General features: G+C 49.0%; 1 protein-coding gene across 1 annotated transcript; it reads right to left on the minus strand.

The window, feature by feature from the left end:
• Positions 1–6,543: 6,543 nt before the first annotated feature.
• On the minus strand, positions 6,544–43,785 carry LOC144950308 (transmembrane protein 47-like). The gene is made up of 3 exons (XM_078880405.1): positions 43,277–43,785; positions 19,621–19,761; positions 6,544–10,455 (listed from the first exon to the last, which is right to left on the minus strand). Exons 1-3 carry the CDS (start codon positions 43,476–43,478, stop codon positions 10,268–10,270), a joined length of 531 nt encoding a protein of 176 aa, XP_078736531.1. The 5' UTR covers positions 43,479–43,785; the 3' UTR covers positions 6,544–10,267.
• Positions 43,786–72,089: the final 28,304 nt, after the last annotated feature.

Here is a 72,089-nt window from a genome sequence, read left to right on the forward strand (position 1 = left end):
CACGCGCTAGATGATGACATTTGACCCCCCCCCCCCACACCAAGTGAACCGCCGTTCGTCACAAAGTGACGGCGACGTCACCACGTCGCCTGTGCCAGGCCAGGTGCACTTCGAGGCTACCACGTGTGAAGTGTCAGAGGCTCGCCGACACAGACCCTGGTGCCATGGGTCGGCTGAGATGACCGGTAGATGCACCAGCTGTAACACCCCCCCCCCCACCTGTGCCACCTTGCTATGATGTATCCGGCCGGGCGCTCCGCTCGTTGTTGTGAGCGTCGCTCCTCCGTTGCTGCTGGAGGGCGACTGCCTCCTACTGCCCAGCAGCAGCAGCGTCCTTCACGGGCCTCCTCCACAGAGGCCGATCTTACCCGGACGCACTCACACACTCCCCATCTCCCGATTGGCACGGCTGGCTTCGTCCCGTGGCGTGCGCAAGAAGAAGAAGTCGTCGTTCTAGATTTGAAGTTTTCGTGGCTGCAAGGATCCATACTCTTTGGTTCTTTTGGTAAAGTCACGTAGGTGAAAAAAATAAAATAATTCACGCCGTTTCGATTGCAACACAAGCAATCATCATCAGGTGTGACAACCACAGCAATAATGTTTTTATACTGAAGTGGGAGAGATGCCGGAGTTAAGGGGTTTAACGTCGTGATTTAATTAAATTTGTATTTTATGTTTTCACCTGCGTGACTTTACCGAAAGAACCAAACAAGAAGTCGTTCAACCAGCGTACACAGGGCGCTGTAGGACGCAGCCGTTGAGGAATCATTCGTGTGAAGAATCAAACGAATCGCCACCACGACCGCCACCTCTATCGATGTCGTCACAGTTTTTCGCATTACGCAGCGAACGAAATTCTGCCGGCAACACGATATACTCATCCCGTGACGCAGTCCGTTTTGCTCCCATTTGTTCCCGTGTCGCTCAACAAAACAACAGCAACCAGGCGACGGCTGTGAAAGGGGTTTTATTTTCTCAACACGCACGTTCACAACTGTTAGGAAGCAGACAAAGAGGACGGCGACTCACTCGGGGAAGAAAGGTGGAAAGAAAAGAGACGAAATACAATGCACGACGCCTCTGGCAAGCCGTTAGCAGCTGCGACAGACAAGATCCAGTCAAGAGTTGCGCTTGCGTCGTTCACTCTCCGCCTGCGTCGTTCACTCTCCGCTTGAGTCGTTCACTCCGATGCGTTTTTTTTTGCGTCAACCGGGCGGGGGGGGCGTCCCGACGTTCCGCGCGTTAGCCGAGCAGCAGCTCCGATCGGGAGCTGGAGGCACCGAGAACAGGCTCCCAGCACGCGGACCGAAACGTCGGACAACATCGTGTCCGTGGCAACAACGAACGACAGCGCGGCGGACATCACGACGGAGAGCCGTGACAAGAGGGACGAGCGCGAACACACACGCAGGAAACAGCTCCGCGGATTAACTCGTTCCCTCCGTTAGCAGTTCAGCCACGAGTCCACGCGACCGGTCTCCCACCGACGAGACAACTGCCGATCCCTCCGCGCGTTCCATCTGTTCCGCCTCTCACGCCGACCGCTGGTCACCGGCCTGGCTCCCTGGAGTGCGCGCCCGCCGTGACAATCTGGCGGCTGCCTCGCCACGTCTGCTTGGACGCTGTCACTGCGGAGGAGACGGCGTGGTGACGTTCTAGATGCTCCCATTGGTTCTGCGTGGTTTGTTTGTTAATTTTGCTCCGTTAGATGAAAAAAAAAACCCCAATGTCGATCGGTCAAATTTGGACAAAAAATATCCGCCAATTACTCAAATCGTGTAAAAATAAACATTCCGATTCTATTTTGGATGGCGAGTGACCACGAAGTCACCTGCCGCTTGTCAAGGCGTCTCGGGGCGCGTGGTCATGTGACCCTCTCTGCGTGGCGTCATGAGCGTCGATTCGAGAGGTCGCTTCGAAACGTTCAACCTTCGAGTCTTGGTGGAGCCCTGCCCTCGGGGGGGGGGGGTCGTTGGGGGCGAATTCGCCTCCCCGTGTCGGGGCCCAGTCGAGAAAGGGATACCCCCCCCCCTCCCCTAGACCGACACGAGGACGGTGGCGTCGGCTGTGTCCGTCGGCCGTGTGGCTCTTTCTCTGCGCCATCTCGCACCCTCCCAAACTTACACACGGACAGGCAGTCGCCTCCCCGTTTCTCCAATAAATTTAAGATCCACCGACGTCGTTCGAGTGAGCAGGCAGTCGTGAGCCGTCGTCACCTCTCCCAATTTTTCTCCGTATTGCGAGAGAGAGGAAAACTAAAATTTACACCGCAAACTATTGCGCCATTCCACCCCCCCATCACCAACTTACTGGCAAGACCCGTCCTGAAGAAGAGGAGTCATGAGGCTCAGCGAAGCTTTGCCGAATGCGCAAGAGTTACGCAAAAAAAACGCTTTCAAACAATCATCCCATGAACTCTTTGGCGGGACCTCGTGGTGCAGGATCAGTGGCTACACAAAGCACATTTCACCCCCGCCCCCCTCCTACCGGGAGGTGCACGTGTTGCGTACAGATGGTGAACACACAGCATGCATTTCCGAGTGTGAAAACCAAGCAAAGTAAAGTCCCCACCACCAGCCCAGATGAAGCATTATTATTAATAAGCCCCCCACCCCATATTTATATAGTTAACACTGCAAATATATTATCCGGATAATATCGACAGCAGATACAAACTGCGGAAAATAAAGTAGCGTCTTGTGCAAAAACTTAAATTCAATATATAATTCTCAACATTTAGCTCATTCAAAATGAATATGCCGCCTACATGTCGCCAACAGTGCTAAGTTGGATACTTTTGGCATTAACATCGTGGTTATTTATGTAAAGACCGTTTAGCTACGGAAATCACTTTATATATATAAACTTTCAAACGCCAAGACCTGAAATGGCCAAAGTTTTTTTCTTTCGGTTATGCGGTAGGGCGATTAGAGGCCCCGATTAGAGAAGGCTTTAAACACTGGCAAACACGTGGCCAGGGTTACATTTACAACCCGAGTTACAGGTGGACGTGTGTTAAACTCGGTCATGTGAACATCGTTGCAAGATTAGCTACACAGATACGGAACTGGGTGGGTGGCGGTTAATTGGTCTGGGCGGATGGATATCCATTTCAACTCTTTTTAAACGAAACTATGTTTTACTATACCAGGTAAAGCCCCCTGAGCTATGTAGGGGTTCTTTTAAGCTTCAACATTTTTAAATCCTTTATATTAAGTTCACTTGCTTGCTTGCTTGCTTACGACCGTGCAAATCTTTCGGTCGTTTTTTAACCCACTTCCCGTGATCCAATCGAGCTGACATTTTCCACACAGACTCGTTGTGCGTGACAATTAATTTTCGTGAAAAAGATTTTTTCAAAATTTTACACTGTTTAGGGAATTTTTTTTTAAATATTTAATTACCAATTGCTTAATGGTGGCAGACAATCATCTGACCCATAGGTGGCAGCCATCTCAAGCCAGAGGACGAGAGGACTCTAGCCGCTACGCATATAAAGGATTTATAGTGAAAAACTTTGTTTTTACGGGTTAATTTTTTTTCACTTACGTTCTGTGTGTTTCAGGGTGGGTCCCCCCGTTTACCGCCGAATTTCGGAACGCGTGAGCGGTTCAGCGTCGACTTTAGAGGCGCAGTAGTGGCGCCGTTGTTTTTATAGACGTTGTTACTCACCGCAGTGAACTGTCACGACCCGTCCGCCGCATTCTATGATAGCCGGCGCCAAACTGCGCTCCACGCCCTTCCGCGTGGCCTTGTGGGGAGCGCTTCGGTACCGATAAAGTGATTTTATTTGAGCTTTTCTTCGCGATAATTATTTTCTTAATATTTCAGCGTTCCCACTCCTTCCCAACCTGGCACCCTATCGTAGTATCGCCGCGTCAGGGAGACCCTACTAAAAATAAGACGCGTGCGGCACGCGTCTCGCATTATCCACTGGGTGTCCAGAAATAAAACGCGGCCGAGTTATTGGCCTCGCAGTGACCGCCAGCAACACTTGAGATGGGTGCAACAAAAAAAAGAGTAAAAAAAAATGTGCACGCAGCCGTGGGAAGGAATCTATCTTACGGAAGGGTGCGCGACAGTTTTTTTTTTAAATACACTTTGCTCCCGTGTCACCCAGACACGTCTCAAGTGACGCATCTGTCCAGGATATTTCACACCGCGTTCTAAGAAAGCCGATTCTGCAACGGGTGTAACATTCGCGCGGTGAACTCGCAAGTCAGAGGGCCGCCGGTTGGACTCGGATCTCCAGGCGTGGCGGTTGAAGCAAAGGGCCCCGTCTTAAATCCCCACTCGCCGTCTCTGTCCACCCAGCGGCATAAATGAGGTGCTACAGTGGCGAGATGTTAGCTACCTCGCCTGGTATACAGGAGATCGTGGGTTCGATCCCGACCTTGACGCATGCTGTATATGTGATTTGCGTGTCTCTCTGTCCCCGTGGTCGCGTGGATTTTTCTCCGGGTCCTCCGGTGTTTCCCTCCACATTTAGAATCAACGTCACCACGCTTTTAGAGCATTTGGCTGATATACATCTGCACGTGATGATGATAAGCCACTTCGTTGAGCTAGCATCTGTGGCTTCAGACAAAGAGCTAGTATAGCTCCGTGGGCCTTACCTGGTAAAATAATAATCGATAATAGTTCCCACCTCTTCCAAGACTGTCGGGCCAGCGTGGAAGAGTAGGCCAAATACCCTCTAATTGAGGGCCTCATGTCAGCCAGCCATGGTGTTGCGCAAGCAATTGCAGGGCTGCACCTTGTACTTCTCGTACATTCATTCTGCGTCAGCCGATTCCTCTCCACAGCCCATTTGGGTCCATTGCCAAAGTCCCAATGGACGAGGGAGAGAGAGAGAGAGGTCAGGATTCACGTGAAACCGCCTTGCTGACTCCGCGCGCACATCTGCTCGACAATAAACCGCAAGCGTTTCACGCCGACCGATGGAACCTTCGTCCGATCGGTTCGAATGCCCTAAATTGCAAAGAAAAAAAAATGTAACAACAGGTGTCTGTTCCGCTCGATGTCCACGTTGTGTGTGGTGCTCTACCACACAACGAGGCGGGGTGGGTGATCATTCCCGGCGACAAAACGTCACATCGCGTACTCATCACCGTCGTCCACAATCCTGTCGCGGCAAATTTCGTGCCGGGGGGGGGGGGCGGTAAGGAAAGGTGAACGAACAACCCCCCCCCCCCCCCCCATAGAATGTGTAGTAAGCCTCCCACGCTCCTCTCCGATCGAGCGACGCTTTCTCTCAATGCAATTCCGAGCACGCAGAAATCTCCACCCACCCTCTGCAGCGTTTCATCACTCGAAATTCCATATAAAACCAGAGCCTTTCCCGACCAATATCATCCGTAAATACAGGGTTTTTTGGGGGAGTCGCATCGCGTAACCCGAAAAAAAACATCCATTATTGACGAAATTCCTTCGTTGATGCAGCCCAACGGATGCGCGTGCCGACGACGAATGGCAGTATTCACGCTTCGACGCCGACTCCACGGCTGCAGCCCCATACCCCAGCCCTCATCCCTCCCTCCCTCCCTCGGGGGCAGACGACGCAGTCTGCCACGCCGATGGGCAAAAGGCAATTTTTTTAGCAGCTGGAATGCCACCAAAACGGGCTGGCGAGGTTTGGCGAACGCCTACGTTAAGGGCCACAAGGCATCTCCTTGTTAACTAAAGATCAAGTTAATAGTTCACGACGGTAAGGGGTGGCCGTAACATTTTTTACGCCACTAAAAGCGGTGTACATTTTCACGGTGTGACGATGCTTAAATCGAAATGTCAGTTTTCCGTAGCTTTGCCGATGTGTTCAGCAATTTTTTTTATTGTGCTTTTTAACGATTTGCTGTGCTTTCATGGCATTTTACTCGGCCCAAACCGTTGCAAACTATACACAACCCTGCGAGGCCTACACAACGCACTTGGCCGTCGGTCACAGAAGAGTTAATTAAACGCGCCACAATCCAGGGGTCACGTCGCATCACCGTGCCGGCAATAACTGGGTGAACGTGGTTTTGTGCTGCACGTCATTTTTCGGGCGATGGACATTCATTTAAAAAAAAAAACTTACAATTTTTGTGCTCGTCGTCTCCAGAGTGTCTTGTCAGAAATATCAAAAGTTTCGAATGAAATCACACGACAACCCAAGCCAAACCAGGGGGGAAGCGTGACGACACTGGCGAGATGTTAACTACCTCACCTGGTTATACAGGAGGTCGTGGGTTCGAGCCCGACCCTGATGCCTGTATATTTGAAGTTTGCTGGTCTCTCTCTCTCTCTCCCCGTGGCCGTGTGGATTTTTCTCCGGGACCTCCGGTTTTTCCCCCACCACGTTTAGAATCAACCTCACGCGTTTAGAGTATTTTGCTGCTATAAATTTACACGCGATAGGCCGCGTCGTTCAGCTATCATTTGTGATAGCCAGGTCGCTTCTGAAAAGAAAGAGCTATATAGCCCCCCCCCCAAGTGTGTGGGCTGTACGACCTGGCACACGCTGGCTTCACAAAAGACAGGACCCCCCCCCGGGACCCCCCCACCCCCCACCGATGTTGTTATTGTTGTTGTGGAGTGTCGATCCGCACGTCCGGCTTTGGAGAAAAAACAACAACACACTTTTAAAAAGGATATCCCGCGCACGGTAAGGGGTTTTTTTTGTCCCCCCAGATCTTTCAAAATTTGGCACAACACCCCCGTACCAATGGTTATTTTAAACACGCAGAAGGTTTTTGGGTGAGATCGCGTAAATATAAATGCGTCGTTAAACCCGCCGCCACAAGCCAGTGAGTAAGGTTTTGTGTCACGTAAACAACGCGTGACGACCACCGGTGGGTGTTGGAGTGAACCCACAACTCACGACAACATTTACAACTCGAGCACTGCAAATGTTGTAGGTTTACTCTCCAACACAATGGGTGCGCGCTGCACTAGTAACGAAAATTGACGCGATCTAACCCAAAAAAAAACTCCATTATGAACAATTGCAATTGTTATCCATTCAAAGGAATTTCCGACCGGCATGACCATAACCCACCCACCACCACCACCTTCCTTTCTCTCCCCAAGGTACTTTTCCTCCACGTAATTGTAACGGGTCACAAAAAAACACTTCTCATTTTCGGGACCGCGCGTGAAAGCCGTGGTCATTAATAAGATCAAAATTAGGCGGGCAAATAAAAACACACGCACGCACACTCTCTCCGTTAACTCGTTAATTTAAAAAAGGCGTGCACTTATTGTCGGTGACGTTTGAAATACCTGCTCCGTACGTTTTCCATAACCACCACAACACCACCACCATCTAAAACCAGTGCCATCTTAACCTCCACCACCCCGCCCCCCAATTTGTACAGAAACACATTCCTCCGAAGGCAGAAACGTTGGAAAAAAAATACCTCTAATAACTTACACCTAACCATTGATTTAAACGGAACCCGACACAACGTTCAAATTACTCTGGGGAGTTAAAAAAAAATGTCAAAAAATGCCTGTCTTGTAAAACCTGCCAGTAACCAAACGTAACCGCAGAATGTTTCGAACCATCTTTGAAGTCACGAAAAGACGCCACGACACATCCGATTTCACAAACAGTCCCCCAAGGTTCCAATTACTCCCAGTATCATCAGCAAGGTCGTTGGTGCGAAAACACCGACGATGATTTTGTTAACAAACAAAAGGGACCACAAAATTATTTCGAGCTCCGAGCAGCGTGGCTCGACATTCCCGGCGTCTCGTTACAAACTCTCAAATACGTCGTCAAAAGGTGCTTTATTATTAATATCATTACACGCAAAAAGTAACCGTTCCTCCAAGCGAAATCTCCACATCAATTAGGGTGCAAAGATACGCGCCGACTTTTAAGAGACGGGGGGGGGGGGGCCCATCGGTGTCTCGCTCACTCACGGCGTTCGTCTCCCTCCCTCCACATCTCTTGCAAGATCTCCACCCGCAAAAAACACGGAGAGAGAAACTTGGACGCCGCGCTAAGCGTGCGTACGCACCTCGGTTGACCTTCTTTCACCCACCCCCCAACACACCTCCCCGTACGTAGCCAATCGGAGATGCGGATTGGGGGGGGGGAGAACAAAATGCAAAAACGTAGCGTCGGCCGTGGGCTGAGATGGGCACCCCGAGAACACCCCCCCTCCCCCCCACCACGTTCCCGTCAATTACAACCAACGGGCACGCACGCGCTATACCCCTAACGTGCCCCAACGGAGCCTCGGGCACACGCACGCGCGCACGCGCGCACACACACGCACGCACACACGCGCACGCACACACACGCACGCGCACGCACACACGCGCACGCACGCACACACACGCGCGCACACACGCGCACGCACGCACACGCAGCACAGGCGCTCGCGTTCCACACCGCGAGGCACCGCTCTCTGCCTGCACGTCACCATCCACACACCACACACACCAAGACAAAGATCCCCCGTATAGCCTCGACAGACTGTAGGGGCAAGTGCCGTTAGCGAGCAACCTATGAAGGCCGGCACGGCACACGAGGGGGTGGGCGGCCAACACCACGCCCGGTCGCCTTTGTCTTCCTAGCGGCGATGTTTACACGTCGCACCAGGTACTGATTTGAGGCCGAGTCGACCTAGGGGAGGCCCGGAAACAGGTTCTTATATTCATCACTGGGCGTTGGCCGCGAGTGGGAAATGAACCCGCGTCACCAGGCTTGTAGCGTAAAGCGCTAACCACTAAACTACCGCTCCTCATACCCACACACACACCACACCACACACACCACACACACCACGCACACGCCACGCACCAATACTTCTAATGCTCGCTTCAAGTCGAGGCTTATTGGACACCGTCCTTTCTCCCCCCGCCCGTCGGCCGACCGTCTCCCGTGTCTCTTACCCCCGAGGTGGGATTTAATACGCGCGAACGGGTTTCGGGATCCCCACTCAATTACCCGTGGACAACATCGTAGAATTCGGCGTCGTTGGCCACGTGAAGGAAATTGAAACCGCTGAATGAACGCCACCACGGGCGCTAGGGGACAAGCGAGATATCTGCTCCGGGCTCACAGAACCAACGTGCATCTTTATTCAGCCGTAGAAACGCTACGTTCACATCTGGTATCATCCCGGCCGCCGCTATCTACGCCTCCGCTTAATAAAACTAACGCCCCCCCCCACCTCCTTCCCTGTAGTGTTACCATCATCGTGCTCATATTTGCACCAAGTGTCACCTGATCGCCCCGCAGAACACTGTGTACATTGTCAATTGAACTGCAATTGCGTTTGTAAAATGAGCGAGCCCGAGCGTGTGCATGCACGTCAGCCACGTGCACATCGCCACTGGCCCAGTAGTGGGGGAGAGGGCGAGACTCGGCCAGGGATTATCTCTCTCTCTCAAAGACAAAGACCTCTTCCCCCTCCGTATAGCCTTAACAGACCGTCTGTGCGAGTGCTGTTAGAGAGTAGCACCTACGAAGGCCGGAACGGTATACGAGGGGGATGGGGGGGTGGTCAGCACCACACCCGGCCGCATTTATCTCCCCAGTGGCGATGTTTACTACACACCGCATCATGGCCGAGTCAACCTAGGGGAGGCCCGGAAACAGGCTCAGATAATCGGTGTTGGGCGTGAGCGGGAATCGAACTCGGGTCGCCGGTTTCGCCGTGCAGCGCGCTGACCGTTGAACTACACGCACGCACGGACGCACGCACAAACCCAGGGCCGTGCGTGAAGTGAGCACCGCAGGTTAAAAACCAGAGCTAAAAGGCCCGGCGCGTGTCTCCTTTGATGAGGAAGTCAACCGCCATGCCCCACCCCCAAGCATGTCGAGGTGGCCACCCTCGGCCTGCAGGCCTCTCGCTCGGCACGGGCAGCGACGCGCGACCTTCCGTTTCGGGGGTTAACGCGTTCGCACAACGGGGCCAAGGACATTGACGGTGGGGGGGTGGGGGCAAGTCCCCTCAGGGCAATGCGACTTTCATAACTAACAAAAAAAACACTTCAATTCACATCGGATCACGTTTAACGAAAGTTATTCCCCCCCCTCCCCCCACACACACCACTCCGGCCAGACACGCACAAGGAGAGGGCTCAAACGCGCTAACACTTTTAACCCCTCGCGACAGAAGGCCCCCGCTCCCTTCCTCTCTCTCCGACCTCGCTCTGTTTTGGAGGCTCGCCGACGACTAGCGGACGAGGTCAACAGTTCCTACACGTCGCTGCCGTTCGTCGTCGTCGTCGCCACTGCCCCCCCCCCCCATCCCCCCCTCCCCCCCACGGCTCAGTATGGGTAATCGTGGTCTTCCGTCTTGGGGTTGATGCAGTAGAGCACACCGGCCCCGATCATGAAGATGACGGCACCCCAGGCGACGCCGTAGCCCCAGTTGAACTCGTAGTAGGTGCTGCTCTGAGCGGGCGCCTCCAGGAACTTGATGGGGTAGAGCACCAGGGCACACACCTGTAGGACGGCTGCACGCGTGCGGACAGAAACAGGCGCGCGAGTCAAGCAAGGCCCCGCGACGATGAAATGCACGTGTCTTCTCGAACGCACGCAACTTATTGAACCGGAGAGGGTTGGTTTGAATGAATGAATGGTTGCATCGTCGTGCACCGATCATCATAAACGTACACCGCAGGCCGTGTAAATGTCCCGGCTGGTGAATGAGATGTTAACTCCCTCGCCTGGTCTACAGGAGGTCGTGGGTTCGTTCCCGACCCTGAAGCCTGCTGTATATTTGGGGTTTGCGTGTCACTCTCTCTCTGCATGTTTCTCCGCGTGATCACGTGGATTTTTCTCAGAGGTCCTCCTGGTTTTTTGTTTCACCTCCACATTTACAATCGACGTCACGCGTTGAAAGAGGATTTGGCTACCGTACATTTCCACACGATAGGCCATCTTCGTTGAGCTGTTATTTGTAGCCAGGTCACATCTGAAATAGGAGCGCTGGACAGCTCAGAGGGCCTTACCTGGTAAAAATTAAATATAAAAAATTGTGTGACCAGAACCAGTTTTGACTTTGCCCGCCACTGCGATTGCAGCCGAGAATCTAACTCGGGTCGCCGGTTTCACAGTGTGATGCGCTAACCACTGCGCCACCACTCCACTCCCACGTTATATCTCTCTCTCTGGCTTCTGTACGTGCCGTGAAGGAGGGCCATTGCCCGGAATGTATCGTACACTTTTTATTTTTAAGGCGACAATGTGACTTGAATGAGCTTCAACACGTAGGCTTTCGTGGTCAACATTATCCATAATTCTAGATTTGAAGCTTTCGTGACTGCAAAGATTCATATTTAGGATTTTTCGGTAAAGTCACGTAGGTAAAAAATTTAAATTAATAAAAGTAAAATAAAAATAAAATAAAATAAAAATAAAATAAAATTATCCATAATAGGTGGTTGGGTGAGATCGCGCAAATTATAAATGTGTCGTTAATTCCACCACCACCCGACACAGCCAATTAGTAAGGTTTGTCACGTAAACAGAACATGCCAATTCGTTAGGAGTACAGCAACACCGCTGTGTTGAAGAGCAAATCCACAACGTTTACAATTCGAGTACGACGTTTTGCCGGCAGTTACAACCAACCTCATCAGAATTCTGGTTGTCACCTGACGATGTCGAACGACGTTGTTTTTACGTTTAATACAGACCACCCCTTGCACCCCCCTGGATAATTGACAGTTTACGGAATTCCCTCTACGGGATAACAAGTCAACAGAATCCTCAAAATAGTTATTTACATGTATTAATATTACCATTGGCAGTATTTTCGAATGAATTAATAAATGAATAGCAGCACCCTCCTTAAGGAATTTTTGTTGTTGTTTGCTGATGAGATGGTGCGCACAATTTTTGCCATTTGGAAAAATAATTATTTACACAATTTGGCCAAACCGTTCGCATGTCACCGTGAATTCAACAGGCAGGAAGGCATCTCGGCTGAAGATCGCTACCCGGCTGTTAAAGCATTTGCTAATGCGTGGATATGGCACAACACGTAAAACATAAACTCGGTTTGTTTATGAAGCCAAAACGTCTCGGATCAAAGTCTACACCGTGAACAAAAGGACACCATTGCCTCTCTCTTCCCACAGCCCATTCCGCACCACCTCTCTTCCCAGCTGACGTTAAAGAAGATCCCGTGTGACATTATTCGAAAAACACTCGGCCATGCGTGCCAGCATCACGGCCCAAATTTGAACAAATATTTCTGTACTATTGTTTATATTACGTTTACCAGGCAAGGCCCACTGAGCTGTCAACGCTCTTTTACAGAAGCGACCTGGCAATCACAAATGATAGCTCAACGAAGTGGCTTATCACCATGTGGAAATTGATAGCAGCCGAATTCTCTGAAGGCACGCCGATTCTAAATGTGGAGGGAAAAACCTGAGGAACCTGGAGAAAAATACACGTGACCACGGGGAGAGAGACAACACAAACTCCAAATATACAGGCATCAACAGTGTTGGGATCGAATCCACGGCCTCCTGCACACCTGGCGATGGAGATAACATCTCACCACCACAGCACTACTCGCTGTTTACTCAAATCGCTTGAGAACACATCACAACACAACCCCCAGCTTCCCCCTTAGCCACTAAGAGACTAATTCTCACACGTTGTTGCCACACAAGGACAGCTGCCATCAGTGAGTCCCCTAGGATAATGTTTTAGAATAAAACTGCCGCTGTGTATCGGAACGACCGAGATGGGAGTTGCAAGGCGCTTTTGTATGCGTGTAGAACTTCTTTCGAACAGTACTTAGCCAAACGTGCTAATTGGAGGTGCCGGGGGAAGAACGCAAAAAGCAGTTCTCAAGAAATGAATTTTCAATCTAAATTTAAAAGTGCATGGCTCCAGTGGCCTCCTAGTTAATAATGGAAGGAAGAGCGCTCCAGACGGCCGCAGAAGCGCATCTGAAAGCATCGCACGATGCGTTGACCACCATCTCTTTGTTCGATGGCCGAGCCAAAATCCGCTGCTGCTGCCGCGAGGATGACCGTAGTTCGTGTGACGATTCACGCTCTTTAAGGAGATGCCCCAATAAATGCAAATTCCCCTTACCCTCGTCCGCCGGGGGACGTAGCAGAACAAGACGGTGGTTTGTTGCGAGCACAAAGCTTGGCGAGATCATAAATCTGCATTTCCGGAGACCAATCCGTCGAATCCCCCCCCCACCCTCCCCGGAGTCACTTTAGCAGGCACGCACGCACACACGGAGGGCAGGAATATAACAAAGGTCCCCTCTCTCTTTAGCCGTGAAGTATGAGCATGGTGCTTTTTGCACTGTAAGCAAACCTTGGTCTCCCCCCCCTCCCCCCTATGAAGGACTGGACAACGGCCTGCACGGCATGCTGATGAAGACGATGGCGGTGGCGATAAAAAAGGAGAGTAGAAAAATTATCTCTCGTGATCCGAATTTATTTTAGGGTTGGGCGACCACTCGGAAAGGGTGAATAGATGTGAATATTTGGCATAAAACTACCGTGTGGCCTAACCAACGAACAATTGCTGTTGGTGATGATGGGGGGATGATCCGGTGATGGTGATGATGGAGGTTGATCCGGTGATGGTGATGATGGGGGTGATCTGGTGATGGTGATGATGGGGGGTGATCCGGTGATGGTGATGGTGGGGGGTGATCCAGCGATGGTGGCAACACTGGTAGTGTAGGTGGTGGTGGTCAAGAAGCTATACCGATGACGAGGAGGATGACGGTGGTGGGGAATTTACATTTTGAGAAGATTTCGATTTAAAGCTTTCGTGACTGCAGTGATTCATCTTCTTGGTTCTTTCGGTAAAGTCACGTAGAAGGGAAGTAATAAAATAATAAAAATAAAACATAATATTTGTATTATTTTATTACTTCCCTTCTACGTGACTTTACCGAAAGAACCAAGAAGATTTTGAGAAGAGGTCATCAAAATGTCCCCGATTATCCACGCTTAACCATGCAGCTGTAAGGAACAAAAATGTGAGGATTGACAGGCACAAACACACACGCGTTCACGTCCAACCAGGTCACCTGTTCAAAACAATCATCAACTGGATGAGCAGTTTCAATCTCTTATTAATTGCGAGGGCAATCAATGCATCCATCAAATGGACTACGGGGGCATTGATCCCCACTGAAGCTAATCACGAGTGGGGGGGGGGGCATCCGTTCCGGCGGGGGAGCGGGAGCTTCCCGCACGCAAGCCGAACAACAACACAGCCACGTCGTGTCCGTTTAAACATTTCTGGAGCTTACATTTTTTTTTAGCATCGCGCCACAAATCGGTCAAAAAGTAACCCGCCCGAGCCAACCTTGCGCTGCAGGCAGGGAATGAATTATTCGACGGCGATTTGCGCCCGTGTGATGTCCCCCCCCTTTCCCCCACGCAATCGCTCACGTGCCACGGTTTGTTTCTCTCGGCGATACATATATTTGCTTCGCTGCGACGCTTTCTATCACTCGCTTTGGCTTTTGATATTTTTTCGCCACCCCCCCCCCCAAACTCCCCCCCACCGTCACCCAACTCTTTGCGAACAAGACTCGGTCTCCCGACTTCTCGGCTGGTTGGAAAGACAACAGAAGAAGAAACACACACAACCAACGCGTAAGCGCCTTGTCCATCGGGGGGAGGGTGGCGGAGGGTGGTGGTGAAGACTGGACTTGCTGCAAGCCCTCCGACCATGGAATCCCGTTGACGCGAGGGACGGGAGCGATACAATTTCGAAAACTAACGCGGCTGGCGCGTATTTTTCACACGCTGCTGTGACTGCGAGGACATTCCTTGAGTGGCGGGCGGGCGGTGAAAATGGGGAAGATGCAATGTGGAGAAAGGTATGGGGGGGGGATGCGAGCTGGGGGAGGCGGGTAAGAAGGGGACAGCTGCGAATCCGAGGGAGCGCGACGCACACACGCACACAAAGATCCCCCATATAGCCTTTACAGACTGTAGGGGCAAGTGCTGTTAGCGAGCACGGTACACGAGGGGGTGGGTGGCCAGCACCACGCCCGACCGCCTTTGTTTCCCTAGTGGCGATGTTTTTACACCGCACCAGGTACTCATTTGAGGCAGAGTCGACCTAGGGGAGGCCTGGGACCGGTTCAGATAATCGTCACTGGTATTGGCCACGAGCGGGAATCGAACCCGTGTCGCTAGGTTCATAGCGCAGCGTAGCGCTAACCGCTACACTATCGCTCCCCGCACGCACGCGCACACACACACGTACGCATCGCGTGCACATTCATTCGGTCACTCCGAGGGCCATGCGGGAGGGAAGGACATTTTTGCTTGTTAACCCTTCCCCGTTCCGAGACGACCGCTCCGCCTCGCCGAGCCTCAAGGACACTTGCTGAAGAGGGTCCTGCATTGGCGATGTTTGACAAGTTTCATTATCGATAATAAATTACAGGGAACCCGACCATATGCTAAGGTGGGAGGGATGGTCATGAGAGCGTTCAAATCCCGCTTTGGGGAGGGGACTCAGCCCATCATCCCTCTGGGGTGCATAAAATAGGTACCACTTTGTGGGAAAGCCAACAGTTTTCCTGCTACGGATAGGTTTCCCCGGCCATGGGAATGTGTAATTTCCACCGCTGGCTCTGCGGGGCTGTAAACACGAGATGAACGTTGATGCCTCAATGGTCTTTTGTGCAGGACGTCATTTGCACATATACCCGTCACAAGCCACACGGTTCACCCCCCGCATTCTCGTACAGCGAGGTTGAGTTTTCAGGTCCACACGCTATACAGTCGTTTCAATACGGGCAAAATTATTGATGTTGTCTATTTGTTTGTGTTTCTCCCTTGTGATGGGACTTTGTAGGATGAACGTTGAGGTTTATAAGGGGTATGGGGTGATCAATACAGTCTGAATTGGTCTGTAATCAGGTAGGGCACTGATAAGGGGTTGACAGACTTGTTCGGTTGTAAAGTATCGTTTTTGTGCCGAGTAACAATCTAATAACATCGCATTTCATAACATTAAGCATCTTGCCAAGAACTCACTTCAGACGGAGTTTACCCGATATGCCCACAGAGAGAGAAATAAGTGATATGCATAGCCAGGAATCAACACTTTGTGTTGGAGATTATATAGCACAGTGCAAGAACAAGCAGTGATGTCATTGTATCTACAAAGACAAAGATCCGCCGTACAGCCTTAAACAGACAATTTGGGCAAGTGCTGCTAGCGAGCACCTATGAAGGCCGGCATGGCACACGAGGGTTTGGGTGGCCAGCACCACGCCCGGCCGCCTTTGTCTCCCCAGTGCTGATGTTTTGTATTTTTTTTACGCATCGCACCAGGTATTAATTTAAGGCCAAGTCGACCTTGGGGAGGCGCCCAGGACTGGTTCAGATAAACGTCACCGGTGTTGGCCACGAGCAGGAATTGAACTCGAGTCGCGTAGCGCTAACCACTACGCTACCACTCCCCACACACGTGCACACGCGTGCGCACACACGCACCAGTGCAGCCGCGAATCTATATTTTTGCCCTTGGACATGACACTTATGGGAGCCATTTACCGCGGCAGCTCTGTGCAGCAGACTTGGAAGCAGAACGGGGGAAAAAAAAGACCCCAAAGACAAAGATCATCCGTGTAGCCTAAACAGACTGCTGGGGCAAGTGCTGTTAGCGAGTAGCACCTATGAAGGCCGGCACGGCACACGAGGGGTTGGGTGGCCAGCACCACGCCCGGCCGCCTTTGTCTCCCCAGTGGCGATGTTTACGTACCGCACCAGGTACTCATTTGAGGCCGAGTCGACCATAACCGGTTGAGATAATCATCACTGGGTGTTGGCCGTCAGCGGGAATCGAACTCGGGCCACCGGGTTCGTAGCGCAGCGCGCCAACTGCTACACCACCGCTCCCCACATAAAAAAACCCCACCAGGCACGCGCGCACACACACACACATAGATGGAGCGGACCCCTGGGGTCAGTGTGGGTGGAATGATCTCGGGTGTACTTATAAAGGCAGAAGCTTGATGGTCCGCTGGCATTGCTGGGTAACAAACAACGTCTCTCTCCTCGCCCCTCGTGCGCCGAGGGGCGGGAAGCCTCCGCCTAACCCCTGCAATCCGAATGCAATCATGTCTTTGGGCAAACTCACAAACGTGGCCTCTTGAACTGCCCCGGCAGACGCCGCTTGCTGGGTTGTCCCCCCCCCCGCCCCCCTTTCTTTTTTACGGCCGTTTAATTTCCCAGGCGTGCTTGCTGAAAGCCCCAAACATTGTTTTGTCGGCCCATTTATTCATTCGCTCAATGTCCACTATTTACACAGCGTAGGTGTGTGGGCACGGTCTCGTCGTCGCACACAACGGTGTGGGCCGTACAACACGGGAGGCAATCGCATTACCACCGGAGTGATTTTTCGGGTCTGAGTATTACACATCGCTGGCCGAATCAATGCCGTGTTTAGATAACCTTCTGCTGTCAAAATGCTCTCGAGTGCCATGCACCGCTGAACTCGTGTGCCACGTGTATGTGCAGTAGAGCATCGATCATCCAGCAGATTCGGGGGTAGTCACAAATGGTCATTGTTTAACATCGCTTATTGATGCACATCCCTGTATGACATTCATTTTTTTGGGTGTTGTTATGTTTTTTTGTTGTGTTTTCAATTGGTTTACTGGATGAAATTGGGACAAATAAACACAAACTAAATATCCTATTTTAAAAAGTTGCTGTATTTACCGTAACGTGCTTACTACTCCAATCTCGAAGACTCTGCGTGGGGCGATTCATACACGTGCAGCATTTTCATTGTTTAAGTTGTATGTGGTGTATAATGTACTGTACATAATAGTTAACACTGAAATCAAGCATAGATAATGTTTTCGTCACGCACACGGTGACGATCGCTGGGCTGGTTACAGCCTTTGACGCTGTTTTGGAACAGTGGTGGAACTTTTTTCGTATTGTATGTAGCCAACCGTGCATCCTTTTTCCAGTATGGAAGCTTTAGTAACGTCCGAGATTTGGTCAAAAGCTAAGAAATGCTCCCTACAGATTAGGACTGACACTCAATTCGGCATCCCGGGCTTTGGAGGTGTCACCGGGAGAGAGATGATAACAAAAAAGAATGCGGTTGCAGAGAAACGACAATTCCAATAAAAGATAAGGCCCTCTTTCTTTTTGTTTAAACCACTCGAGTAAAAATAACCGGCTATCTCAGCGCCACGGCACAAACCCGCCGCTCGCCTCTCTTTTGTCTCCCGGCGCACGTCCGCGCTATGAAATCCCGCCTTTCCAAAACGTGGCGCTCAACGATCGTTAAACGCGGTGGGAGACACCGGCATGGAATTGCCCACGGGTGCGAGGATTCAGTCGCCGGTTGAGTAGAGACTGAGCCGCAATTCCCTTTGCGTGCCTCCAGATCGAGTGCCCTCCAAATATTTTTTTGTCCCCCCCCTTCCTCCTACAATTGTATTGCTGCAAGATCCCGGCGTGAAGACGCCAAGCGGCGTGGGACTTTATCGCCTGCTCGCCCGATGGGATACGGGTTTTTTTTTTCCGACGAAACCAAACGTTAAAAATTTAGCGGTATGCATTGGTGAGAACTGCAACGCGCCGTGACATCCGTGAAATTTCATCGCACGGCTTGGGTACGTTCTCTCACCCGCTCGCGTGTCTTTGTCGTTGATTTTTATTATAGATAAAACATTTGTTAGCACGGGTCAAAGGACTCGCGCGATCTTCCCTGGTATTAGAACGGCGAGGGCAGCTACCCCTGGTACCAGTGGTGGGGGTCGCTCACGCTAACAGCGATAAAGCAAAAGGACTTGCATATTAACGCTGAAAATGCCAACACAGAATCAAATATTTCCCGTCCGTGACATTAATATCTCACCGTGGGTGACTTTTAGTTCACTGGGCACATGCCCGGGATCGGTGGACACGGAGCTAAACGCATCGTTGCTTCCAACTTCAGTTGTAAAGCATAAAAAAAAGCTGCCTCCAATTAAAAAGTTACTTTTAATTCAGAGGCCTGCACGTACGGTATTGTGAATCGTAGATTATTTTGGGTTTGAGCTTGTTGGCATAGGTGTTGATGTTTTTGTTAGTATAACCCCCGTAATATTGCAACATTTTGCCTGCTTTTCAACATCTCGAACATGCCAACTTGATTTGACTGGCTCCGTCACATCGTGAAAACGCATTTCTCAACCTGTCATTAGAGACAATATCGTGGCAACTGTACTCGATACAAACAAGACTTCCTTTTGAAAACTGGAAAGGAGGATTAAACAAAACACATACGCACGCAGAGAACGCACCTTCACATACGGTCTAGTGCGGGTAGGATTCCTGGTTTTCACCCAGGCGGTGACCTGGGTTTAAATCCTGTTATGGGAACTCATTTTTGTTCCCGCCACCTCCGATTAGCATGGTTGGCTACATAACAGTGCTCAAGAATGTCAACATACATACATTACAATACACACTACGATAACACTACACGACTATACCGAATTGAAAATGCATTTCTTTCTAACTGCTTGCCGTTGTGTTTACTTTGTTGTCCTTCCCCCGGCACCACCGAGAAGCACGGTTGGCTACGCAACGGTGCAAAAGCTCAACGTACAAACAACACACGTCCGTACGTAAACAGAACCGCGGAGCGGAACGCACCAGCAAAGAAGAGCAGGGCGGCAATCAGCTTGTAGAGTCGTTGGGACGAGTTCCTGCAGAGCGAGACGCATCCCAAGACGGTGCAGATCAGGGCGAGCACGCTGGCGGTCAGCACCAGCGCGAGAGTGGCCACCAGCCAGTCTGTGGATCGCGCAGACACAGGCGAAGGCATCAGAATCGGGAGTATTTGTTTATACTCCAGGAGGAATCCGATGAGCTATGAAGCCCCCCCCCCCCCTTTGAACAGATGTCCAGTAGGGGTCACGGGGTCAGAACGCTACAACAAACAGTACAAAAACACAATAGTATTCTTGGGTTTTTTCGGTAAAGTCACGTAGGTAAAAAATTAAAATTAAAATAAAATAAAAATCACGACGTTTCGGAGGCAACACAAGCCTCCGTCTTCAGGTGGAACCGTCACAGCACGCTCGCTGTAATCAAGTAATTTTAATTTTTGACCTACGTGACTTTACCGAAAAAACCCAAGAATATGAATCCTTGCAGTCACGAAAGCTTCAAATCTAGAATTAACACAATAGTAGTGCCTAGTACAAGAAAGGATAACAAATCACCCAAATCTAGATTTGAAGTTTTCGTGACTGCAGGGATCCATACTCTATGGTTCTTTCGGTAAAGTCACGTCGGTATAGAAAAATAAAATAAAAATCACCCAAACACAAACAAATACAACACTAAACCAACCTCATCCTACCAGGCAAAGCCCACCGAGGTATTAACTTATTCTTCAGAAGCGACCTGGCGGCCACACATTATAGCTCAAATGGGGAAACCATTTTTTTTATTACCAGGTGGTAAGTGCCACTGAGCCATGTAAGCTCTTGTTCAGAAGCGACGTGGCCATCACAAATGATGGCTCAACGGAAGTGGCTTATCGTCACGAGGAAATTCACATCGGCCAAATTTTCTCGAAGTGCATGTCTTTCAATGGTGGAGGGGGGATAAAAAAAAATCGGAGAAGCCAGTAGAAAAATCCACACACGACCATGGGGAGAGAGAACGTGTAAACTCGATCGAACCCACGACCTCCTATATACCAGGCGAGGGAGTTAACATCTCACCACCGTGGGGCGCAATCCACTGCTACTCAACTGCCATCTGATCACATCCAACTACAACACCTGCTATGTCCTGGGCACACGCCATCCAAACGCTCAAAACTGGGATTATACACAGAAGCAAATCATTGACCCGCTTCCGCAAAAAAACTTGGCAGGACCCTCCTGACAACGAGTCACGGTGACCCGGCGAGGCCGTTCTTGGGCAAACGAGCGTGACGATAGAATAAGCAAATACAGTGCCCAACGGAGCCGGAACAATGTTACTAGTCAGGGAACCTGCCGGGGGGAGAGAGGGGGGGGGGGGGGGCGTGCACTCAAGGTGAATTCTAGAATGTTTATTTTTGGCTGGAGGAATCCGATGAGCTATGAAGCTCTTTGTCACACACGTCCAGTATGGGCACGTGGTGAGCAAGAGATGACGACGACCTGGGGGGTGGATACAAAGCAAGGCTGCTATTGGTCTCTGAAGCCTCCCATGTCCAACGCTCCCAAAGATGAATTCTCACTTCAACCCATTTAAGGCGAAATCTCAAAGCTGCTTTAGCAGCGGCGCGCGCACGCTGGACTGACGAATTCCTTCCGCCACTTGCCAAAGATGATTATCTGGCCCCAGGAAAAGCTGTAAACGCACTGCGGGCCTAATGGCCTTCGGGCATTTTAATTTTCAACTGGAATTTAATTGTTTTCCATGGAGCTGTTGAGGAAGGGGTGGAGGAGGGGGGGTGGTTTTCTGGGTTTTTTTCCCCACAATCAGACCGTAAACAAAACGTGAAACATGGCAAGAATGTTTATTTTTGTTAATTACCCATTCAAATGCGTCCGATGATGATGAATTGCAAACAAGGGAAAGCTAATGTATATGTAAAATAGCAGGTATCAAAAACGTCCATGTGCTGTGTCAACCTCATTTCATATCCTGTGTGTGTGGACCTGGATTGTCTTGTGACTAAAATACTCAAGGGGAACTTTTTTAGCCAGTATCAAAATATGAAAAACAAGAACAGGTTTTACACTTTCTGGCAATAAAAATAGCAAGCGTTAAGATGTTCAAACACCAAACAGATAACCTTTTGCAGAGAGGGTAAAACCTATTCTTATTTTTTACAATAAAATACTTGAGGAAAACATTCCTAATTGGTAGCAGTTTACATATATTACACAATAAAAAACCTACGCTTTTGTTTTTCAGACAAAATCGCCAGGCACGTTGTCGTTGAATACCAATTCAAACAAAAAGTGCCGGTCTCACACCAGTGCCGTAATTTCTTTCCCGAATTGAAACGTCGGAAAGGATGCATTTGCCGCCAATCGTTCGGGGAAACATCGGGGCGGTCGTGGCTTGGAATCGCAATGTTCTGTTTTGTCTGCGGAGGCTGCAGAGTAGGATCGCTAAAAAGTTTGAGTTGATTTCATTTCGTTTTGACCGAGAACTCGAGGAGGCCAGGGATGGGGTCTCATTTACAAGCAGTGACCCCCCACGGCACTCCATGAGCCTGCTAAGCAGGGAGAGATGATTTTGCTGCTGCTGCTGCTGATGTGCATACGAAACGCAATTGAGAAATCGGCGCGGATAATTTTCGAATTTGGCAATTTTGGACCGTGACGTCATTGGGGCCTACTCTTGCGAGTGGATCTCGTTTGTGTGTGCTTTGCGCAAGGCATCTTGCTTCACGTTGCGTATCAGCGCGCTTTGTAATCCACAACGTGCCGCCGACTGACGTTTCCCTCCTGCGCACCTTCGAAATTTCTCCCACACGGGACCCGCGCCGCAGCCTGCTCCCCCCCCACCCACCCACCCTGCACCCCTTGCCGAAATCCTTCCCCAAAAACGTAGCGCGCGAGACATATAACACCGCTGCTGCAATGCTCATTACCACTGCAAGTCACTTCCCTACCGACAACACTCGGGGGGCGTGCCGGGGGGAAATCACGACAACACAAGGTGAGCTGAAGCCAATTAAATTTGTCTCAACAGTTAAATGCTGGGCAAATTTGGGAGGTGTCTTTCGCTCGACATCGATCTACTTAATTGCGCAAGGCATGAGCAGTTGCAAAGGCTTCTCCGTTCAACACTAACGGACGCGTGGCCACTCCATCCTTCCACTGCCTACGCTGCTGCCTCGGCTACCGAGACCACCCCCACTCACCCCCTCGCCAGTCTCCCCGAGAGCAGTTCCCCCATCCCCTCTCATGAATTTAAAATGCCGCGCATATTAAACATCGGTTCACGACTCAAGTTTATTTTGTTTAACCAGGTGAGAACTCCAGAGACCAGTCTCATTTGTATGTACGGATGTAGGGTGAACTTATTTCGCAGCGTGCGCAGCCAACCGTGCTCAAATCGGACGTGCGAGCGGGAGGGACGACAAAGGAAGCACAGAAAGCAGTTCTAAAAGACCTGGGATTGCTTATACCATCGAAATGCAGAGGGCCTCTTCTCTCTCCGCATCCCGATGGTGCTCCTGACCGGATATCCAAAACTCGATCCATCCCCTTGTCAATGTTGCTCATCCCAAACGGGAGGAGAATATCGACAAAATAAATTAAAATCCGGAAGGGCACGCACGAAGATGTTTCATCACGGAAAAAAGAAACACGCAAATCAGAGACCGCATTGAAGGTAAAGGATAAGCGGTCCTTTCGCGACCAACATTATCCATGACAGATTGTTTTTGGGTCAGATCGCGTGAATATAAATGCGTCGGTTAAACCCGACGGCACCACCCCGACGCAGCAAATCGTTTGTCACGTAAATGTTGCAGGTTAACTCTCCAACACACCGGTGTCCTGTACTAGCAAAGAATTGCCACGTTTTGTTCACGTGACAAACCTAACCAATTTGGCTGCCTAGGGTGGCAGCGGCAGGTTAAACGGCACATCGATATTCGCGCGATCTCACCCAAAAACAATCTGTTATGGATTGGCAAGGACTCATCGCCAGACAGGAGGATGTTGATGATGATGACGGATGATAGCCGCCAGGGAATCAAAGCCTAAGAAGGGAGCGGAGTGATGACATCAGCTCACGCGCAGGAGTGAGTTGAATGGCAGCAGCAGTGGTACCGGATGGGAGACGGATGGCTGATGATCATGACGACAGCGAAGACTGTTTATCCCCCCATTCCCCGGCTCCGTCCGTAAACGGTATTCTACCCGGCGGCAGAAACGGAGAGAAGGCCGGCAAACATTCACGCCACCACCACCACCACCGTTAAAATAAACACTCGACTCTTCTTAAATCTGCGGAAATACACTCATGTGAAACTGCGCTTGGCCCGAGCTTTGCATACCAACCGCCAACTCCGTCTTGGGGAAGATTAGCGGAACCTGTCGGCGGGCCCGCGTCGGCATGTTGCGTCAGCGAACGCCGAGCAAGTCTCCCCCCGCACGGGGGTGGAGTTGAGTGGCCGGGGGGGGGGGCAACAAAAACTCACCGCCATCGCTGAACTTAGGAGATGTTAACTACCTCGCCCGGTATACAGGAGGTCGTGGGTTCGATCCCGAGCCTGACAGTGCCTGTTTATTTGGAAGTCTTCGTGTTCTCTCTCTCCCCCCGTGGTCGTGTGGATTGTCCCCTCCACATTTAGAATCAACGTCATGCGTTTCGAGTATATGGCTGCTAAACATTGCCACGTGATTGTAAAGCCACTTTGTTGAAGCTACCATTGGTGATGGCCAGGTCGCTTCTTAAAAATAGCTATGCAGCTCAGCGGGCACTTACCTGGTATAGAATGAAATTTAAATTGTTTAGCTTTAGTTTAGACAGCTAAAAGCGATGGAGAGCGACACCACTGTGGGTGGCAGCACCGTGCGTGCATCGATTCCCCGGACGAAAGATTCCTGGCCGGCTTTCTCGCTATTGTGAGCGAAAGCAACCCCGGCCGCTGTTGTACACTCCAGAATAGGAAGCAAGGGTAGGAAGAGAACGGAGCGGGAGAAAAAAAACTCCAACTTCAACACATTCACCCTACCCACCCACCCAACAAAACAGAGACATGCCATAGAAACAAACTGCGCACATGCGCACACACGTGCGGACGCACACACGCACGCAACGTAACCATGTATGGAATTAGACGCGGCGGTGCCGAATTGCTCGCGTTCCGCTAACAATCAATAAACAGGGCCTCACTCGCTAATGACAAACCGCTCTTCTCTCGCACGCTTGCGGAACGACGATTGACCACCGGAACGTGCCCGCCCGTGCCCGCCCGTGCCCGCCCGTGCCCAGTTCCCAAAAAAACAGCACAGGAAAGGGGCTTGGTTATCCCCGCGACGACGAGAATGTTGACGAGCGGGCGGGCGGGGAGGGGGGGGCGGTGGCGCTCCGGGACACTTTCTACGCGAGTGGGAAAATTAACGAGAGCCCAGCGTGCGACTTCGACCGTGCGGTGCGACATCTCGGCACCGTTCAAACAAAATCGTCGTCAATGGACCGGCCCAAAAATCGGATCATTCGACGGCGATCCCAAACAAGTTCGCGCGGCGTGCTCCCGAAGCGGTCGAAATGGATGGCGAATCTCGACGTCAAATACGCAAATCTGTTGCACCCCCCCCCCCCCCAAAAAAAAAAATTACCGTACGAAAGCAGGAGGGGGAGTGGGGGCCTCCTAATATACGGGGACCCGGTGGAAAGTAGGCACTGACAATACCAGAGTCAAGCAGATTGCAAGCGGTGCTTTTACAGACTTTAAAACACGAAACTAACCCACGCCGCCGCCCCCCCGCCTGCCCAACTCATGAATCAAACAAAAAAAAAGACACGTTTGTCCGTCCCTAGCTGTATGCACGAACATCTTGGCACCGTCCAAGACGTCCAATGAAAGACAAATTAATGGTATTTGGCGCCAATGGACTTTAAGAAAAAGAAATTAATAATAAAACTCGCGGCCAAATTTCTCTACGTTCTATGTATTTCTAACAGTGCATGCAAAACCCCGGGGCAGAACAGAGGGGAATAGAGGAATGCCCGTTACTCAGGATGTAAGAAGCTACAGGCGCTCATGTTATATTTCACACTAGGTTACCAGTTCTAAATGGTTTCTGGCCCGGTCGCACGCACATACGTACATATGCACGTACATACGTACGCACGTACGCACTTACATACACACGCACGTACATACGTACACGCACGTACATACGTACACGCACGTACGTACGTACACGCACGTACGTACGTGCGTGCAAACTGCACAAACGAGCTTCCACAAAAGCTCCGAGCCAAGTCACGTAGCACACTCGCAGACACCCCCACCCCCTGCGCCCCCCCCCTCTCCGCTGTTGGCACAGTATCGGAAGGGTGCATTTCAAATATTAAACTTTCTGACTCCGTAAAACGCTGCGACAACCCCACGCATTAATCGTGAGAATTGCCACGCGCACATCGCGGACTCGATGTTCGAGGCAGCCGGTGACACTTCTGGGAGCCTGCTGTGACGACCGCCTTTTTGCACGAGCGCATCGACGCTCAAAAGTTTCAGCCTCGCCGACCGCCATCCTCGCGAGACGATCGCGCGTGGGTGGGTGGCAATGTTTATTGCAAAAACTACGCGAAGAGCACAGAGGCGAGTTTCTTCACAGCAGTCGTGCGCAAAATGAGAAAGGGCCCCCCCCCCCCCCCGTACAACCTTGCTGCCAGAGAGCACACCGACGAAGGCCGGCACAGGATGCACGGCAGCCTTCGATGTTTTTGCACACCGCACCAGGTACTCATTTGAGGTCCAGTCGACCTAGGTGAGGGCCCAGGACCGGCTCAGATAATCGTCACCGGTGTTGGCCGTGAGCGGGAAATCGTTAATGCGCGCCCGCTGGTTTCGTGGTGCAATGTGCTAACCACGACACCTCCACTCCTGAACAATTGTTCACATGTACACACACACACACAAAGATCCCCCGTATAACCTTAACAGACTGTTGGGACAAGTGCTGTGAGCGAGCACCTATGAAGGCCGACACGGCACATGAAGGGGGTGCGTTACCAGCACCACGCCCGGCCGCCTTTGTATCCAACAGTGGCGATGATTTTACACACCACACCAGGTACTCATTTGAGGTCGAGTCGACCTAGGGGAGGCCCAGGACTGGTTCAGATAATCGTCACTGGTGTTGGCCATGAACGGGAATGAAACTCGGGTCGCCGGGGTTCATAGCGCAGTGTGCTAACCGCTACACTACCGCTCCCCCACACGCACACAGAAAACAAAGACACATGCATACACAAATAACTCGTCTCGAAAATTACATGATCAGCTTAGCCAAGCGCTTTCATGTCGAGGCGAAATTGCGGAACACTGGCACAGCATGCGGATTTGCTGGTGTGCATGCAGCTGTCGGGCAAATTTTCCGCGCGAAAAACATTTCCCGATTTAAATATTCTCAAAGTGGACAATGCAATTGAGCAGTTATCAAAACGGTAACAGGTTACCCATTAAAAATGGGGCCTTTCTTGCCAGTATCAAAAAATAACATCGTTATATTTATATAACATATTGTTATATTTTATATATAACCTATTGTTATATTTTATCAACAAAGGTCCCATATTGTAGCTGCTCACCACGAACTATATATAAATGCCCTGGTCAGTGGCATTGTCTTTGCGCGGTTCGCTTTTTGAGAAAGGAATGGTCTCTCTGGTGTGGACAAATACGTTTCAAAGAGAATGCATCATATGTGATGAGAGCATGTCTCTTGTTTGCATGGTCACCACACGCACGTGTGGTTAACGCAGACAGGATTCCTCGAAAAGGGATTCTGTTTGGCGTTTTAACATCTTCACGCAACTCTTTCATTGCCAGAAAGGGTAAAACCCATTGTTACAGGAAGCGATATATTCGCCACCGTTTCATACGCGGTGGTTCGCCCCCCCCCCACACAACCATCCAGGTTCAACCCTGCCTCGGCTTACGAGATCTGATGCTATTGGGTGCATTCCGGGAGGGTGCTATAGGCTGCTGCGGTGGTGGTGGTGGAGAACGGCGCTGCAAAAAACCCAACGTTGGACTGTATGTCAATGCCCCTCCCCCCCGCATCTATTTGCCTGGTAATGCAGGAGGTCGTGGGTTGGATTCCGACCATGACGCCTGCTGTATATTTGGTGTTTGCGTCTCTCTCTCTCCCCGTGGTGGCGTGGATTTTTCTCCGGGCCCTCCCGTTTTCCCCTCTCCACATTTAGAATCGACGAGTATTTGTCCACAATAAATGTCCACGTGATGAGTAGTCACTTCGCTGAGCCAGCCTTGGTGATGGCCAGGTCGCTTCTGGCAACAACAAAAAGAGCCGTATAGCTCAGTGGGCCTCACCTGGGAAAATAAATAGTTTTAGTTTATTTTGCTAATCCAACCGGCAGAGCATCGGGCGAAAGAGCAGTGGGCGCGGGCACGAGCGCCGCAGCGTATTCAAACAGAGTAAATCTCCGCAAGCGGCAGGACGGTCACGTCGCTGCGGGGGAGAAAAGGGTCCGGCGCGCTGTCGCCGCTGCGGACCGAGCACGGGCATTTGTCCCCCGAGAAGTCTCGCGTGCAAAATAAACCTCCCCGCATCTTCTCCACCACAGCCCCCCCCCCCTCCCCGAAATCCCTGAGGATTAACCATCGTCCGCCTATCCTCTCGCCCCATCGAGAGAGCCAGGAGCGGATGGGAGAGAACAACGCAGCCGTGATGTATTAGGGCCCAGGGCTGCTTGCACACACGCCGCGTGAATTGTCGACACCCAACGCGGCCATCAATAACGGCGTATTTTAGCGGCGCGAGTAACAACTGCAATTTTTGGCGTGGACTGCGGCCAAAACCGCCACCTCCCCCCCAGGCCCAACCACCCCATCATTTTCAAATACATTCCGGGACCCGAATATAATCCCAGAGTAATAATTGCAGCAAACGATTCCCCGGGGGGGGGGGGGGGGGGGTGCTTCAAGAACAACATTTTCTTTGTTTTGCGTGCAAAATGCACGGGCGACGGTCGAGGCGTTTGTAGCCCCATTTTAAAAACGCAGCGGTGGGCGGACGAGCGGGGAGTGCCGGCCGGCCCGGCCGGCTGGGATGAGCTGCGGCCCTGTGACCTCGGCAGCGAGCGAGGCAACCACCCCCATTGTCAAGGAGCGTCAAAATTGAAGACCGTCACCGTTGTCCCTCCCCCCTCTCCCGGCGGAAGACAAAAAAACACTCCAGTAAATAAGGTGGTGGAAAGAGTGAATCGGCTATCGAAAAGGGCAGGACAATGCGGGAAGTCCTCAGGCGACGTGGGGCGCGTTTGAAAGTTAAGAGCAGTCCGCGCCCGCCCTCGCTCCCTCCCTCCCTCCCGGGTCACGTAATTGTTATTATTGTTACCGCTTGACGACCCAGGAATGCGTCACAGTCTCAAGGCTCGTTTGCAGGAGGGGGTGCTGCCAAGTTTTTGTGCAGTCGGGGATGACTATGATGCTGCTGCTGCGGTGTAATTTCAATTGAGTCATTTTGAAATTGGGATGTTCTGGCCGGTTTCAGTGGCATTGTGTGGTTCTTGTGGAGGAAACAAGAGGACCTGGAGGAAATCCATACAGATCAGGGGAAGAACATACAAACTCCACGCAAACGTGCCCAAAACGAGAATTGAACCCAGACCTTTCTTGCTGTTAGGCGCAAGCGGTCCGACTGCGTAAAGTTATTGTTTTATTCGTGGGCGATGTTATAGAGGAGGTCTTGGGTTCGATCCCAACCTTGGGGCCTGCTGTATATTTGGAGTCTGCATGCGTCTCTCTCCGTGGTCGCATGGATTTTTCTTCAGGTCCTCCGGTTTATCCCCCCTCCACATGTAGAATCAACGTGCGTTCAGAGAATTTGGATGCAGCTATACATTTCCACGCGATAAGCCACTTTGTTGAGCTATCATTTGTGACCATGTCACTTCTGAAAAAGAGCTACATTGCTCAGTGGGCCTAAACTAATAAAATGAAAATAGTAAAAAACAATCAATAGATGTTGCTCCGTATAATTGAGTCATTTGGACGCTTTTCCCGCGTTGGAATGGTTTTGGCTTATTACCAGTTACATTATGTGTGTGTGTGTGTTTAGCCATGGGAGAAAACAGGGGAAACCCAGACGAAACGCATGTAGAACTAGGGGGAGAGAGAGAGACCCATACATACGCCACGCAGAAAAGATAACCCGAGTCGCAAACCACACCAAGGCCCCCTCTTGCTGTAAGGCACAAGTGTTAAACATTGCTCTGCCACCCTGCCGGGTATGCAATCTTAATGAGGTTCACGTCACGTACACGCACAGCCGCTTCTCAAGACATACACACAGTCTGCATATACACTACACGAGGCTCCAGCATTTCCATCTGTAATTTGATCCTTGGCGGCATATTGGGTTTGCGAGCAACGCGCGTGTCGCTTCTCTGATATTTACCGACCGAGTTAACAAAATAAAGCATCGGGCTGCGAGCAGGCGCGGTGGCGCACGACTGTAATCCAGCACTCTCGTGGCAAGGGGGGGAGGGTTGGTGGATCACGCACGATTTGTGAAACTCCCAAACCTGCCGGCCTGCGAGGCGACCAGAGAAAAGGCAAGCCAATCAAGTGGGTGGGTGATTGAATTAATATAAACTAGTAAAACTAACTCAAGTTTATATTTTTTACTTTACCAGGCAAGGCCCACCGAGCGATATGTCTTTTTCAGAAGCGACCTGGTTAGTACAAATTATAGCTCAGCTAAGTGGCTTTTCACGTGGACATTCATTGCAGCCAAATACTCTGAACGCACGTGGATGCTAAAACGTGGAAGGAAAAACCGGAGGACGCAGAGAAAAATCCACGCGACCACGGTGAGAGAGACACGCAAACTCAAAATATACAGCAGGCGTCGGGGTCGGAATGGAACCCACGACCCTCCTGCATACCAGGCGAGGCATTTAACATCTCGCCACGTGTTGAGCTTTGAGCGCTATCCATCCTCATTGTATGGGTTTCACCTAAGCATTTTCAGCCATGTGTGAGAAAAAAAACCCACCGAGAGATTCCATTACAACATCTCAATGCCCCGTACGGAGGCAGGGCAGCGTGCCCAGACTCCCGCGTTCATTCCCTGCATGTACGTGTGTTGAACTTCTTTCGCCCCGACCGTAGCCAACCATGCTAATCGGAGGGTTAAGTCCCGCTTGTTACGTACGTCATCCGTTGGTTTTATTTAATTCCTCCTTTTAAAATTCCCACTGCATTATGGGGGTTCTTTAAAAATGGCGACGAAAAAATGCTTACATTAAAAAAAAAACTCTCAACGCAAGAATCACGAGACGCGGTGCGGACGATTCGAACGCGTGCAGGAATTCAAACGTCCCGAAGCGGGACCACTCCTGCAAATGAACCCTTCTAACCTCGAGCGGATGGAATAAATTAAACTGCGCGGCATGTCGACGTGCTGCAACGCTTTCGCAGGGAAAGGCTGCGGAGCCCTCCGTCGTAAGAGAGTATATCCGAGCAGCGTTGTAGCGTGGTTGGTATGGTCCCCTGGTGCCAGGAATTAAAATGAGGGGGGAGGGGGGGGGTGCACGCGACCTGTCCATTCATCATCAGAATCTTAAATCGCAAAATGTATTCGTACTGGAGGAATCCGACGAGACTATAAAGCTTTTTTTCATAGACGTAGAATAGTGGCGGGTCAGAACATCACAACAAGCAATGCAAAAAAATAGGGGTGCAAATTATAGGAAAAGTAAACATATCACAAAAAATATTACAAATAAAACTGAACTGTTTTTATTTTTGCCAGGTAAAGCCCACTGAACTATTGGCTTTTTTTTCACAAATGACGGCACAACGAGGGAGCTTATCGTGTGGGAATTTATAGCAGCCAAATAATCTAAGCGCACGTTGATTGTAAATGTGGAGGGGAAAAACAGGGTGACCCGGAGAAAAAAAATTCCACGTGACCACGGGGTGAGACACACACAAAGCTCCAAATATACCAGGCGTCAGGGTCAGGGTCGAACCTCCGACCTCCTACATACCAGGCAAGGGAGATAACATCACACCCCCCCCCCTTCGTAGCCCGGCAGCTGAGCCTCTGAAGCTCCTGGGCCATGGTGCAATTGCGGCGCTTGCACGCTGGAGCAGCTACGCCACCGGCGTTTTTTGGAAGCCCGAAATCGCGCGCGAGCCAGCGCCAATCTCTGCAGCTGTTCGCCAAAACCTGCCGCGGTGCAACTGTGCCGCGGCACAATCGACCAACGGGAAGAGCAACGCGAGCCGTCGCCCGACGCTGCTGCAGCAGCTGTCCACAAAATTTAGCGCGGAATCGCGAAAAGCCGGCCGGCTGGCCGCGTCACGCACGCACGCACGGTTCTAAAAATGGCGACGGCGACAGCTTCGCGCATCCCCACGCTCTGATGCCTTCGGCAAGACAGCCCGCGGAATTTTTCGCTGGAGACGCGGGGAGGTAAGATTTGGAAAGGAATGGGTGGGGGGGGAATGGCAGAATTTGTTCGACCGGCATCACGGGGTGCCCGACTTGCCAACTGAGGCATTCTTGAGCGTGTGGAAAAGCCAGATCTTCAACGGGCCATTTGTACACATCGACGCGAAGCAGATAAAATAAATGATAATCTTTGCCTTCACGTTCACCTCGCCCTCCGCTTTAAACTTCGGAGGCCACCGCGTTAAAGATGACCAAACATCGCGCGACAAATTCTGTGCCATTTTTGTTTCGCTAAACCGCGCTGACGAACGGCCGTTCACCGAGGGCGCTTGCCTTACAGCTTCAGGCAACCCGGGAGAATTTGTATAGCAGGCCACGCTCAGAATGTCCATACCAGTCCAGAGTTTTGTCTGCTAAAAACGACGACGTGGGAAACTGTTGGTCCCGAAGGCAAATAAATGGGCGAATCGGTCGTGGCAATTTTGCTTACGGTGACTGGGACGATTAGTCGATAAAAATCCACCTAAGAATTTCTGCCAACTACTCCCGTGGTCATTTATGCGAGTCTCTAAAAATGTCGGCCACGCCAAAATCTAAGGAAGGAACTGCCGCCCCCCCCCCTGGGCACAGTGCACGACCTCCAGTCCAGAGGCACAAGCGAGAACAGAGGCAACTTTATTTTCCTCTCCAAAATTATTTTTCTTGTTTTGCAGTAGTCGAGATATAGAAACAAATAAATCCGTTATTAAATTGAGCGATCGATTTTTGACAAATCGGATATAGCCCAGCTCTAGCCTCGTCAAACTACCCCATGAGCCACCGTGAAATCCCAAGAACATACACGATGGGACCAGCATTGCATTGCACAAGCAAGCCCCACCATCAGCGGTCACGTGATCCCCTGTTGGGGAGATACGGGTGGCAATGAAAGCCCTTTCGAAAACAGGGGTGACTTTAAACAATACAGTCCTTGTGGACTTTTGAAATCCAATTTTCAGAAAAAAATTGACAGCACTGCGCACGTGTGTGTGTGTGTGTGTACATATATAGTAATTTGATGCTGGGAAACGGAGCAAAATAAATCCACGTAGATCAATAAAGAGTAGATGTATAATTTAACGCCGTGCCCTTTTATTTTTACCGCACGAGAGGCGGCACATAGCCGAGGCATTATTACGACATAACCGTTGTGAAAATATAAATATTTTACACGGCATATTGGAAGGAATCAATAACGTGAGCGGGCTCCTGACATCTTCTCCGCAAATCGACACCAGGGCCGGTGGCGGGGGGGGGGACAGATCGATGAGCTCAACAACCAATTATTATCCAGGCCATTTCACCAGGACTTCATGTCGTTTTCAATACGAGCTGCTCTTTCTTTTCCGCCAGTGAAGGACAACAAAAACTTGTAAATTCAAAATCCAACGACAGCCTTTCTCTCTGCGCGTGGATGTACAGCTCGTGTACAACGGGATGCCGTTAAATAAGCCGGGGCGCCCCGTGATAGGCTCCTCAGCGACATTTCTCAGTCCCGTCTGGCACCCGAGGTCTTGATGTTCATCGTGAATAATAACCCACCATTGCCCTGTGAGAGTCGGTCGAATTGCCTTGCCGCGTTAATTGCTGCCTCAAGATGGTGAACGTATCGACGGCTTTATTCGTAGGCTTTCGCAACCAATGTCATGCACGTATGTATGTTGAACGTCTTTCGCACCGTACGTAGCCAACCGTGCTAATCGGAGGCGCGCGGGGGGAAGGACAACACACTAAACACAAAAAGCAGTTCGAAAGAAATGAGTTTTCAATCTAGATTTAAAAGTGCGTAGCTCCAGTGGCTTCGGAATATCAGAAGGAAGAGCGTTCCAGACGGCCGCAGAAGCGCATCTGAAAGCACCGCGCGATGCGGTGGCCACCGTCTTTGTTCGCTGGCCAGCCAAAAGCTGCTGCTGAGAGGATGACCGAGTTCGCCTGATTGTTTACGATTGGAATCTCGTTTATTTTGGGCGATATCACGTAGATACAAAGTAAAATGTTTTAGCTATTAACCTCCACCACCCAACGGAACAAATAAAGATGTAATTTTTTTTAACCCTTTTATCTGGCAACAAAACCGGCACTTTTTTTTACAAGGAGTCATGTTTGCATTGACCACAATACCTGCGGTTGTAATGCAAACAAAAAAGACAACTCTGATAATGTATGCACTGTCCTTGAAATTGATTGGTCCAAGGACGTTTCGGTAAATGACTTCCCAGAACGTATCCTCGTGAATTTTGACGTAGTTTCAAATGAACCGCCGTTTGATAAATCTTGTCTTGCGAAAATTGTTCAACTCACCGATGAGATGAAAGAATCACAAGTGGCGCGTAGCGAAACGCTTGTTACACGCGACAGTTAGACATGTTTGGCCGAGTCGAGGCAGTGCCCGGTTTTTGACGACACAGATATGGCCAGATCATTACGTGGCAAAACCCAAAAATGGATCACGAATAACAGTAGACAGTTGTTCTCTGCAAGTACCCCTTGATGATCTCGTCAAGGCGCATAAACGATCACGGAAAATATCCGGTCATCCTCACAGCGATGTTGGACTAACCATCGAACAAAGGCGGTCACTGCACCGCGCGCTTTCAGATGTGCTTCTGCGGCCGTCTGGAATGCTCTTCCTTCCGATATTAGGAAGCCGCTGGAGCTATGCACTTTTAAATCTAGATGGGGAAAGTCATTTCTTTAGAACTGCTTTGTGTTTTAGCGTGTTGTCCTGTCCCCCGCACCTCCGATTAGTATGGTTGGCTACGTACGGTGCGAAAAGTTCAAACATACGTACATAGAAGTTCGACTGCTCGATATCGTTCATACGATTTCGAGCATTGGAGTGTCCCTCAATCCTCAATTGTACAAAAGGCACATCCAAAGCTGCCCTTTGTACAGCAAGCACTCTTCTTTCTTATAGCGTTTGGAGGAAAAAAGCAAAGGGGCTAAGATTTGTATTTTACTGGTAGGAACCAACTGGTTCCACCGTGCCCACAGGGGATTATTGTGTCCGTCCGTCGTGCAGGGAGGGGCTGGGTGGGGAGGGGAGGGTGGGGAGGGCCTGGGTGGGGAGGGTGGGGCTGGGTGGGGAGGGGAGGGTGGGGAGGGTGGGAGAGGCTGGGTGGGGAGGGTGGGGCTGGGAGGGTTGGGGCTGGGTGGGGAGGGGCTGGTCACCCCGTGGTGCCCTCATAAAACTCAACGTTTAACCTACTCACGCCGGCTTGTGCCCGCCCTCACAGTCGGGCATATTTGCGGAATACACCACGCCACCGTTGACCCTGGCCATTGACCGAGCAACCCAACGTTCCTACCAGCAGCTCCGTCCGCAGGAATGTGTTTAAATGTTGTAAACGATTCAACAGCATACAGGGTAACCAAATGGAATCCGCTTGTTGCACCCGAATTACGCGCGGTCTATCGGGCAGCCGTCACTGATATGTCCGATGGTGTGCGCACGTCACAATTTGGTCGAGTCCTCGATTGTTCCATTCACGGGAAGATAAATCCACACCGCCCGCGTCGTTGTGCGTACGTACGTTGGACTTCTCTCGCACCCGCACATAGCCGAACGCGCTGAAATCGGGAGACGCTTTTTTGCAGGGACAGTTGATAGCGGACCTCACACTGCTTTTCAGTGCAGCGCTAAAAGCCAGGGCCTTGTTCCCTTTGTTGGGTCTTCAATAAAGAAAGGGCGTCTCATCGGAGCAAGCACGAATGACGAACGTCGAGAGCTATTTCTCATGGGTTTTTTTTTCTGCTTGAGCTCTTACACGACCGCCAAAAAAAATTAATCGCGTAATTCACGTTGGCTCGCTCACTCGCTCGCTCGCCCGCCTGCCTGCCCGCTCGCCCGCTCCGCCGTGTCGTTGGAAGTTTTTTTTTGGAAACTAACAAAAAAGGGCCACGGCACGGCGAGGCTCCGCCGGAGGAGAAGGATCGTTCGTCGGGCGGCTCCGGGAGAGACGGCGTGGGAGCGCCGGTGGTCAGGCGCGCCATCGATCCGCACGCGCACCACCACGGCTCTCGAGAGCAACACAACCCCCGTGGCAAATAGCAAAAGCTTCCAGGGGGAGAGGGGAGAACAAACCGGCTACGGATCTCGCAAATCTGCCCTCACCCACCGGCCACCCACGAGTGCCAAATCGTAAAAAATAATCACAACACAACGCCCCCCCGCCCCCTGCCGCCAATGCAGGCTTGGTAAATTCGCGGATAATCGGAACAGGGATGTGGACAGGAGAATTTTTCGGGGCAGCCGATAGCTCCCGTGGACAATAACAATAATAGAAGCCGTGGATTAAGTGAATTAGCTGGGTGGTGGTGGTGGTGACACACGTGGCTGCCTGTAATCCCAGCACAGTGGACGTAGCAGCGAGGGTTGATGGATCACCCACAAGATGGGGGTGTGAAACTCCCTTCCCGTGCGGGGGGGGGGGTCGAGGAGCCGCATCCCGACTCGCCAGGAGGAGGCGGAACAGGAAAATTTGGGCTCCATCCGTTCCATCTGCGTGGGATAGAATGTTGCCCTCTCGCACGCACGAGTCGTCTCTGGATGCTACAGTTTCCTTCCCACACACACAACACTCATTAAAACATCTTCATCGTATGCTCCGTGCGTGCGGGTTGCGCAGCATTGCGAGATGGAAGTTGCACAAACGCCGCCGCCTTCTAGAATATTTTTGCCGAACAGGCCACCCACTCAGCATGTGGGCCAAATAATGCGTCAGATGTCGTGTCAAACAACGAGAAACACCCTTCATATCTGTAAGACCGCAGAGCTTGGGCAACTGTTGGCAGTTACCGCCGGCTCCCCCACCTGGCTGGCTTTCCTTCCCACTCGTTTGTGGTTCTTCCTCGTGCCCCCCACCCTACCCCACAGTCGTTCTCTCTCGTGGAGAGCGAGCGAATTCTTCTCGGCGGCTCGCTACACGAGTTGACATTCGTGTTATTGCCCGTGTTCAAATTGGTTTTAAAAGGAACGACTGCAATGAGTATTCAACGCGCACCTCCGATTGGCACGGTTGGCTACGTACTCTGTGTGAAAAGGGTCAACGTACACACATGTGCGTACATGTACAGTACGTACATGTATGCACATGCCAAACCGTGGAGAGTGTCCCCAGCCAGCTTGAACATTCAAGCACGTTCACAAGCACACAAACACACACGAGCGGTCGGCGAAATGTAAACAAGTGGCAGACAGATACTCGAACCCCGAGAGGACGCCGTTCAAAGTGTCACGTCGCACTCCGGGGCTTGCAGCTCGCGACGACGCTTACGCAAATAAACGCCCAGCGGCGAAGGACGACCAGAGGCCGTCCTCCCGGTGAACGATCTCGCGTTCACGTCGCTTGCACACCCGTTGCTGTGACAGCGCCCGAATTGTGTCTGTTGTGTGCAAAGCGTGTGACGACTCACAAAGGCGACCCAACGTGCCTGCCCCAATGGCTTCTCCACTCGCCCCCATCCCACCGTCCTTCGACACCCCCCCCCCAACTTGAACAGGCAGCTACTGTAACCACAACAATGGGGCGGAAAAAAATGCGACTAAGCGAGATATGCCCGTGTCGTTTGTGTGCTTGGGGAACGCTATCCGCCACGGGGGCTTCCCCCCTAACATGGGGGTGGGTGGCAGTGCCGGTTCAAGTTAGTGCGGGCGGCCTGTAGCACATGTTATAAAGGGGCCCTAAATAAATGAAAATTAAGACACACATTTTTTACTTACGTAGAAAAGTAATTGTATATTTTTCATTTGCTATACAGCCAGATAATGGGACAAATCGCTAACCTTAAACACCAGGCTGTTCAGAAACGTTTAAGGCAGTATAGTACTGTAGTAATAGAGCAAGTGCAGAATCAATGAAACCGGAATTGATAGCTTGAAAGCATTTAGCGCGGGGCCCTTGAAAGTGCAGGGTCCGTAGCATCATATGTAGTAGCTACATATGTACTAAATATGTAGTAGCTACATATGTACTACATATGTAGTAGCTACGACAGGCTGGGGGGAGGGGGGGACCTTCCGCATTGGAAAATAAGACGACGACTTCTCTAGTAGCTGGAAGAAATGTCAGAGTGGAGATTATGAATAGAGTCGTGAATAATGGGGACTTTATCCAGCCTCGTGAGGGCTTACAATGACTGAGTATGCAATAAAAACATGTGTGTGCCCTGCGGTTATGTTTTGTGCGATAATGGAAAAATTAAGTAATAAATGAATGTTTGTTGGTACTTTCAACGGCCAGTTTAGAATCTTAATCGACCACCACGTCATAATGGTTATTTACATTTTTAACTCAAGGGCAAATCAAAACAATGACTTCAAGTTCAAACTACGGGCCACAACACATAAGAAGCAAATCGTTAAAACTCAACACAAGTGCCTAACTCAAGGTATTTTCTTAGGTGTTTGATTTTGAATCGATCATGACAAGAATCGATGTAACAATAATAATAATCCCGCTTGAATTGATTAACAGTATAATGGGCATTTCGTCTCTGGTAAGGATAGTTAGTACTGTAGTGATGGTTTTAGCGACGAGGATGATGGCAGTGATGCCTATTACGATTGTGACGGTGTGAAGGTTAGTGGTGATGCACAACACTGTACAACTCATGAATTGTACGCAACTTACAGCACCCTTCAGCACCCCATATAACACCGGAAAATCCGCACACCGCAATTATACGAGTATAAGCAATTACAGGGCAAAGCCTTTGGCTTTTTTTTTAGTTCTGCAATTCATAAACAGCAACACGTGGCTAATGATGCAAATCAATCGAGGCAGGGCATTACCACACGCGTGACAATTACATGCATGCAGCCGTACGGTTCGTTCGGCCACACAGCAGGGAGCCATGCGTGAAGACACAGTGGGCCAGTCTCTCTCCAATCTGCGCCGACCACGTTGCCACTCGTGGGGTTCAATCATTCGATGGCGAGGCCCTTGCTCGTTTTTTTGGGCCCCAGAATCTTGTCCCGTCGTTTTTTGGGGGCTCTGCGTGGTCGTTGGACAACCACACCCTCGTGTGCTAAGCCGGCCTTCGTAGGTGCTCGCTAACAATACTTGCCCCAACAGTCTGGTCAAACACCGTATGAGACTAGGCTCTAAGGAAAGCTGTCTCTGGTGTGGACCAATCAGTTTCAAGAACGATGCATCATAATTGTTTTTTTACCCTTTTATCTGGCAACAAAACTGACACCTTTTTTACAAGGAGTCATGTTTGCATAGACCACAATACCTGCAGTCATAATGCAAACATAAAACATAACTCTGATAATGTATGCACTGTCCTTGAAGTTGATTGGTCCACACCCGAGACAGCTTTCCTTAGAGCCTAGTCTCACATGGTGTTGGACCAGATGACGCCAAAAGGCACACTAAAAAAGGTGTCAGTTTTGTTGCCAGATAAAAGGGTAAAAAAAACAAGTATCATATTTTTTTTTACTGGCAAATGAGGTTCCAATGGTGTAAACAATGCACCAATTATCATTGTTGTTTTTTGTTTGCATTCGGACTGCAAGTATTGTGCTTAATGTAAACATGATTTCTTGCAAAAGGTTTCAGTTTTGTTGCCAGAAAAAAGGGTAAAAACCCTATTACCATAGTCTGATTAAGGCTATACAGAGGGGACGGGGGGGGGTATTTGTCATTCTATTTAGCGGAGCGCTGGTATTTAATTTGTGGGAGATACCGAGTTGGTGTGGATTTTCCAAAGGTCCCCGCCAGGTTTAGCTCGCGGTCCAGTAATAATTAAAGGACTTTCCATCGCAGCTTCAAAAACACAAAAACACTCAACTATGCCCCCTTTTAAGAGGACGTTCTGAAAGGTGTTTTTGAATCTCCACGCTATTAATGATTACACTTCGCTTATTAACATTTTTGTACGAGTAATTTGTGCGAACCTATGAGTGGGTGATTTTTTTTGCGTATTTCGAGATGGACAACATTTTATGCATTTAGGACATGCGTTTGCACACTTGGGATACGCAGTATAATTTGCTCATGCGGTCTTTGTAGCTTCCATCACAAAAGCTTAACGTTGTAATAGAATGGAGTTTTTTTTTTACGTCTGTCATGTATGTGAGAGATGGGGACAGGGGGTGCGTGGGAGAGGGGTAGGATTGAATGGTAGGGGAAAGATACCGATGGTGCCGTGCAGATGACACTGCAAAGAACTCTGGGGGTACAAAAGAAAAACAAATCTGCATATGCATGGATCATCTCATTCCTTTCAACGTGGGGATTTATCGTTCTGTGGTGTTTAATTGGCCGTCTGCGCGTGGGTTGGCTGTCATGGCCAAATGGTGGTTGCATATTTTGAAAAGACATGCAAATTCCTTCATGTTTTGTTCGCCTTTCTGGTGTTGTTTCCCCACGTGTTTTGTTGTTGTTGTGTTGTTGTTGTTGTTTGCTGCGCAGACCCTTTGCTCGATTTGGTCAGCTTCATCAAACTGGGTTAAGTTCGTGAGTGCAGAGAAGCTGACCGGGCGTAAAAGCGCCGTCACAAAAAGCTCCCGTTTTTTTGAAACACAATTTTTGTCACGAATGACACATCACCAAGTGACGTCACCCACAATGTGCGTGGGTGATTTCCTGCTCAGGAATTGTCAACCAGAGCGGTGAAGCGACGCTAGCTTTTTTTTTACTACAGACATGTAAAGAATAAACGTTCAGAGCCCATGTTTTTGGGGTCGGGTTCACTCCTCTGTAAACAATAAATCCAAATCCGCGTGCCTGCTCACACATCAGCCAATAAATCCATGCGAATCGTCCGCGTAATTATTTGGCAAAAAATGCTCTCCTTCAATCGCTTGTCATCACTCAACCGAAGGGGAATGAAGCAACAGATACATTATTCAGCCGTTTTTTTTAAAGATTAACCCTGGCACGACATCAACCAGATTTTGTAAACACAACATTATCGCAGTCTCTGTTTTCATTTCGTCAGCCCCGTGTTTATGAAAAAAAAGAAAATAAACCCTATTTAAAAGGGAACCGTTTTGAGCAGATGAGTAAAACATTACAAAAATAAGTTTAAAAAATACCTTGCTAATTAAACTCCAGCTCAAACAAAGAAGCCTTTTGTTACACTTTGGTGGAAAATGCTGCCCTGGAATGGTGAAGTATAACAGGGATTTATATATTTTTAAAACACAAACCCTTCTGCATCAGCAGTTGAGATGGGGGGGGGTGCTAGCGAAGGTTCTTGAAGATTCCCATTGGTTACAAAAGCTCTCGAGGTCACTTGACCACACACCGAAACACGCTGTGTCTACTACTTTGCCACGAGACCCAATCCCCAAAGACAGCCCTAACTGCTTGCATAAGTACTCATGCTTTTCACTCTTATTTATACATTGCCTTCAAAAGAATGCGGGTTGTGGGATCAAGGGCCCCGCGTATCTATAACGGAGTTTTATTCCGAAACTTGTTTAAAAATGTAAAAAAAAATTGGGAAAATTATTTAAAGTGGCCAATCTTAAATCTCAAACATCGAGTCGAAATGACACGTGCCAGTAGTCCTCTACTCTAAATAAGTACTTGAGCAATTAAGATTGCGCATTCCAGGATTAGCTGATAATTTTTGGTGGGTTTTCAGTGGTGGGGGAAATTTTGTACTTGCCTCTTATAATGGGTTGATATTTTTTTGTGTGTGTGTATATTCTGTATAATACAAGTAATGTGAATAGCTATGCAACATCTAACTGGGCTACATCTAGCGTGCATGGACATACCCGGGGTTTTTTTGTGTCAAGAATCTCACACCTGCCCCCAATATTTCCAAGATACACAAATGCCCACCTCTCACACAGCTGAATGAACATTGCACCCTCTAAAAAGAAAAACCCTGTAAATCGTCAACACTTAGCCTTAATCTTGTACAAGCCTAACGGTAGAGTAACACTACCATGAACAGAACTTAAACTTGCTTTCTCAGCCTTAAAGCCTTCCTAATGTTTGATTTTCACGAGCCAAATGTGCATCATTGACCGTGCACTGAAAGCGTTTAACCCTTAGCCCGTATTAAAGTAGACACCGTGCAGCCCTCTTCGTCAACCCACTGCTGGATGACAACCGCTGGGGGGGGGGGGGGTCATTTGACCATACTTCACCACGCTGGTCAGCGTGTGGCGGGGGAAGGTGCGGCAGCATAGAGCGGTACGGTACAACCGTGTCTTTCTCGCTCGCAAACCACCACCAAAGCCCTCCCCTACAGCAGCCGATAGCGACCTCTTTTGCCTGGTGGGCGACCATCAAAGCACTAATCCAGGCTCAAACGCCTGCTTAGCTTTCAGGATATGTATACACGTGGGTGGAACTTCTTTCACACCGTACCTAAGATGTGAGGAAAATGAACGCAAATCTCACGCAGCAACAACAACGACGAAATGGTTCATAGCGAAAACATGGGTGGGCAGTGCGCCCATGTCCCCGAGTTGGTTGTGGACATTCCACGCTGCTATGGCGAGCACGGGAACCTTCCACAACACACACGCTCACCACCAATGTACCACATTAGCTTTAACATACTCAGAGTCGCACTGAAACTGCATGACAGTTGAGCACGATGGATATCGCTACTGCACTTGGCACATCATATCCCAGTTGTTGTTTTTATTCTACGGCTCATTGGTCCGTCCACTGCTAGCCATGGGCGTTGACCATACTTCACCATGCAGGTCAGTGCGGCTCGGTGTAGCAAGGGTTCCCGGGGAGGGGGGTGGGGGGGGGCACGTTCAGTTAGCATTCGCCACTGATGACAGCCGCGAACGGGAATGCAAACGAGAATCCTCCGGGTTTTAAATCGCGATGCGCTAACCATTGCGCCACCGCTCCCGGCAAGTTTTTTTTCTTCACTCTCTTAACATTGTACACCAGTTTGTACAAAACCTCATAATAGGCTTCCACATTTATTTTACACTAAAGCGTACTTCACAGGGCTTTCTACGCGATAAAGCGAACTGTTACGCGATAACAAAAAAAACAAAATTATAATCGCCAACTGCGGGGATAGAACCCGTGCCGACGAACCCCGCGTCGCGGCCCCAACCCACCCACCCCCACCGCGCCTTATGCGGGGCACGAATTCCAAACGGCGCCCGCCGATTGCTTTTCGAAACCCGCAGTCCGCATACGCACCGTGCGAGAGGGCGGAGACGCATAGCCACGCCGATGTGTGCTGGCGGCACGAGTGCCACAGCGAGAGGCTGAACTTCTCCGCGGTGACCCAGGCGGACGAGCCGAGCGACACGGCCTCGAGCGCGGCCGCACCGAAGGCGCAGAGAGCCGCGATCAGCTTGTACGGCCGTCGTACCACGGTGCGAGTTTCGCCTCCGTACATTGTTCCTTGACGAGAGTTGGTTTTGTTGATGGTTGGTAATTGTTTTGTGTTGTTGTTGTACTCGCTAGCGGGTCGAAATGAAAAAAAAGCTCTCCGACGAGATTCGCGCGAACGAGACTTTAACGAGGGCGCTCCAAAAAAAATTGCGGAATTAATTAATAATTCCCGCGGCAATGGGGAAAGGCGGCGGTGCCGTGCGATGCTGAAAAAAAAGAATAAAATCGGTAGTTTTCTTTTTAAAAAATGGGAAATTTAAAAAAAGTCGGAGAAGCGTGCGCGCGCGTGCGTGCGCTGCCAGCTGCCGGGTGGCTTTAAAAGCTCGCGGACCCGGGTATCCGGGTAGAGCAGCCGGTTCCACAACAATGACGAGACCACGCCCCTTGTCCCCCCCCTCCTCCAACACTGCCACAAACCGAGCCGTGCCATGTGGAACGTAACCGTGCCAGTCCGGCGTGGCTCACGAACCGCGCCAAGTTGTTGGGTTTTTTTTGGTTTTGGGGGTGTTCACTGCTGAAAAACCCCTGGCCGTGCCGCTGTCTGTAAACAATTTTCATAGCTGTCAACCCCTGATCAGTGCCCTACCTTATTACAGGCAATTCAGACCTGATTGGTCACCCCGTACCGCTTATAAATCTCAACGTTCATCCTACAGAGTCCCATCACGAGGGAGAAACACAAACAAACATACTTTTTTTTTGCCCGTACTGAAACGGCTGTACGCCGTATGGACCTAAAAAACTAAATTTTTCCCTGTACAAGAATACGGGTTAACAGCATAGGTTGACAGGTATATGCTACTGTTTGTTATTTTTACACGGAACATTTGTATTTTATTTCATCAGCTCTTTATCAGAAGCGACCTGCCCATCACAAACGACAGCTCAGCGGAGTGACTCGTCATCGCGTGGAGATTGATCGCAGCCAAATAAAATCCAAACGCGCGTCCCTCAATAGAGTGCCACGAATAACATCGTGACGACCGTCTGTCCAGGCAGGACACACCAGTCCCACATGTTATCGACTGCAATATTAACTACAATAACATTGGGTCGACTGTGTCGTTGTTATCTTGGTGTGGTCCGGGAATGTTTTTTGTTGTTTTTTTTTTAGCTGCCTCGCCCAATTCTTGATAAATAGGCATTGTATAACACTGGTCAACACACTTTTTCTGGCATAAGGTATTCCAACGGTTTTAATGTAATTTTGGCGGTGCTGATTCCAAATCTGGCATCAGTTTTTGTCTATCACATCAGGTTTTTGAGATATCAAATGTTGTATTTTTAATAAAAACTGCAGAAGAAAAATATTAAATAAATGTGGATATCTACATAAAATTATATTATAAACACACTATCCCAAACATACAGCACCATATTTTAACACTAAAGCAGTCACTGACTCGCAACAACTTGCAAAATTAAGTGAAAGAGTTAATTTCGGGTAAAATCAATGAAAATGGGGTATGCCGATAGCATAAAAATGAGATGTGATAGAGCAAATCTGAGATCAGATTTGGAATCATCAGCACCCTGAAATTAGTCTAAAACAGCTGCAAAAGTCCAGGCCAGAAAAAAATGTTTTTTTTTGTTGACCAGTGTAATTAATGTATTTATTATTCATTTTATTTTAGTGACTTGCTTACCGTTTTCTCTATTTTGCGCTCCTATCGTATATGTGTTGTATTGTTTCGCTGTTGTAACTCGCTGACCTGCCCATGCTGGACGTCTGTGAAAAAGATCTTCATAGCTCATCGGATTCCTCCCGCAGCCTAAATAGAAGATTCTGATTCTGTTTGGGGTCCAGAATGCCAGCAATGGTGAAGTAAGGTCAAATAAACCCCCCGAGGCGTGGCGAATCACCTCATTCAGCAGTTGAGCGGATTGATGGATGGCTTGAATTGCATGCACATGCCTAGAATGCGGTGGTGGATCATTGGATCAGATTGTAGATTGAGCTGCATCAATATCTATCCATTCTCCCCCCTTCTGCACCTACGTAAGGCAAACCCAATTGGTAGAGTGGGGGAATGTCACACCGATGATGACTATAATTATGATTTTTGCCGACTCCGAACACTATACGGTGTCACGGTGGCTATGAGATGTTAACTACCTCGCCTGGAATACAGGAGGTCGTGGCTTCGATCCCGATCCTGACGCCTGTTGTATTTGGAGTTTTCATATTCTCACTGTGGTCGCGTGGATTTTTCTTCGGGTCCTCCGATTTTTCCGTCGCCATTTAGCAACAAGCGTTTAGAGTGTTTTTTGCTGCTATAATTGTCCACGCGATAGGCCGCTTCGTTGAGCTATCATTTGTGATGGCTCAATAAAAATAAAAGTTTAGTTTCGCATACCACTTATGTAAGATGGTTCTTGTTTTTACCCCCGTGAGCATAATATATGCACGGCCGTAAACGAGGTGTCAAAGGTCAACTTTGTTTTTTATTGTGGTGCGTTAAAATCTGTCCGTCCAGGCAGGGCACATGCCGTGACATGCCACTGACGTCGTATCGTTCGCAGCCCGTGCGTTTCACGTGTGCGCCATCTATAGCTTATCAGCGACAAAACAAACCCAAAAAAATGTGCACTGAGAGGCATACGCTTGAAATCACCGAGACCGCGAAAGAGGAACCCAAGTGTATTGTAGGGCGCCCGGACTGGTGAAAGATATTTTGTGGTATTTTTTGACTGATAATTAACGTGGTGTTGGGCAGGACACGCCGCAACAGCGAGAAGGGTGGATGGTCCAAGGTCAAGTGCAATAATGGAGTGGCAGCCAAGGAATGGAACGCGTCTGAAAGGGGTCGTGCACTATCACCTGCACACCAAATGATATCAATTGGTGTGCAGGTGATAGGTGGATTATTACATCACCACTAGGGAGACAAAGGCGACCGGGCGTGGTGTTGACCACCCACGCCCTCGCATACCGTGCCGGCCTTCATAGGTGCTACTCGCTAACAGCACATGCCCCAAAAGTCTGTCAAAGGCTATACAGTGGAGGGGGGGGGTCTTTGTTTTTCTTTATATTGCGGGATCATGAAAGATTGCGAAATATTGAAGAATGCCTTCATCCGGCAGTAGATTGACCATCGCTGACAATCCGGTCCTGTTTATGCTATATTCATATTGCCTATGCTGTTTATACAAGAGGGTGGTCCAGATTTATTGTGATCACCAATTAATTGGTCCCTAACATCTTTTTCCTCCGCTCATTCAATGTTTGTTTTAACGCCGATTTTTATACAATTTTGTTTCAGTTTTATAGATTTAAATCGGGGTCACAACACATCTGGACCACCCTGTCCTGTCAATAATAAGGGGGGGGAGCTTTTGTTGGGTTAGATCGTGTAAATATAAATGTGTCGTTAAACCCGCCACCACCCGACGCAGCCAATTAGTAAGGTTTGTTTTTGCGTGTCGGGTGGTGGCGGGTTTAACGACACATTTATATTTACACACTCTAACCCCCCAACAAATTCCCTTTATTATGTGTAATATTGGTCGCAAGAGCCTACGTGTTAAACTCACTGTGCTTTTATTGCCAGGGACTGACTCACTTGTACTCTATTGTATCATGCACGTAGTTTGTGACGTTGCTACGTTGGCAGTGGTGCACAAATAACAAACGGAAACGACTCAAGGCATTCGTCGAAACCAGTGGCATTAAAAGGAACATTAATTTTTAATGGGCGACGTTTTGGGCAATGGCCCTTCTTCATAGCACACGCAGACAGAGGTCTGTCGAGAGACAGAGTGGATAATTAGAGTTGGAGGCTCCACTTGTTTACAACATCGGGCTTGCTGAGAATTAATGTTAAAAAGAGCAGCTGTAATGTAACAATAGATTCATTAATTATACATGAATGCGAAGAATGGAACCCGAGGAACTGGTTACCAGCCACCCGAGTTGTCAACGGTTGCTATGGCGACCAGGGTATTTAATTAAATCAACGGCTCCTTAATACGTTTCCAGCTGATGCCATATTGTGCTAAAATCCATAAGAGTCAGATATAGTAACATAAGCAGCAGGTTAAACAATTTAAAAAAAGTTGCCACTGATTTCACCTGAGCCACAATTTATCTACTGCTGGATGACAGCCTTCCCCTCCCGAGAATTCGGAATGCCTCTCAGCTCCTCATTGTGGCAATCCATCTGGGACCGACATTTCATCGCTCGATCTCCAGGGTTCACACCCTCTTAGGCTGTGATCCCACCTTTAGCTGCCGCTCCGACCGTAGCCTTGACCACCGCTGCCGTTCGTCCCTCTCTGTCCACGCCTGCCCTGTGCCCAACTTGTTTTTATTTACACGCTTTCATTAAACTCACTCTGCCTGTTGTTTTTGTCGTTGTTGTCGTATCCTCAAATCTTGTAACTCAGTTTTAACCCACTTCCCAATGTGGTATCGACTGCAAACTTCGTATACTTATGTCATACTGATGACAATACTATATTCTATCATAAAAAAAAAATTAAACAATCTTTTTACACGCTTTTATTTAACTCACTCTGTTGTTGTTGTATCCTCACATCTTGTAACTCAGTTTTAACCCACTTCTCAATGTGGTATCGACTGCAAACTTGGTATACTTGTCATACTGATGACAATACTATATTCTATCATAAAAATACATATCTATTTTTAAACATTCTTTTTTACATGTTATGTTTCGGCTTGGGTCTAATTTTCCATGGGCAACAGACGTTGGCTGTAATTGGCCACGGTCCCTTATATTATGGCAAGCTTCGGGGCCACTTCCTGGAGTCGTAGAGTTCTGGCATTACTAGAACATTTCATAAAAGCGTGTTTAAATTTTCCATGACTTATTTATCTGCGCGTCGGTGTGAATAAATTCCGTGCTGCCTTTTGTTTTTGCCATTCCACTGCTGGATGAACTTGTGCATGCTGAACTTCTTTCGCACCGTACGTAGCCAGCCGTGCTCATCGAAGACAACAAACTAAACACTAAAAAGCCGTTCTAAAGAAAGATTTTTTTCAATCAAGAGTTAAAAGTGCATAGCTCCAGTGGCTTCCTAATAGCGGTAGTAAGACGGCCTCCCCCTCAGTGTCAGTGGGGGGGGGGGGGGGGGGAGTGTGCGGTTGTTTGACCATACTTCACCATAATCTCGAGCATGATTTCGCGATCGAAATTTCTCTATACAATACAGTATTACAATTATGATTCAGGTGCAAAGTCCGATTTTGCAAACCCGATCCCATATTGCTATTTTATGGCACCGATGTGCAAGGCTATAAATGTTTGGCGAGATATAAGTTGTTCCAATACTAAGATTGCGACTTTCGGTACCGTCGTTAATAAATTGTCATATTTTGGGTAAAACATTACCCATACGTATCAAGCATAGTGAAAACAAAATGCGGTGTTTCGTGCAATAAAATTACAGAATATTCCTCCACATATTTGTCCCTTCACATAAAAAAATAAGATTAAAAAAATTAAATGTTTTTTTTATTCCTTATCCTAATTATGTTTACGTTGTCTGCAGGAATACTACATTTAAGATGTTGCAGCAGTACTCTATTTCCATGAAAGCCCCTTTAATGACAAAGACGTGTTGCAATACTATGAGCCACTTTCATGTTTGTTTACATGCATTAGGGTGAACTTTTGTTTTCAAAGAGTAACTCATCATTAGAAGCAAGCCCGGTGTCTTGAGCACAAACACTCAGTAATTGTGCCGTAATTTTACAATTACTGCATTGTTCGCTTCACTGCCATAAAACTGACACCCAAATATATTCCAATTAACTCCGCACATTACACTGCTTTATCTTGCACATATAATATTATTATTTTAAAATCTAAAAAAAACAGTTCTGGCTGACAATGACACACTTGCAATGTAGTACTACTGCCTTATGCTGCACAGTATGCCATAGATAGTAGATCTACGTCACCGCTATAAATAGTACGTTGTGAAATGCAATGTATGCGTCGTGTCAAAAGGCGAAATATTTCCCTGCATCGCTACGAGGAAGGGCAGCACCATTTTAACTCGGGGAGAAGTAAAATGTAAAAGCTTTCACGTGGTAGAATTTAAACCCATCACTTCCTTCTTGCCTAGGCAAGCAAAACAAATGTTATGATCTTCACCAACGAATTTTTATTCATTATTCGTATCAATGCGGTCCACACGAACAATGCGGTGAAGGGTTAGATTGGGCTTGTTTGCAGATCACCTCTAAGTAGCACATTGTGATGGGATACAATAATAACAATTTGTGAATGAATTCACGATCAGCATCCCCTTGGCTGTCGTCCAGTGTTCCATTACCGACCTGCAAACACATTCCTCCTGCGGAGGGAGCTGGTAGGAACGTTGGGTTGCTCGGTCAATGGCCAGGGTCAACGGCGGCGTGGTGTATTCCGCAAATATGCCTGACTGTGAGGGTGGGCACAAGCTGGCGTGAGTAGGTTAAACGTTGATGTTTATAAGGGCACCACGGGGTGACCAGTCCTTCCCCACCCAGCCCCACCCCTCCCACCCCCCACCCAGCCAAACCCTCCCCACCCAGCCCCTCCCAACCCTCCCCACTCAGCCCCTACCCACCCCCCCACCCAGCCCCATCCTCCCCACCCAGCCCCTCCCCACCCAGCCCCATCCTCCCCACCCAGCCCCTCCCGAACCTCCCCACCCAGTCCCTCCCCACCCTCCCCACCCAGCCCCTCCCCACCTCCCCTCCCCTCCTCACCCAGCCCCACCCTCCCCACCCAGCCCCACCCTCCCCACCCAGCCCCTCCCCATTCTCCCCTCCCCACCCAGCCCCTCCCCACCTCCCCTCCCCTCCTCACCCAGCCCCATCCTCCCCACCCAGCCCCACCCTCCCCACCCAGCCCCTCCCCATTCTCCCCTCCCCACCCAGCCGGACACAATAATCACCTGTGGCTGGTGTAACCAGGAGGTTTCTACCAGTATAATTCAGGTCTCTCTCACGAGGTGGGTGGGGGGAAGATAGTACGCGAAGCGGGTGAGGCCTGGATGGTTGCTGGGTGACATCATGGCTCGCAAGTGTGGCACTCGTTACACACTCGGAATAAACTAAGGGGTGTTTAAAAATAAAACTAATTAGACTTTGGCATTTGATTTAATCTGGAAGAATCCGACGAGCAATGAAGCTCTCTTATTTCTCGCAGCTGAGGTCGGCCACGATGAAGAATTTTCAGAGAACGTTAGCCCGAGAAGGGAAATTTAATAATCGCAACATAAACTCAGAACAACAAACGGATGTCGAGATACTTATACGAGCAGGGTCATAATCGTAGCCGCAAATCACATTTGCAATCCGAGGGTTGCATTTGACATGCTAAATGCACCAAATTGAGACGAGGACACATGAGGAATTCCAAACAGCGGGTGCCTCATTATAAACGCATACTTGCAACCTAAGAGATCCGGGAAAACGCCAAGGATGGTTTAAAATGTTTCGCAGGATTTTTTTGGGGGGACATTCCGCAAGTTCTTATGCGCTATGAAAACGTTTAAGAATATTTAACGTTTTTTTTTCTCTTTTAAGGCGGTGTTGTTGACGAGTGTGTTGAGCAATGACCGTTTGAATAATTGAACCTTATGGGTACCATAGTACCCCGGCTCTCGCATAATGTCCGTGATGCAGTCATTTTTAGTCTGTCGATGGTCGGCGATGTGGCAATCGACTCATCACGACGAGCTGAACACAATGCACGATTCAAAGTTGAAATTTTCGAAAACGGATTTTTGTATGCTGATGTTGGCGTTTCAACATCGTGTAGCACTGATTTCGGATTGATTGGTACCCCAGTCGCGGAGTGAACTACACCCCTGGAAAAAAATAGTGTCCCAGAAATAAAATATTAAATTACCTCGGCCAATTTGTGTTATTTGGTACCCGGGGTACCGCCATAAGGTTCGAATGGCGTTGTATGATTTAAGCACAGGGTTTTTGATTTAGTATAGCGTTTGTATATTTAAAAAAAATGATGGTATTGGCAAGGGAAGTGCACAGCAAAACCACGATGTTAAGGAAATCTGTTTCATAACACGAATTGCATTTTAATAGCAATAGCGGCGTTTCTGAAAATGGACCCATAAAATCTACAAACCTCAGTGACTAGCAAGGTCACCTTTCGTCTATATATCCAATCAATGGCACATTATGTATGAATGTGCTTAGATCACAAATATATTCTCAATAATTCAAACAATCAACACGTGTACACGCACACACATACACGTTTTAATTGAACCTGAACCACCAACTCTCAAAGACTAGTGTGGTGAAGTATGGTCAATGTCCCATGGGAATGACATGGCGTGGAAGCTGGGAGGCCCTCATCCAGCAGTGGATTGACAAAGAACTGTAAATTATGTTTCATGAACAAACAACCAAATTATAGGGTGAGGGTCCTACAATCTCTGGCGCATATGAAAGCTTATGTTTCAGCACGTGCATATGTTCTTTCTACATATGCTACCAAATGCCGCAATACATTTATTTTGACCAGTAGTTCTAAATGATATGGTCATAGTAGCTGATCTCATCGGATCTTAGCAGCAAGCTAAGTTGGCTTGAGCCTGGGTTTGGGAGACCCTCCTCGCCTAGCAGTGGATTGACCAACGACGCGGCACATGTACAATTCTCAATGAGGACAGCTCTGTGCAGTGACCGCTAATGAACACTTTCTGCTGAGCAAGGTGTTATGTGATCAGCAGACAGCAGCATGCGGCCCTTGGCTGATGTTAAATCATCCTGAGATGCGTGGGCCATCTCACGGTGGAGGTCATGTGAGCATGTCAAAGCTTTTGACGCTTCAAACGTAGCAAGTAGTGGAATATAAGCAAAGAACAGTGTGCTGTTCGCTTCTGAAAGAGAGATATTACAGCTCAGTGGCCCTTATCTGGTAAAAAAAAAATATTTAGGTCGTTTGGTAAAGTCACGTAGATAGGTTCAAATAAAAAAACTACGACGTTTCGATCACAACACAAGCGATCTTCATGTTTTCCTCCTGATGAGGATCGCTTGTGTTGTGATCGAAACGTTGTAGTCTTTTGTTCATTTTATTTATATTAATTTGAACCTATCTTCGTGACTTTACGAAAAGACCCACAGAATATGAATTCCTGCGGTCACGAAAACTTTAAGTCAAGATAAAAAAATATAGTTTTCAAGGAGAGCAGGCGATTTTATTCCGGATGAAAGCAACGGCAAGAGAAATGCATCCGCATTGATGCGAATGTTTCTTTTTGTCGTCTGATAGGTGGGCGAGACCATTGAAGAGGCAACACAACGTACACATTGGAATGTTCGCAATTAAATAGCCTCATTTAGTGGTCATGACATGGGAATGAAAAATATGCCCGTTTATAATAAATAACAAAAATGCAATTTAAATAGAAAATTATTCCAGCGGTGGGGCGGGAGGGTGGGGGCGGGGAGAAAGTACATCCCAGAATTTAGCATTAACTGTAATTGATTGTAGATTTACAACACTGCGATTTTGCGGCGGCAATTTTCAGTCATTATCCCCTTGACTAAATGAATGAATGCGTGACGAGGCCAACACGATATTCTTCAAGGAAAAAAAAGAGAGAAAATCTGACACTCGCATTCGTCAAATAACACCGATGCCTTAACATTCTAATTACATCACGGGCGACGATTCAGTCAAATAAACTAAATTTTATTTTTGCTTAAACACGCGGCACCTTTCAAGGTATAAATCTGCGACCCAAAGGTTCAGGCACATGGCCCTTCTACATAACACATAAACAGAGAGGACGGATATATGTAATATATATTGTAGTGTAATATACCGTATATATATATTTTAAAACATACATTTATCTGCTCCACAAATTTTCAGTTAATGGTCCTTCTACGCAGCACTGAGAGAGGCCGGAGACAAAGCATCTCTTCGCGATAACATCTCTCCTGCATCTTCTGGGGTTAGGGTTTTGTATTTATATATATTTTTTACTTTTACTCCCACAGGGTTACTGATGAAATGTGCTTAGCTTTGTTGTGCTTGTGCACCAACCACCACCACCAACACAGCAGCATCATCAGCAGCAAATCATTTCCGTCGACAAGCAGAGGCAATTCCGCAGTGCGGGACACAGCCGCGGTTTAAAAAAAAAAGAAATTCACGAGACGCGGACGGGATACCTCTGCCAGCCCACAATTTCAGAGATGTGTCGCTCGGTGGAGCGAGCACGATCGCCTTCCAAAATAAACACAACACGGTCGGATCGTGTTGCTTGACACGCGGGCCTCCCCCCGTGGCCCTTAGGGTACCCGTGCGTGCCGTGTCGCCGCCGGAGTAACCGTAGCACTGCTCCGTGTTGTTGAGAAATCAGAGGCGACCTCGCCTCCTCTTCATCCGCTCCGCATAAACGACCGTGGAGATGATGACGGATTCCTCGCGTTACGCGTGGAGCGTCTGAGCAACACCGTCCCGAGATTTGATATTCACGCCGTCCCCTATCTTCATACCCGTCCCATGTTTTGTTTACCAGGGTTCCAAATAACGCGATGGCTCTAAGGCAGTGGTTCTTCTTCTTCTTAGCCCGGGGTGCACGCACCCCCTGGGGGTGCGAGATGCCCTTCCTGGGGATGCGGCACATGGCCAGGTTTTCTTTCGAAGGTAAATCATGGAAAGAGAAATTATGCACGGGGCACGTCGCTACAACTTACGTTTTTCTTGGTTCTTTCGGTAAAGTCACGTAGAAGGGAAATAATAAAATGATAAAAAATAAAACAAAATAAAATACAATTCTCATGACGTTTCGGCCACAACGCAAGCAGCCGTCCTTAGGTGAAGAGCAGGGGACGGCTGCTTGCGTTGTGGCCGAAACGTTCCCTTCTACGTGACTTTACCGAAAGAACCAAGAATGATGAATCCCTGCAGTCACGAAAGCTTTAAATCGAAATACAACTTACGTTGTTTCATCAAACCCTACGTGTATGCATTAACATTATACATGAGAACCAAATGGTTGCACGGCTGCAGTAAATGTTAGTCTATAGGGCAATGTTAGTTTATGGGCAATGTTAGTATATGGGCAATGAAAGTATGGGCAATGTTAGTCTATGGGCAATGTTAGTCTATGGGCAATGTTAGTCTATGGGCAATGCTAGTCTATGGGCAGTGTTAGTCAATGGGCAATGTTAGTCTATGGGCAATATTAGTCTATGGCAGGGGTCGGCAACCAAAATAACAAGAAGAGCCATTTCTTTCCAATTCGGTACAAAATTCAGTATTTCAAGAGCCGCAATGCATCTGAGTACATACTGTACTCACGTACATATCGTCAAGAAGCAGCCCGTAAAGAGCCGCATGCGGCTCCGGAGCCGTAGGTTGCCGACCCCTGGTCTATGGGCAATGTTAGTCTATGGGCAATGTTAGTCTATGGGCAATGTTAGTCTATGGGCAATATTAGTCTATGGGCAATGTTAGTCTATGGGCAATGAAAGTATGGTCAATGTTAGTCGATGGGCAATATTAGTCTATGGGCAATGTTAGTCTATGGGCAATGTTAGTCTATGGGCAATGTTAGTCTATGGGCAATGCTAGTCTATGGGCAATGCTAGTCTATGGGCAATGCTAGTCTATGGGCAATGCTAGTCTCTCTCTCTTTATATAGCATGTCCTATCGCACACACTTTGGTGCTCATTGCTTTCGTTCCACTCAGCTCGCCCATGATATTTACTCAAGAACTTTGCATCGAATACTCCCTTCCCCCAGTGGCATCCAATTGTTCGCATCGCTTCTCCGACTCCTCGTGCCCATTACAGTTTTCCCAGTCAAAACACCGTAAGCGTGGCAATCATTGTTTTAGTTTGACTCCGTATATACTTGTATTTGTTTAGTTACGCAGTCGTTGGCGGCCAGGCTGCTGAGCCTATTGACTCACTGCAGCGAAGAAGCCAGTTTAGGCACCGCCTCCACCCCCACTATATGATTACAGGGGACACAACCCACAGATTACCCCCCACCGAGTGCCCCCCCCTCCACCACTGTACCCCACGCAGCACCGAGCCCCTCGCCGCTTGCCACACTCACCACAAGACAAAGATCCCCCGCGTAGCCTTAACAGACTGTTGGGGCAAGTGCTGTTAGCGAGCAGCACCTACGAAGGCCGGCACTGTGGCACACGAGGGGGTGGGTGGCCAGCACCACACCCGGCCGCTTTGTCTCCCCAGTGACGATGTTTACACACCGCACCAGGTACTCATTTTGAGGCTGAATCGACCTAGGGGAGGCCCAGGACCGGTTCAGATAATCGTCACTGGTGTTGGTGGCCGTGAGAGTGGAATCGAACTCGGACCGCCGGATCGATAACGCAGCGCGCCAACTGCTATACCACCGCTCGCCACACTCACCACGCGACACGTCCCACTCACGGCACATGTCACCACCGCCTTTGACTGTTCAACACCCTCGCCGCCACCACCTCCTCCATGCGCTTCTTTGGCCGTCTGGAACGCTCTTCCTTCGAACATTAGGAAGCCACTGGTTTCCCGTGCCCTTTAAGTCATCTAGATTGAAAACTAATTTCTTATGGTCTGTTGTCCTTTTCACCCGGCACCTCCGATCCGCACGGTTGGTTACGACAGTGCAAAATAAGTTCAACATGTATAAATACGCAATTGGTAAAAGAAAGAAAAAAAAGCCAGTTGAATCATACACAGTGGCTGAAACCTGGATTCAAACCCAGGCCATCAGCGGTGGCCGGCTCAGCGTCTCATGACAGTCTGAGCCACGCGGCGATCTCGATGGCCCGGAATATTTTGTCGTCGTGAACTCTACTGTCTCCTCCGAGGCAAGCCGGCTCGCTTGTCTATGGTTGCAGCAGGAGCAGCAGGAGCAGCAGTAGCAGCGTGCTTGCCATTGCCGTGTCCTCTACGGAGCAGGAGTAGGGGAAAGGGGGTGAGGGTTGGTGAGGGAGCAGTGTTGAGTTTCAAACCAGGGAACTTTATCTTTTAGTTGCAGCGCTATGGAGTTGCCCTCCTCTTTCCTGCCCCGCGACATTCCAATTCCACATTTATTTCGTTATTCTCTTGCCGGGTTCTTTCACTCGAAATCATTCCGGTGTCGCGAGCCGACGGGTGACGATATTTGCAAAGGAGTGTGCAGGAGAAGACATTCATCGCTATCGGGAGTCGCCAACGCGCACTGACCAGCGTGGTGAAGTATGGACGAATACCCCCCCTCCCCCCGATGCACGCCGGGGTGGGGAGGCACTCATCCAGCAGTGGATTGACAAAAATTGCCGTCCGCCTAGATGTATACAGCAAGGCATCGTTGCATGACACGATGTAACACGATTTTTGTCCGTGGGTAGTAATTGATATTTTTTAATTGCTTATGCCTAAAGAGTACAGAACATGGCTATTATTCCCCACAAACTTTGCCTTTGTGAACAGGACTTTACGTGACGGAATGACACAAATTTGCCCATTTTCTCATTTAAAAAAGTACATTTTCAAATATCACTGTGCTGGTCACAACAGCAAAGTTTGTGGGGAATAATAGCCATTCTCTGTACTTTTGAGGCATAAGCAATTAGGAAATAAAACTTGCTACCCAAGGACATTTTTTTTTGTTACACAGTGTAATTAATAGCAGTATTCAAATCCAAGTGTCGTGTTTATTTTGGGGGGGGGGGGGGGTTGGTTGCGTTTTGAGAAAATTTTCTTCAAGCAAAAAAAACACTCAACACATTTGTCAGTAACACACTGTCGCCTTAAAAAAGATTAATATATAAGTAGGCGACGTTTCGGGCAATCGCCCTTTTTCATAGCACAAATTTTCTCTCTGAAGTTTTCGCAACGCACTGCTGCAGGCATCTTTACTTGCCTGCGTAAGCTGAAGGTGCTAAAATAACTGGCCAACCGGTTGAACGGGATAATCCATGACACAAATCAAATAAACTCAAAACTAAAGCTCAAATTTAGCCGTGTTCAGAGTAAATATCTTGCTCAACCGAGCATTGGGGCAGCGCTTACTTCCATCGGCAAACAGGGGGGGGGGTGGAAATTCCACCTTCCCATGGCAGGAGCCACATTCTCTAGGGGACAACGACTGAACTTTTTGTGGTGCAAATTGCATTTGGATGCCTCTGCGGTGTTAACGGTCAACGCACGTGGACTTGCAATCTGGAAGTCAGAATCAGATTATTACAGAACGGGAATATGTATTTATACTGGAGGATTCATTGAGATGGTGATTGGGCCCCGGGAATTCATTTGCTCTGTGGATTGTGCCATGAGCTCACAAGGACGAACCTTCCCACAAAAGCAATGTGCTGGTGAGATGTTTTTCATCATTTTTCGCAATCAGAATACTTATTTATACTGGAGGAATCCGATGAGCTATGAAGCTATTTTTTTTTCTACAGATGTCCAATAGTCAATCTTCATGCACTGCAGTCGAAACAATGGGGCGAGTTTCTTCAAATCCACCCTTGGCCTCTTGTACACCCATCGGTATAAATGGGTATAGCGCAGGTCAGAAGAGCTGCAGGTCGCGTGTTGTGGGACGTGGGGGGGGGGGGGGGGTAAAGTGTGGGGTTACTCTCAACGTCCTTGAGACGTCCGGCCAGCGTGGAAGAGAAGGCCGAATCCAACTGTAGAGGAGGGGAAACACGGGAGGACCCGGAGAAAAATCCACGTGAGCACACAGAGAGAGAGAGAACATGCAAACTCCAAATATACAGCAGGGGTCAGGCTCGGGATCGCACCAACGACCACCTGTATACCAGGCGAGGGAGATGACATCGAGCCACCGTGGCACCCTACCGCCAAACAAGATTTGAAGTTCAGTCATTTATTTTATTCCTAGATTATTATTAATATTCCTAGTTTTTAAAAAAAATTCACATTGAAGTCAATTTTCTTTTTTTGTTTAAGATACCGCCGCTCAGGATTTACGGTCTTAAGCTGCGAATGCATTTGTCTTGATTTGACTCGCAATTAAAATGCCTCGAGTTAAATTGCGACGCTACAGCCTTGCATTACTCCACTCGCCCATCGAACATTCCTGTCACGACCACAGATGCATACTTAGCAGACTGTACAATACGGCCACGTCTAGTGGCAAGCAATTTATTTCGAGCACGATACATAATTCATAAATCCTATCCAGCGCAGTGCAGAGGCGTAAATAATTGAAATAGACTTCTCAAGGACATCCGTATAGTGTAGGCTTTTTTTATATATATTTTTTTTTCACAAACGTTATAGCATTACTCCAATAAGTGGAGAGTATTGTACACAAGAAGAAAATATTAAAATACGTCAGAAGTGCATTTCCCCAAACGGAAGCCCATGCAGCTACACTGATCTTATTCCATTGGCAACACAACAGCGGCGGCATTTAACGTGCTCTGAAGTAGGGAAATGCCCCGAAACGTCGTCCGCCACATTCATTTCTTTTTCAGGCCACAGTGTTGTTGACGAACGTGTTGATAATTATGTTCGCGCTGCCAACGCGAGGATGAATCAGCGTCGCCAAAGAATCTGCGGAAAGGTACACGTTTGCAAAATTACAGGTCTCCATTCACGCTCGGATGCTATTTTGTAATCGCACCCGAGGATGGGTCTTTGTTCAAGGGAGTGCAGTGACGGGCATATTGCAGATCCCAAGAGGAGCACCCAAAGTGGTTCCAAAACATTGCAGCAACGGCAGAAGACAATCGGACATGCGTCACAGGTTTGTTTGGAAAGCAATGGTTACTAATTATTTTATTAGTTATATTTCGTGACTCACTGACCATTTTCTCTATTTGGGCACTCCTATCGTGGTTTTTGTTGTTTTTGCTGTTGTGCCCGTGCTGGACATTTGTGCAAAAATTGCTTCATAGCTCATCAGATTCCTCCTGCAGACTAAATATTCTGATTCTAAATGCATAGAGATATTAATGTGAAGTTTTTTATTTACTTTTTCTGCCTCGTCAAAAGATAGCGAGGAGCCGATGGACAGTCGAAATTGTCCATGAAACGTGTATCTACCAATTTGCCTAAAGACGAAAGTTGTTTACTCGGGGAATATTTAATTGTGCCGTTAAACCCCGCCACCACCCGACACGGCCAGATCGTAAGGGGTTTGTCACATAAACAAAAAGCGCCAATGCGTTCCTGCTTTGGCCCACCGGCGTGTTGGAGAGTAAAATCCACAGCGCTTGCAACGTCGAGTGCCGTGACTTTTCGCAGTTAATCACACCCAGCGTCATCGGGCGACGTTGCTAGGATCGTGAAGGGATCCACCTCAATCCGGTCTTAAATATTCCAATTCTGCCCTCGCGCACGATGGCAATATGCTCAAGAGCCGAATGCCAATAATCATCTCAACTCGTTACGTGCCGCGCGAACATTCGCTCACTCGCGAAGACAGAGAACGGCTCAGAGGTACCGTCAAGATCTGCGGTCCTCAATATATGAAGGTGTTCTCAGCCTATGCATGATGAGTGTGTACATGTAGGAGAGACCCCGGAGAATGCCCACCTCGTGTAAGGGGGCAGCACTCCATCCCACACATATGGGAACAAAGTGGAGTCCATATTTGCTGTACCGCCTTCTGGCGAGCTAGGGTATGGCTCCTCCCTCGACGCTCACGGGAAGAAAGTTTCCCAACATCTGTGTGTGATTCACCAACCCTAGCTGCTGCCTCCACAGGGCTGGGATTAGAGGTGTGAATTTCCGCCAGAAATTCATTCAGGAATTCAGTTCCTGAATGAGCTCCCCGTGCATACACACACGTGTCATGTGATATGGGGCAACGCTGTGGACAGCAGGGTGCAAAGCAGCAACATCCATTATTGTATTGTATGTCTATGGTCCCGTGTATATGCCCACCGCCTTTACCAACCCACGTGGACTGGCGTGGTATGATCAAATAGGTCTCGCACACCCCCGCATGGCGTAGAGTGGTCCTCATCCAAAAGGGCTGTGTATGTACACATCTAACACATGTCATTCTCATCATAATTAAGAGCTAGGATATATCCACTGCTGGATGAAGGCCTCCCCAAGGCACCTCTATCTCTTATGGTTACTCAATGCAGCAAAAACAAAAAACCCCAGAAATCACATTTCGCTTGAGAGAATGCAAGTATTTGAAAGACACGAGCAATAATGCACCGAGGCATCGGTTACAGTAGAAGCTAACTGGAGCTCAGGAGTTAATTATGAACTTTGACAAGTCGTTAATTGCTAAACGGCGCTGACATCACCACAGCTGATGCACGCGGGTATACACATTTATCGCGATTTGGCTTTAGACTTTTTTTTCTCCGCTGCAACATTTTTACAGCACCGTTGAATCGATGTCACAATGTTTGTTTCGTCCGTTTGCTAAAAGTTGTTCGCGGTCTGTGAATCATTCAAAGCCCAATGGCACACACCAGTCGTTTTTTTCCTCTATCTTTTATTGAACTTATCGTGTTGTCTGCTTATTTTCTTGGGCATCTTTGACGCTTCACATCTTCGAATCTTCGCATCTACGAAGCCGAACGAGCTGAAATCTTCTACACAGACTCGCCTCGTGTGACAATTCGAGATTTGATCAAGAAAAAAACACTGGTCCAGGTCCCACACATCGTGGTCCTATTCGTGTCCTTAACTACATTTTACGAATTAATAATAATGTTGGGGGTGGGGGGGTAATGTATGATTAGAATCCGCTACTTTTGAATGGTCGCGCCCACACCCTATGACGACGAACGGTCTGCGTCCATATTCTTGGTTCTTTCGGTAAAGTCACGTAGAAGGGAAATAATAAAATAATTAAAACAAAACATAATAAAATAAAACTCTCACGACGTTTCGGCCACAATGCAAGCAGCCGTCCTCAGGTGAATAAACAGAGCTGTCGGAAAGACAGCGTCTTAATGAACACAGCTAAGCTTGGCAGCGTATTTTGAGCTGGGTGGGAGGAGGAGAGCGCCTTGACAAAGGAGTTTACATATCAACAGAGGAATTTAGCATATTGATGACAAATGCAGATATGGGATTAGTCACTCCTTGTGGAATGTGTAGGCGGTGGGGGGGGGGGTCTCAAAGTCATATTATGCTCGTGTATTGCACGTCTTCTTCGAACGCTGGGGAGCCGGAAAGGCCCTCTGCACCAGCGTGGACGGCACCCTCGTGTTCACCTTCTGAAGCGCTCGCTCGTCACCGTGGCGTGCGCGATGGCCACCACCACCACGTGACTTTTCTTTTGTATTGTGCGCGGTGCTTTCAGCACCACAGCGCGTCGATTTGTAACGATTTGTAACGTTTGTTTTCTTTTGTTTGCTGGTGACTTTGTGCATTTCATATTGAAATCGCCTCCAGTGCTTTTGCTGCTGGCGGCCGCTGTGGCTCCACTCTTATTCCTTCGCGCGAGATCAACAATTACACGAAGATTATTCGGTGGAAAAAAAACAATAATTATTTTAATGCACACAATTTAATTTGCACTCAAAAGTTGAAAGTACATTATTTTGACCACCCCCCCCCCGCCCCCCAGAATGAATAAAATGTTGACCGGCTCGATAAAAGTGGGTGGCTTTCGATATGTTTAATTTATTGAGCACAACAACATTTGATACATTGCGGGGGTTAAAATTATTTACTTTCTAATTTTGAGTGCAAGTAAAATCGTGTGTTTGCATTGAAAGCTTTATTTTTCAACCGATGTTTTTATTTCTATCAAAGCAACAACACGATTGTTTCTTTTGGAGACTATGCACCCTCCTTGCTTTTGGGATTCTGTGCCACGATCACTGGTGGGCTTTTACGTATTTCCGTACCGTATGGTGCAAAGTTGGCTTTGTCAACGTTATTTTACTCGATGTTTCTCAGAACAGTAGTCTCAAATTAACCACAATTCCCACCTCCCTCCCCGCCCCCCCTTCTCCAGACCCCACACATCAGGGACAGATTAATCGTCGTTTTTTTTCTGTAAAGGAAGCAGCTGAACAGGAACACGAGGAAACCCCTTTCTCCATCAACATATTTTGGGATTAAGCTCCCCCCAATCCCAACTACCCCCCCCACCCCTTCAGTGCCACGTCCTGAAATGCGTAGTGAAGACCATCTGAGTGGCTCCCATTTGTTTTTTTTTAAAGGAACCATGAATGTGGACGTCAAAGTAACGCGGCCACTGTGGCAGTAATGGCGGGATGTCCAGACACCCAGAACCCAAATGAATCCGGATTGCGCTTTGTGCGCTAACTGAAGTTCAAACTGCAGCCCAGTTTGAACTTCAATGGGCGAAGGTTCTGGGACCGGCCCACAGGACATGCTGCTGGCAGGGCTGTGTCGCTCGGCTGGCCTGGGTACGGCTGGGAATTCCGCAGGGAAAAAAACTAAAGTCTGTATAGTTGTGTAGTTTATAGTGGTGTAGTCGTGTATAGTAGTGTATTGTAATGTAAAGTTGTGTAGTTTATAGTGGTGTAGTAGTGTATAGTAGTGTAGTAGTGTATTGTAATGTATAGTAGTGTAGTTGTGTATAGTAGTGTATGATTTAGTGTAGTGTATAGTAATGTATAGTAGTGTAGTAGTGTATAGTAATGTATAGTAGTGCAGTAGTATATAGTAATGTATACTAGTGTAGTGTATACTGTAGTAGTGTAGTGTATCGTGTAGTGTATAGTAATGTATAGTAGTGTAGTGGTGTATAGTGGTGTATAGTGTATAGTAGTGTATAGTAGTGTATAGTAATGTATAATAGTGCATAGTAATGTAGTGCTATAGTCCTTAGCCAGGGGGGAAAGGAAGGTTGTGGACTGCCACTATTCGACACGCCGCGACCCTGGCCAGGACAAGCGGATCGAGAAACAACACGAACTGCGGCCCAGTGGCTCCCTCTACCGAAGCCGTCCGCGTGATGTTGCAGAGGAACTGAAAGTGCTCAGGAAACTCAACACGTTCGTCAAGAAGCGCTTGCGGCCTTACAATTAAAACATACGACGTTTCGGGCAATGGCCCTTTTTCATAGCATGTGTGGCACGGTATAAATGGGCACTCCCCCACCCCAATGAGTTATGCTTGTAGCAATAGCTTTTGGTTTGTTTTGTTTATAACCAACAACACGATTTTTTTTAAAGCTTTCGTGACTGCAGGGATTCATATTCTTGGTTCTTTCGGTAAAGTCACGTAGAAGGGAAATAATAAAGTAATAAAAATATAAAACAATGAAATTCTCACGACGTTTCGACTGCAACACAAGCAATCGTCATCAGGTGACCACCTGATATATATATATTTTTTATTTTTTATAATTTTATTATTTCCCTTCTACGTGACTTTACCGAAAGAACCAAGAATATGAACACGATTATTGTTTCATTGTTTCAACAACACGTGTAACGAGAGGTTTCAACAACACTGTGCCGTACACGGATGGTCAGTATTGATTGTGACCAGCAGGTAGCTGGAAGGGCTCTTGAGGAACCTTGGAAGGTATTCGGAGCAGCAGCAGAAGCAGCATGGAACACGGAGGCCTGACGCTCATTGCAATACAGGGTGGCCCAAAAATCAGGGCAACCCGTTATATTTGGTCAAACGTTTAATTAACTCACCCCTAATGCGATGGCTGGAACTGCTTCTCTTTGGTGAGGCGTGTTATGTTAGCTGGTATCGATGATGTTGCTACTCGCAACTGCTTTTCCAGGTTTGCTCCTAGATTTATTGAATTTCGAGTCCCGCCTGCGGTTGGCAGGGCCACACCAAATGATTTCGCGAGCCTTATACGGCCCGCGGGCCGGACGTTCCCCACCCCTGACTTAGCGAGATGGCCCAGCGGTAGCGTGTTCATCGCTTGTTGCAGCTGTTCGCGGTTTTAATGCCCGCAGGCCCCACCCTTGTTAACACATTCCTGCGGAGGGAGCTGGTAGGAACGTTGGGTTGCTCGGTCAATGGCCAGGGTCAACGGCGGCGTGGTGTATTCCGCAAATATGGCCGACTGTGAGGGCGGGCACAAGCCGGCGTGAGTAGGTTAAACGTTGAGTTTTATAAGGGCACCACGGGGTGACCAGCCCCTCCCCACCCAGCCCCACCACTCCCACCCCCCACCCAGCCCCACCCTCCCCACCCAGCCCCTCCCCACCTTCCCCTCCCCACCCAGCCCCTCCCTCCCCACCCAGCCCCTCCCCACCCTCCCCTCTTCACCTAGCCCCACCCCTCCCATTTTTGGGTGCACGACGGACGGACGGACAAAATAATCCCCTGTGGGCTGGTGGAACCAGGAGGTTCCTACCATATTAATGCTGCTGCTGCTGCTGGTGTGCAATCAGCGAAATTACGCCACGCACCTCAGCTTCACGGCGGACCTTAAAGATCCCGTGACGTGATTTGCAAGAGTGGACCATTGCGTCCACGTTAGCAAAATGACACTGCCAATGACTAATTTACTAACTAAAACAACTACCACAACGACAAATGCAACCCTGCATTCTCCAGTCGTGCATTTTAAACGCAAACCCAATGAATCGATGCACTCTGTACACCGCCGAAACTTTTAACGGATTGTATAGAAATGCTCTTAGCAGCCACAATCTATAACCATGTCACATGGGTGTGTAGAAAGTATTATAAAACTTAAAACTAAACTTTTTATTTGATTTTATCAGGTAAGGCCCACTGAACTATACAGCTATTTTTCAGAAGCGACCTGGCCACAAATGATTGCTCAGCGAAGTGGAAATGTACAGCAGCCATCTACTCTGAACGGCGTGACGTTGATTCTCAATGTGGAGGGTAAAAACCGGAGGACCCGGAGAAAAATCCACGCGACACACGGGCAGAGAGACACGCAAACTGCATATACACAGGCGTCGAGGTCGGGATCGAACCCACGACCTCCTGCATACCAGGCGAGGTAGTTAACATCTCCTAGCCACTGTGAAATGCATAGCAGTGTCACCCCCTCCTGTGAAGAAGCTACTGGAGTTCATACTCTTATGTTTTTTCGGTAAAGTCACGTAGGTAAAAATAAATAAATAATAAAAATTTATTTAAACAAAATTATAGAAATAAAATAATACATTACGACGTTTCGGAGGCAACACAAGCTTCCTTCATCAGGTGTAAAAAGGGGACAGCAAAATAGGTGTAAGCTTCAAATCTAGAAGCTACTGGAGCTGACCCGAGATTTGAACGATCATCAGCTCAGCAGCGGCCGGCGCGTTGCAATAAAATGAGTGATTCCCTCCCCGGGCAAGGCAACAGAGGACGCGAGTGATCACCGCGTGGCCCGTGGGAAAAAAACAACAACCGTGTCTCAAGGCTAATAACGATGATCGCTGAGGCTTGACGCGCGTGTAAGAGGTGGTGCGGTGGGTGGGCCTCAGCCGCACCTCCCATGAGCTCGGTTGGCTTGCGTCCCGTACGGTGCGAAAGAAGTTCAACGCACGCACGTACGTACGTACGTACACACAAGCACACCGGGACTGTTTGATGTGCTAATTGAATGGGTAATAGCCGTTTGTTTTTCCTACTGTGGGCATTGGGTTTGCTATTTCATTAAGATTATTATATAATTTTTTTTTTTTAGAAAAGTAAAATAAGAAACGAGTGATTACAATAGTTAGTTGTACTTGTAATGGCATGGTCTTAATGACGAGTGGGCCAAATTTGTTTACTGTAGCGGTTAGGGGTCGTCCCTAAACCATAAATGACGTCACGCACCTATGGTGGTGGGTTGGAGTCTGACATTTGTGACGATGTGATGACGAGGGGGTGGGAGGGGGTTTGAAAAATGTGACGTCACATCAAAATGCGCAACTTTAAATAAATATAGGCAACACGTTCTACTTAATTAAATAGACTTTTTAATAAATGTTTTCTCCTACAACATCTGAGTGCAGCACTACATTAAATACGCACTACAATGACAATAGTTTAAAGCGATTTGAAGCATGGTTTTTTTTGGGGGGTGGGGGGGGGCAGAGCTTTGTGACGTCATATTTGAGGGAGGGTCTGACTTTTTGTGACGCCGTGTGACGAAGGGGGGGGGGGGTCAAAAATAGTCCAAAATCGCGTGACGTCATTTATGGACGGCCCTTTAGCGCGCCGTGTTACGAACCGGGTGACCGAGTTCGATTCCCGCTCACGACCACCAACACCCAGTGACGATTATCCGCACCGGTCCAGGGCCTCTCCAAAGGTCGACTCAGCCTCAACTGAGTGACTAGTGCAGTGTGTAAAGTAAACATCGCCACTGGGGGAGACAAAGGCGGTCGGGCGTGGTGGTGGTGTTGGCCACCCACCCCCTCGTGTGCCGTGCCGGACCTTCATAAGTGCTCGCGAACAGCACTTGCCCCAACAGTAAAGTTAAGGCTGTACGGGGGATCTTTGTCTTTGTGTGCAAAGAGATGAGTTTTGACTTGTGACTGCATGTAGTGATCGTGGATTCGAGTGTGCCGGGTTTGACTTGTGACTTGCATGTAGTGATCATGCGTTCGAGTGCTGCAGAGACAGAGAGATCACTATCGCTGTGTCGCCATCTCGCGGCGACCCTGAGTTATGCTTTTGCTCATTGCAATACTCCGCCTGCGTCTCAAGGTGGCAGCAATGATCCGCTGGTGATTTCAACACTGCCAGCAAGGCATTACGGGTAAAAGGCACACACAACTGCATACCTGTAAACCCAACTATCAGCGCCTACCTTATCACGGACCAATTCAAACCTTATTGGTCACCCTGTGCCCTTAGAAATGTCAACGTTCATCCGACAAAGTCCCATCACAAGGGAGAAAAACAATCGTCTGTGCGCCGTACGGACCTGAAAATGTAATTCCCCGTACGGGTAGCTGGTGCGGTGTGTGTGTTCTAACACGGCCACATTTTGTCATCCCGTTGGGTTAGGGGCCGTCCATAAATGACGTCACGCGATTCTGGACGATTTTTGACCCCCCCCCCCCCTTCGTCACACGGCGTCACAAAAAGTCAGACCCCCCCTCAAATATGACGTCACAAAGCTCTGCCCTCCCCCCGCAAAATATATAAAACATGCTTCAAATCTCTTGAAACTATTGTCATTGTAGTGCGTATTTAATGTGGCGCTGCACTCTGATGTTGTAGGAGAAAATATGTATTAAAAAGTCTATTTAATTAAGTAAAACGTGTTGTCTATATTTATTTAAAGTTGCGCACTTTTGATGTGACGTCACATTTCTAAAACCTCCGCCCCCTCGTCACACATCGTCACAAATATCTGACCCCCCCCCCCTCCCAGGTGCGTGACGTCATTTATGGACGGCCCCTTAGCCAGGAAAGCCTCACCGATTATCAAGACTCTTTCTCAGGAGGTTCCTGCCAAGATATAGCGGTAGTTGGTGACGTGTGGATGTAAGCATTACGTGCATATATATGTATGTATGATGTTGAACTTCTTTCACACCGTACGTAGTCAACCGTGTTAATCGGAGGTACGGTGCGGGGGACGGGGGTGACAGCGAACTAAACACAAAAAGCAGTTGAAAAGAAACGAGTTTTCAATGTAGTATCGTGGTGTAGTGTATAGTGTAGTGTATAGCAGTGTAGTAGAGTGACAGGGACCATCCCTGCCCCACCACTGTGTCAAGATCTTCAGGTCATGGATTGGCGTATTCAGCCATCTCTGGGCCCATGGCCAGCCAGGTCCACCTCACAACACGTGGCGGCACCTGGAGGGAGATCATTACTCCACTAGGAGGGATCCCAGAAGAAGAAGGAGTCTAGAGTGTACTGTAAAATACAGTGCCGGATTATCTTAGTAGCAAAAGTAGCATATGCAGTGATTCTGCACATGATCTATTAATGATAATAGTGCAATTTATAACGCGCGCAAATGTGCGGACGTAACGGCCGCAACTCAGAGGCGCGGAGCCAAGCTCAGGGTCACTCGAAAGCACGTGGCTGTAGAGGTGAGTTTTTAAGTGTCTCCTGAAGGGACACGTTCAAGCTGATGCTGCGAATGTGCAGAAGGATGGCGTTCCAGACTGTTGGGGCTGCCACCGAGAAGCGGCGCATAGATATGACCATCCTGGATCTTGGTATCAAGAGGAGGTCGTGAGTCGCGCTGCGCAGGCATCTGCCGTGTGCTGAGCTGCAAGTCGTCAATAATGAAGAGAGGTACGGCGGGCAGGCGGATGTGAAGGCATTGTGGCAGAGGCAGGCGATCTTGTATGTGACCCTGCTGGCGATGGATAGCCAGTTGAGGGCACGGAGAGACAGGCTAGTGAGTCGAGACGGGGATGAGTGCGGCCTATGACGACGCATGCCAGGTCGTTTTGTAGTCTTTGAAGTTTTTTGAGGTTGCCAGAGGAGGGCCGGACTAGAACGGGGTTGCAATAGTCGAGGCGAGACCCAACGATGCAACATGCCAACGTGTTGGCAGTTTCAGTGGAGATGAGAGGACGTAGGTGTCTGAGAGCCTTCAGGTGAAAGTTACATGAATGATGATGTGATTGGTTTGGCGGTTGAAGGATTAAGTTGAATCTAGGATGACACCGAGGTAGCTGAAGTGATCGGTGAACCTGATGCTGTGACCAAAGATGTGTCTGTGTGTTGGGAGCGCGGGTGAGTTGAGACGTCGCCTGGTACCTGACATGATGGCCACTGACTTTGACGGATTAAGGGCAAGATTGTGTGCGGAGAACCACTGTTGCAGGGCAGTGGTGCATTCGGAGAGCCTCTCAAATCCAGACGCATTGGGAGAATTGATGGCGGTGAACGGAATAGTGTCGTCCGCATATGAGTGGTGCTTGAAACTGAAGCTTGCGATGAGGCGGCCGATTGGGGAAGTGTCGGCTGTGAACAGCGGGGGACCGAGGACAGAACCCTGGGGGACGCCACGTGATGCTTTAGTATCAGCAGATGTGGACGAGCCCACCCTGACTGAGGATTGCCGATGAGAAAGTTACGACAGTATGCACTTAAGTGCTGAGCCACACGTCCCGAAATCGGATTTCAGGAGGGAAGTAAGGAGCGAGTGGTTGACCGTGTCAAAGGCCGACGAAATGTCAATAATCATGAGTCAATAATCATTAAAATGTCATCGAGCACTCTGGTGAGTGCCGTTTCTGTGGAGTAGTTTTGACGGTGAGCTCACTGCGAGGAGCAGAAGTTTGGGGAGGAGGTGATGTGGGGTTTAGGCTGGGCGAGGGCGAGTCTTTCGAGGAGTTTAGAGAGATTCGAGAGATTAGTGATGGGACGATAGCTAGACGGGTCAACAGGGTCGAGACTCGGTTTCTTTAACAGCGGGGAAACAAGGCCAGATTTGAGGTTGGACGGAAAACACCTCTTTTAGCCCCGCACCCCCCTCTCGATACGTTCCATTCATTGGCTACCACATTCTGATAAGCTCCCCCCCCCCCTCCTCCCCCTTAACGTGTATTTAAGAACTTGCATCTTGGAATCCCTGCCTCACTTGATACAGCAAATCTGGCTGTGACGGTCCCACCTGATGACGGAGACTTGTGTTGCCTCCGAAACGTTGTGATTATTATTATTATTTTATTTTTATTAATTTTAATTTATTTTTTACCTACGTGACTTTACCGAAAAAACTAAGAGTATGAATCCTTGCAGTCACGAAAGCTTCAAATCTAGAAGGAAAACACCCCGTAGAGAATGAGGCATTTGCGATGTTCCTGATCATGATGGCGAGTTCCGGAGCACATTGCTTGAACAAGGAACCTGGGAGGACGTCGAGTGGAGATGACTTCATGTGAAGTGATTGAATCAAAGATAAAACGTCTTTTGAAGACACCGGTTTGACCGTGGTTGGAACGGTGTCTGGGCGAGTTCTTACAATTTCAGAAAATGGGAGCGAGGTACGATGGTGCGATGTGAAGACGTGCAGGAGTTTGCAATGGTGGTCAGCTTGTTGGTGAAGTAAGTTTTGAAAGTGGTGGCAAGTTTCAGTGAGGCCAGCGGATCGCTAAGGTGAGGGGCCATGTTTCTATAAGGATGTAGAAGATCTTGGAGGGTTTTCCAAAGGATGCGTGGTTTTCCGGTAGCTGTTTTGATGAGTTCTTCAATGTAGGAGGAAGGTGAGGCAAGGATAAATTCGTTGGTTTTCCTGCAGGCAGCTCTGTAGGCAACTCAATCAGCAGGCAGACCACTGCGGGACGCGATCGTTTCAAGGTGCCTCCTGATTCGCTTAGCAAGGATGGCGTCTCTTGAGAACCAGCGAGTGTCGTGGGAAGGCTGCCGAGCGGTTTGTGGTTTTGATTGTGCCAACTTGCCCAGTGCTGCCCTCAGGTCAGCTTTGAGTTGAAGAGCGCAGACAGTTGGATCGGACGATGTGGATAACATTGAAGGCAAATTTGCGAGGAGGTGCTGTAGAGTGGAAAACTTGATACCCTTGAAACTACGAGAGTGGCGGGTGGTTTTGATGGTGATCGGCTTGGGAATTTGGAGGGAAAATAGGGCGATCCAGGTCAGGTTCAGAACCAGGTCGAGCACACTCTCAACATTTTTTGAGGAAGCTCTGGTGGGGCCTGAGTTGGTGATGACCAGGTTATGGCAGGCCAAGGTGGACTCGAGGTGGCTATCAATGGAGGCTGGGGTATTGCCGGGGCAGTTAAAGTCTCCAGTATGCACGAGCCTGTGAGATGGGTTAGGAATGAGGTAAATAAATTCGGAAAGCTCGTTTCAGAAATTAGTGATGCTGTCATCTGGAGAGCGATGGATGGAAATGAGGAAAAAGCACTCGGTCTTAGTAGTGAGGGACACTGACTGGACCTCAAAGGTGGCGGGAGCCATCGGTAGATCGAGCTCTGTAATTCTCAAGTGTGCATTGCAGACGACCGCTAAGCCACCACCCCGCTGATTAGTTGCGCGAAGTTTGTGAAGAACCTCGTATCCCGGGGGCGCGACTTCCATAGAGATGGCTGGCGGGGAGTCTGGCCTGCACCAGGTCTCGGTAATAAGCAAAAGGCCGATGTGGTGGTTCGAGATGGTATCGTGAGTGAGGGCTGATTTGTTGGTTATGGAGCGTGAGTTGAGTAGGCCGAGGCGGATGGGTCAAGGTGGATGTGAAGATCCGAAGAGGCGCGTCGTCGAGAGGTCAGAGGAAATAGCTGGTCGAAGGTTGACCTGTGACCAGCGGCCCCTACCGCCGCTGCCACCACGGCGCCGATACAGTCTCTGACGTTGACCGCGAAGAATCCCGAGGCCGGAGAGCGTCCTCGGGAGCGCGGATTCCAGGCGCAGGTGATGAAGAGATGGTGCGTGTCGAAGCCCTGTTATATCAGCCCACCCTGTACGGGTGGTGGTGTTTGGGGGGGCCAGGATTCGGGTGGACTCCGATCAGCGGCTGTGCTGCCCGGATCAGCAAGTCCAGGTAGTGGTGTCCAAGATCCACGCCGTCAGCACGCGCTCCCACGCACGTGGCGGGTGCGTACACGCCTACGTGAACACTCGCTGAGCACGCACGAGTGCGGACGCGAACACGATCGCGGCGCGTACGATGCAGCGTCCGGAAGAACACGAGGTCCAGTGGAGTAGCTTGACCACGCGCTGTGCTCGTGCTCGCAGGTGATGCAGCAGGGTGGACGAATCTCGACGAGCTCCCATTCGCTGGTGGTGCTGGGCAGCAGGCAAAGCCACTCTCTCGTGTTGAGCGGTGGACAGTC

Source organism: Lampetra fluviatilis, chromosome 57 (genome assembly GCF_964198595.1).
Source record: "Lampetra fluviatilis chromosome 57, kcLamFluv1.1, whole genome shotgun sequence".
Taxonomy (NCBI): domain Eukaryota; kingdom Metazoa; phylum Chordata; class Hyperoartia; order Petromyzontiformes; family Petromyzontidae; genus Lampetra; species Lampetra fluviatilis.

Bases quoted from the DNA above. Each gene is read 5' to 3' on its own strand.
- LOC144950308 (XM_078880405.1), bottom strand. From the start codon at position 43,478: ATGTACGGAGGCGAAACTCGCACCGTGGTACGACGGCCGTACAAGCTG. The intron at 19,762-43,276 runs GTGCGTATGCGG...CGCGATCCACAG, and splicing joins CGTCTCCGCCCTCTCGCACG to ACTGGCTGGTGGCCACTCTC. The intron at 10,456-19,620 runs GTGCGTTCCGCT...GCACGCGTGCAG, and splicing joins CGCCCTGCTCTTCTTTGCTG to CCGTCCTACAGGTGTGTGCC.